Source organism: Camellia sinensis, chromosome 13 (assembly GCF_055761805.1).
Source record: "Camellia sinensis isolate YWXY chromosome 13, ASM5576180v1, whole genome shotgun sequence".
Lineage (NCBI taxonomy): Eukaryota > Viridiplantae > Streptophyta > Magnoliopsida > Ericales > Theaceae > Camellia > Camellia sinensis.
Window position 1 is genome coordinate 70,998,585 of NC_138973.1, and position 67,018 is coordinate 71,065,602.

The following is a 67,018-nucleotide window of genomic DNA, read 5'->3' on the forward strand; positions in this document are numbered from 1 at the left end:
AAGTAGATGAATAGTAGTCGGCTGCTCAAAATTGCCATTTTGACAAAATGGACTGTCGACCGGCAACAAAGAATGCCGACCGGCAATATACATTGCCGACGGCAACAAAACACCAGCCGATGGCCTCTGGCCATGGCCGGTGATGTGTGGAGATGCCTCACAGGGCATTCCCTGCCCCTCCAAGGCAAAACACAAGTGTTTGGTGCAAAACCAGACACTAAACAGTCAAGTTCGGAGATCCTGGGGTAAGGCGCGTAGCCGAGACCTCGGGGAACTCCAAACGAACACAAACATGGATGATCACCGGGTGTTTAAACGGTGACGTCCAAGTCTTGAGGACGGTCAAAAATGGGATGTCTACAATGGCCACTGTTGTTCACCCACAAAAGAAGAAAATATTCAAAAGAAAGGAATTTTTTTTCAAAAAAAAAAAAAAAAAAATCATAAAGAGTGCAGAACTCATCCTCCTTATTTTATTTTTTTTTTGTTTGTTTGATTAAACATTTTTTAAGTTTGACTATTTAGTGTTTACTTCTTCACTTTCTTTTTATATTTCTTTTGTTGTAGGGCTGAAGCTTGTTTATAAGGAGTTACGCATAACATGATTAGTGCTTTCACAACTAAGAAAATAAGAGACATTAACAGAGATTCTATCATAAAAATCATGGGGGATTTTCCCTCAAACCAGCAACATTGTGACCAGATCCATTATTAGTTATGATAAACCTGTAAAAGCAAGGCGCCAAAAAAAGAATCATGTCGGAAAATTAAAACTAGCGTACAATTCAAACAAAAACACAACATTGGATATGTCCACAGGTGTAATGAATGCTGCAGAGAACTTGGTTCCATTCGTCTCCAATAGGAGCAAAAAGAGTTGAATAACAAAGACAAGTTGACAATGAGGAAGAAAAGACTGATTGTCATGAACCACACAGGAAACTGTAATGCAACGGGTGATCCCAACTGATCGTAGCATATAATCCCATGTTGTAAATGGTATGGACAATGAGCATTTGTGGAGAAGTGGACCACCACTCCTCAACACTTACTCTTTAAGATTTCAGTTGATAATAGAGGCATATTCCTTAATTTATCAGGAAATAAAGAATGAAACGAAAAAAAAAATGAAAAGTAAAAAGGAAAAGGATGTCACTCTAATCCATAAATAATGTCAAAAGATAGCCCATTGATCATCTTCAAGTTTGTTTGTTTGTTTTTTTTTTTTTTTTTTTTTCCTGGTTGTTCTTCCCCTCTTTTACTTTTGTTTATGTTTTGCTATTCATTATTATTATTCATTGCATAAACCTTTCACAAAATTCTCTGGCTTAATCCAACAGTGAGGAGGCAATACAAATTGGCCAAGAACAACTTAGAGCAAATATCAAAGGAGTCAATAAAACCAGTTGAATGTAGCAGTTCAATCTGAAGCCGTTTAAAATCACAGAATGATATTTTAGGATACTGTTTAATTAGAATAATAAACAGAAACAGGAAAAGTTGTTGACAACACTAACTAATAGAAAGGTAGATGGGCAAGATGACTTTATACATGGACGACATCTGCAGTGTCAGTTTTCAATGAAACCACAGTTTGCCACAAAACTGATACCACATCCTTTAATCCCCATGTCCATTTCCATTTCAGGATGATTGAAAGCCTCCTAATTCAAAAGAAGAAATTTTAATAGCATTCAATATTTGAAAAGCAAGCAGACCTGTAGTTTCACCCTTGTTCAAGATCAAGAGCATTGTCTCTTTAAATAACAAATCATATCTATAGATCACTTAAAATTTCACACCAAAAGTAATTGACCTCCCTTACCAATTAGCAGTTCACTGATTGGTAATATCATTAATAATTTGACTGAAGAACTGGACCAGCAAGCCAGGACCTGAAGAGCTTGCTTTGAGAAGAAGTGTATGCTTCCATTGCGTTATATAGTTGTTTTAGTTCTAGGGTGGAATTATCTTTATCTAACCAAGCGAGGGAGTTCCACAAAGTTGATCATTACAATTGCTATGTTAATTCGTAATCTGCAATTACGTGATGCTAGTAAATTTTAGATACATTTGAAACTTGAATCAAGGTAGAGGAGTTAAAGATTATGTCTTTGGACAAATCTACTGCACTATTTTCTAAAAGGACCATCATTCTCCACAGGCATAATAGAGGCCTCTTAGCAAGAGAACAGAAGATGTGAAATTGCCCACAAAGAAAGGAAAGAAAGAAGAAAATGGCAAAAACATTCTCTATAAACAAGGTAATTGAATTAAGTGGTATACTACAATATCAAGAGTGATAACTGAAATAAAGTGCAATACGGCATAATTCTAATAACCTACTCAACAAATTGACGGACAAGTACCGCAAGAGCAAATCAAAATTACAATATGAACAGAAAATAAGAACAAGATTAGCTATAAGGAATAAAAGAAAAAGTACTCATGAAAAATTATAATTGTACGCCAGTTGTATTGTGGAAATAACAACAAAAAACTCAACTTCAAATTGTATGTGAAGTTGACAAAGAAGTTTTAATGAAGAAATGGTACAACAGTTTAGGAAAAACAAAAATCATTATAGGAAGCTCATTTTTCTGGGATCTAAAGTCATTGTGAAAATCAATCCAGCTTTTCAACCAGAAATACTTATGCCAAAACTGTGAAGACCAAGATTGTAACCAAAATGAAGCACAATAGGATCAAATACTACAAGCCAGAAAGTTATGGAAGGTGCAAAAAATTGAAAAAAAAGGCATCCTAAGATATAATCCATCAAAAAAACCATATGAAAACGATACAATCCATAACAATATGGAGTTGTTCTTCAATGCACCCAAGAACCCAACTAGGGATCTAAATATCAAACAAAAATAGGTCTTTGTGTAATTATGTAAAGCTGCAGTATAAAACTAGTTGTTTTGGAAACTTACTAAAATAGTCAAAAAGTCACTACCAAAAAATTAACTATTCTTTCTACTTTTTTGTACATCTTTTCATAAAAAATTAAAAATTCAACTAAAATAGCTAGTTCCCAAAACAACCTATGAACAAATCCCAAAACTAAAAGAAAGTACAGATTTTACATTACAAACACAAATATGATGGCACCGAGGCCAAGAACTGGGAGAGAGAGACTTTCGACAGCCATCATGATGAGTGCTCATCCATACCCCAAAACCTATTACAGCAACAGCTAATAGCTAAAAAAAAAAAATGAAAAAATTGAGTATAAACAACTGATAATTAAAACAAAACAATTCTCTCCTAAAGGTTCACAAGTTATTTGTTTATATCGCACAAACACTAGAGCTACCCAAAAACAGCCATTGAAATTGGGTATTCCAGAATAAATATAGTAGAAGAGCAAAATTTGAGGAATTCAAAGTTCAATCAACAACAATATCAATAGTAAACTATTGTACCAAGAAACCCAAATTCAAAACAGTAACAAGAAAAAATTACAACACTGAGCGAAACCAACAGAAATGAAGAAGATTTTAAGCAGGCATGGCTAATGAAGAACATACAGACACAAAACCCAATAGGGAAAGCTTATCACCAGTAGAAGACAAGTGCATAAAAGGAAAAATAAAAATCAGGATCATTAAACAACATAATAGAGAATCAAATGAAAATTAAGGAAGAGAAACTGAAATGGGAGATATGCCATTGTCAGAAAGTCGATCCATCTGATTACAAAGGTACTTGTTCCTGTACTCATTATTGCTTTCCTCCTTTATTCCCCTTTCTCTCTGAAAGACATGTACACAAACAAACTCTGAGAGAGAGAGAGAGAGAGAGAGAGGGCTATGGGTGGTGTAGGAAAGCAGGGAAGTGGGGAGATGAAGCTATGAAGTGGCATTTGCACACTAGAAGCAAAAGGGAACCGGGAAGACAGAAAGGAAGGGGACCGTTTGGGGATAACCATTCACAATGAAGGGCGTTTTCGTTACCATAAAAAGACACAATTTTTTTTATTATTTTTTTGGCGATTCAACTTACACACCATTAATACTTTTGCTATATATTTCACTTAGGCTAAGGCCTGGTTTGGCATAACCTATATAATCCATCTTTTTATCTTTTTATTTTTTTTTCATCACATCACCTCTCTACTTTTTTGCACATCTTTTCGTAAAAAGACAAAAAGTGTACTTTTTTAGGACACCCCAAACCAACCCTAAGTTTGACATACCTTTAAAAAGTCAAAAAGTCACTATCCCACTTAAGTCACATTATCTTATTTAAATCACATCACTTCTCTATCACATCACTTCAAATTCTACCCATATTTTATAAAAAGTCAAAAAGTACACACATACAAAAAATAATTTATAGGGTTTAAAATAAAGGGATGTTATTAGCACCTCATCAGTTTTGGACCCTCATTTTTTAAAATTTTTTATTACAATAATAATTTCAAATTAAATTACTAAAAAAGACATTAATAATTTTGAGATATCTCATCTTGCAATTAAACACATATACTCACTACATCATGAGTTAGGATTTATGAAAGTATCTACCCCCATCACCATCCATCCATCCATCTAAATCTCATCTTCAAAACTTGTCCACTTTCAAAAGCTTAAAAACCATTTGGCAGCAATACTTTGGCGGTGAAGGTGGCAACTATTTGATTACCTACACTTTTTCGACAATGACAACAAGTAGAAGTTTTTTCGGCAATCACAACTTTATGAGACGAAAGGAGCACAACAATAAAAGTTTAGAGGAGGTTTATAGCTTTAATATTGTTCTTAACTCAAAAGAGATTGACCTTATAAGGGTAAATTTCTTGAAAAAACAATGACAAAAATAATAAAAACTGTTTGTCATTTTTTCGGGACTAAACTCCCGAATCTATGACTAAAATTTGGGAATACAAGCCCGAACATTGTTTATTTGTTAGGAAACAGGTAACCGAACATTTATTTTCTCAGGTCATGAACAAATATGTGAAAACGAAGTAGTAATCACCTTCATGGGTTTTGTTAGGGTTTTGGGGAGAGAGGCTTTTTAGGGTGTGGGGAGTGTACATTCAATTGAATGGATAAAATGTTTTTACAAGTATAATTTTGGTATTTATAGACGCGCTCGAACGTCCCAAGAAAATCCCGTTTTGTTCATTGGGCTTACTACAATTCAGACTCAATGTCACGGTTCTTAATCTGATCTCGCAAAGTGCAATGCGAGATTGATAAATCACCAAAGAGTCCAAATCCAACAAATCATTTTTGTAAAGAAGTGCCAAACATGGATTGCTTTGCCAGATACAGAGTCGCCACCTAAATGTTTTATTTTGGAAAATTTAGGAAATCCTGACTCACGCCTAAGGCCATGTGTCTGTCATCACCAAAGTTGCCTCGGCTCGGGAACTTGGGTACGAGAGGGGAAGGTCATGCAATGAGCACCCTCGCTTGCCCGATCAAAGATCGGCCTTTACTAACATGATATCTTGTTTTTGAAAACACATGCGTCCTTATTCTGGTTTATTAGCCTAGAATTACTATGTGATGCGCACAACATACGAGTATAGACTGGATCGCCAAAGTTGGAACAAAACATCTCATGTTTGTTTTTGAAAGCGGTTTGAAGGTGCTACTCGCAAGTAGGCTAAGACGTAGATTTGCCACCCTCAGGTGGGCTTACAAAACATGATTTTGCCACTCTCAAGTGGGCTTAAAACTCGCATTTCGATGAATTATCCCAATTCAAGTAATCTAACCTTCACCCACAGACATTCAAGCAGTTATATCATATAAGCAAATAGTCTCATGGCAAGCATGCTATCACGGCAGTCACTCACACATATGCAAGGATGCTAAAGCATAAACACTCACCGAGTACTCCGAGCCAAAACAGAAACTAGTTAGTAATCAATGCATGATCCTAGTTCATGTTAAGATAGCTAATGCAACACATGCAATATCCAACTACATATAGGCTCGGCTATTCTAAAATGGCATGTGAAATACAACTCAATACATGTATTCAAGTAGGAATTGAAATACGATGCAGTTAATATGATGCGCCGAGCCCAGTGCATGTAATGCGGATGAATGGATGCATGCATGCAAACATAAGGATGCTAATTGAAATATGCCCTAAAACTAACCGTCGAAAGCTAGCAAATAAAAGGGAGAAAGAAATGGGGGTTGGGAGACATGCATCACACACACGCACACTTATTACAACAGTTGGCCCTCTCAACGGAGGGTCCGAATAAATAATACAAATCACTTACTTAACTAACTAACAAGCTAATTAATTATCACAAAACGAATTGGAACAAATAACTATTCTAAGTGAACAAAAGCACTGAAATGGCCTCATGACGGGGGATGCATGCATGCTTGAATTGCCTCGTTCGGAAATCCATCGCGATGCCCCGACTTGCCTCTGTTTGCACTTGTTTCCAGAACACTGCTCAAAGCTCCAGAAAGCTGAAACTCTATCATGGGAACCTGTAGGGATGCTGCTGACCAGTTGTTGGCATTGGAGACCACCTGCCGACCACTTTCTGTGTTGAAAAACCAGAAAAAGTGGTCGGCCAGCTAGTGTTACTGATCGGCCAACCAGTTGCTGCTGCCAGATTCCACTTTGCTGCAACAGAGAGCAAGAAAGGGCATGGCAAAGTATTTGCAACATATGTGTGCACAACCACCCTCCCTACTATGTCATGAACTCAAGGGAGTGCGGTTCTCGGTCCTCGGACCATCAATCGTGCATTTCAATGCATGATGGCCGAGAGGTGAAGTTGCACAAGTCAATATAAAATGAATGCATGCATAACACATAAAGACTAAAACTCTATCACGCTTGATCAAGAGCATCGACGACCGAGAATTGAGGCATGTTTCATCACTTCAAGTATGAAACGTCATTCGTTTCTCGTGCTCGAGTTAACACTTAATCCAAACAAATGCAAGCAACAAGTAACAGGGCATACACAATGCAAGTACCAATTAGCGTGCACAATGCAATGATGGTATACTCAATGCAATGTGACCTAAGCATACACAATGCAAAGGATAAGGCATACACAATGCAATGGATAACATAGCATGCAAACAACATGCAATTAATCATGCTCAATGGACTTAGACTAAAATGAACAGACCTCAGCCATGCCCAAAACGAGGCCATTTCACACCAAAACTTAGGCACCAAAACTTAGGCACAAAAAGGCAAAGAACATGTGCTCATGCAATGGCTCATCAACAAGGCATAAAGGTCAACTCTCAAACACAATGAAGAAGTGACGAATATGAGAGTATGGCATAGGTACAATCACTGAAATCATCTGCCAAGTGATGTCATTATCATGCAAATACCTAGAATTCATACCTCTAGGTGTTCGTGGCAATCCGACAACGAAGTCCATGGTTATATGCTCTTATTTCCATTCTAGAATAGGAAGAGGTTGAAGTAATCCCGCTAGTCTCTGATGCTCTGCTTTAACTTGTTGTCATTGTAAGCACTTGGAAATAAATTCAGCGATCTCTTTCTTTATGTTGGGCCACCAATAGGTTTGCTTGAGATCTTGATAAATTTTAGTATTTTGCGGATGCATAGAGAACTTAGATTTGTGAGCTTCCACCATTACTTTTCTTTTGATTTCTGAATATTTAGAACACACAATCTTCCTTGAAACTTTAACACTTACTCTTCCATGGCAAATCCCGGCCTTGGCATTGACACTATTTCATCATAAAATTTCTTGAGAAATTCATCATCCATTTGCTTTTGCTTGTTTTCTTTTATGATTGCTAGTTGTGTTGAAATTCCAGTTAACACTTTGCCTTGTTCACGAAGTACAACTTCCATATCAAGTTCTTTCAATTCTCTGAACAATTCCTTTTTCTTTGTAAGTAAGCACGCCAAATTCCTCATTGATTTTTTGCTAAGCACATCAGCTACGGTGTTGGCTTTACCAAGATGATATTGAATTTGCAAATCGTAATCCTTGATCAATTCCAACCATCTCCTTTGACGCATGTTTAATTCTTTTTGAGTGAAGAAATGTTTCAAACTTTGGTGGTCGGTGCAGACTTCACAAGTTGCCCTATAAAGATAATGACACCATATTTTCAATGTAAAGACAACAGCAGCTAATTCCAAATTATGAGTCAAATAATTCTTTTCATGCAACTTTAATTGACGAGATGCATAAGCAATCATTTTACTATTCTGCATGAGAACACAACCCAAACCTTTATATGAATCATCACTGAAAATAACAAAACTTTCTATACCTGACGGTAGAGTAAAAATTGGTGTTGTTGCTAATCTCGTCTTCAACTCATGAAAAGCTAACTCCTTTTGGTCTGTCTATTAAAATGGCACTCCTTTCCGAGTCAATTGAGTAAGCGGCATAGTAATCTGTGAGAAGTCTTTGACAAACCTCCTATAATAACCGGCCAAACACATAAAGCTACGAGCCTCTAACACATTAGTTGGGGTAGGCTAATTCACAATAGCTTCAATCTTTTGTGGATCTACTGAAATGCCAATCTGATTAATCACATGACCCAAAAATGTAATTTCATTAACCAAAACTCATATTTCTTCAATTTAGTTTACAACTTCTTTTCTCTAAGTGTTCGAAGAATTACGTTCAAATGTTGTTCATGTTTCTCTTTACTTTTCGAGTAAATCAAAATATCATCAAGAAATACAATCACAAACTCATCCAGATAAGACTTGAAAATTCTGTTCATCAAATCTATAAAAGCTGCAGGTGCATTTGTCACTCCAAACGGAATAGCCAAAAATTCATAATGTCCGTACCTTGTTCAAAAAGTAGTTTTCTCCATATCTTCGGCTTTAACTTTCAACTGATGGTAGCCAAACCTCAAATCGATTTTAGAAAGCATTTGTGCTCCCTGTAACTGATCAAATAAATCATCAATACAAGGTAAAGGATACTTATTCTTCATAGTTACCTTGTTCAATTCTCAGTAGTCAATACATAATCGAAGCGTTCTATTTACAATTAAAATCGGTGTGCCCCACGGTGACGTACTAGGCCGAATGCACCCTTTGTCAAGTAGTTCTTGCAACTGAACTTTCAATTCTTTCATCTCTACTATTGACATTCTGTATGGAGTCTTTGAAATGGGTTGAGTACTCGATATAATCTCAATGACAAATTTAATTTCCCGGTCTATCAACTCACTTGGCAAATCTTCCAGAAAGACATCTGAAAATTCTCGCACAATTGGAATGTTGTCTGAGGTAGAATATGCTGATTGCACACTTAAAACACTATATAAATAACCTTTACACCCCTTGTTAATCAATTTACAAGCCTTCATTGACATTTCATATCAGGTGGAGGTACTACCCCATTCTCTCAAAGAAAATTTCATTATGTCCTAGAGGTGTAAACAAAACCCGTTTTGTCACACAGTCAATCGTAGCATAATATTTTGATAGTCAGTCCATCCACAAAATCACAATAAAATGCCTAATATCAAGAGGTAACTAGTCTACAAACAACGTAGCATTCCTGATATAAATTTCACAGGCACAATATACAGTCGAACACAAAACAAATTTCCTAGACGAAACAAATACACACAACAGATAAGGTAATGATTCCTTGGGTCTATTTAGTCTAGATGAAAATATAGTAGATATAAAAGAATGTGCCGAACCCGAATCAATTAGCACATAATTATCTTGGTTACAAATAGAAAGAGTAACTGAGACAACGACCTCGGTATTTTAGGTGTCCCTTAGGACAAGTGCAAAAACTCTCCCTTGCATAGGATTTTCTCTTCCCATTGCGAGTGTTACATTAGCCCTTGTTACTGGAACTGAGCCGGTTGAACTTACGGTAACTCTATTATCACCTTGACGAGGTTATGGACAATCCTTGCCATGTGACCCATTTTTTCACACTAAAAACACGCTCCAGAGACACGATGAAAAACTCCCCATTGTTTCTTTCCACATTCTAAACAGGTTGGTGCTTGATTACCACTCTAATTTGAGTTGTAAGTAGGATCCGATCTTCTCTTCTTGTTCATTGAAGACGTTGCCCTTTTGTTTGCATTAAAATTCTATATCTTGCCTCTCCATTCAAAAAATCGGTTATAAGCAGCCAAATTAGATTCGGACATCAAAGCCCTAACATACTTATGTAATTTCAAGATGTTAATCCTCTCTTGGATGGAATCACGGAGCCCTCCTTTAAACTTTCTTGCTTTCTTGTAATCAGTATCGACCATATGTGGCGCAAAGTGTGCCAACTCAGTAAATTGTGCTTCATACTCAGTTATTGTCTTGTTCCCTTGTCTAAGCCTTTCAAATTCTGAGACTTTCCTATCCCGAATACACGTACGGTGAAAAGTACTTCTCAAAAAAGATCGCTAGAAATTGAGCCCAATTGATGCCCCTGTTTTCATCGCGGACTAACATCCACCATCTTCTAGCCTTATCCTTTAAAGTGAATGCGACTAGTAAAACTTTCTGCGCATCAGTGTACGGAAAGACCTCAATTAGCTTTTCGATTCCAAGAACCCAAGCTTTAGCTTTTAATGGATCCACTCCATCCTAGAATTGTGGTGGTTTCATGTTTTTGAACTCTCTAGTAAGTGCAATGGTGCAATCATCTATTTGATTATCTTGCACAAGCATTTGAGGTGGTGATGGCGGTTGCTATTGGTGTCATAAAGTTTTGGCTATGTCACACATCATTCTTTCCATTCGACTCAATCGAGTGGAGTAGGACTCCTCCAATTCATTTGCTCTAGTTCTCACCATGATCTATATAAACATGCATTATGATTCACAAAGAATAACATGCACACAAATACATATTCTAGATGCACAAGTTATCTCATATTCATATGGATGCAAAGTTAAATCTTTTCGAGACACTTAGTTGCTCAAATAGACACGTGTGTGGGTAATTAACTCATGCGCTAATACCAACTTTGTTGTGACCTTGACTTGTCCCTAAGGGTTTAGGCCACGACCGGCCAGCAATCATAGGTTACCTACGGCCTCAAAGACAAAATTACAAAAATGATAAATATTATGAAGGCCAAAAGCGAAAGCAAAACATATAATGATATTGCCTATTGAACAGTGCATAGATGACAAAAATGAAATTACCCAAGCATACACACGTACATAGTAATATACATGGAGTACAAATATTAGTCTTACACAATACATAAGTTCAGAAACAAGACTTACCGTTGCTTGACCGAAAATAGAAGTTTAACAAAACAAAGTCCAACATGGCTTGACAAAAACAAAGACAAAAGTACAAGCCCCGTCACGGAGGCACTTCATCGGGTGGCTTGACCAAATAGTTGCACTCCCATACAACACTACGGCTGATCCTCCAAGAGCTCACTTACACACATACACGCACACACACACACAAATATATATATATATATATATATATATAGGAGAAGGGGTTGAGCTAAAGCCGAATGAGTAACGTGGTTAGTGAATGAAGTCTGACCATATTGAAAAATATATCTTTTATTGAATTCACAAAACGAAATACTTGTCAAAAAAAAAAACAATCCTTATATTCTTGAAACAAAGCATTTAATACAACCAATTTCCATTATCGAAATATCATACGTGGTAACATTCAATAGAGCAAAATAAAGGACCATCATAGGTTAATAACGAAAGACCGTTATAGGTCAGTAGTGAAGGACTAACATGGGTCAACAAAACGAAGGACTATAATAGGTCAATATTACTAGATATCTCGGTAATCAAAGGTCGTGGTGCTTATGCGTCCCCCAATGGCTGGGACTAGCTATGAAGGGATGCCACGAATACATTTATCAAAAGAGACATTCATTCATTCGTACAAAATAAGATTTCATAAAACATTAATCTTGAAGAATTTTCAAAACATACTTTTAAACATAACTTTATAAAGATATTACTCACAATAACTTGGTTCAATGGTATTCCCTGAGGTCTAACCTACACAAAAACACATAAACATGCACATATTGAAGCACAACATTTAATTGAATGAAACTAGCTTCTCTTCTAATCAATTCTTATGTTGGTTCCTAGTTTAATAGTTCCTTAATGAGTCACAAACCATGCCTAGGAATGTTTAGAAGAACATGGGAACAAGATATGAACACTGAACAACATTTCAAAATGTGTTGAAAATGGCTTGATCGCTTGAGCCACCAAATGGTCGCTCAAGCAGACTGCACGGACTGCAAAAATACTGGGAAGGCCTGAAGTTAGCTCGAGCCAACACTCCATCGCTCGAGTGGTCTAACAACATGCAAAGGGTTCGCTCGAGCCACCTAATGGTTGCTCGAGCAGTTTGTAAAGACTGCAAAACTACCAGAAGCCTGTGAAGTTCACTTAAGCCACCAAATGGTCACTCGAGCGGTCTACAAAATTCTAGGCACTATGCTCAACAAAAATGGCTTCCAAATAACTTTTCAAAACTTGGGGTCTTACATGGTTTGTTCAAATACAGGAATAACTTTAGAAAACTCAAATACAAGACCCCCAAAACATCCTTTATTCAAAACTTCATCAATTTGTCAAAGATTTGAACCAAAACTCATGCATGCAAGATTTTTAACTCTTTTCATGATTTCTTCAAAAATGTGCAACGGTGGTTATAAATTCATGAGTTTCTGAAACAATAAGCAAGATATGGACTCACATGCATTTAAGAGTTCCAAAACTCAAACCAAAGATGCTGAAATCAAAGATTAACTACCAAGAATGTACACGCAAGTCATCTACATGTTTAAGAACCCATTTCTTACAACTCTCATGAAAGTAGGTCAATAACTAGGTGAATACATGACGCATGGATGATTTACTATAGAAATTAGACAAGAATCCTTACCTAGAGCTTGTTTCCAAATATGAGATGAATCTATCTAGTTGTTTTCTTTTTCTTCAAACTGTTGAGCTCTATCTCTCTCTCTCTCTCTCTCTCTCTCTCTCTCTCTCTCTCTCTCTCTCTCTCTCTCTCTATAGAACTCTAAGCACAAAGCACAAAATGAGACAAAAAGAATGATGCTCACTCCAACCCATCAGACTATACACACACTAACACACCTCACTTCTTACATTTTTGAACACGTGCACGTACTCTACACAAAATTGCTCCCGCACAACATCTCTCTAGGATTAATTCTCAACACCCAACATTGCAAAATGCCCAACACAGATTTCTTAGCACACGCACACAGATTTCTCAGCACACCCACTCTCACTCTAATGCTTCAAATATTAGGCTAGGCTAATTAAACCCTTCAATTTTGATTTCTAAAAACATTTGATCCTTCAATTTCGAATTCAAAATTTTTAATTAAATAAATTCATAGCAATTGCAAATCAAACAATCAAATCACATATAAATGAAACCAAATATAAAATCCATGCAATTAAATAGATGTAAAAATGATATGCAATATGTGGTTACTACAATCATCTTCAAGTTCCTTCTTAAAACCTTGATCTTCTACTCAAGTTTTGCAAGGAAACATGTCCTCAAAGAAGGATGCATTTCTTGACTCCAGAATGGTATTCTTGTGTAAAATATCAAACTTGTGCACAAGAAACCTATATGCACTACTATTCTGTGCATAACTATGGAATATACAATCCACGATTTTGAGACCTATCCTAACCTACTTGGGTGCAAGTACTGCCATGTTTGCAAGATCCCCCATATTCGTAGGAAATTATAAGAAGGCTTGCAGCCTTTCCATAATTTATACGGAGTCTTGTCCATTTTCTTACGAGGTATTCTATTTAGAATGTAATTCGCAGAGAAAATTGCTTCCCCCCACAAGTTCTGTGGCAACCCAGAACTTATCAATATCACATTCATCATTTCCTTTAATGTCCTATTTTTCTGCTCAGCAACACCATTAGACTGAGGGGAATAAGGCGCTATAGTTTGGTGGATAATTTCAGATTGATCACAAATCTCAATAAACGGCGATTCATATTCTCCACAATGATAATTTCTTAAAGCCTTAATTTTACGACATAGTTGATTCTTAACTTCATTCTTGAAATGAATAAATTTATCAATTGCCTCATTTTTGCTTTTAAGTAAATACATATGACAATATTTAGTGAAATCATCAACAAAAGTGATGAAATACTTGTTGCCACCTCGTGATTGTACAACTTTTAAGTCACACACATCACTACGCACTAAATCTAAAGCCTCGGTACTTCTTTCAATAGAATGAAATAAAGTCCTAGTCAATTTTCCTTCTACACAAGTTTCACACTTGCGATTTGGATTATTCTTGGAAAATGTATGTGATCTAACTTGATTAATCTATGCGATGAATCAAAATTCACATGGCTAGTCTACCATGTCATAATTTAGGAGACTCAAGCATATAAGCAGAAAAGAAGCTTTCTTATTAATCATTGGGATAACAGTCATTACATTGAGCTTAAACATACCGTCCGACATATACCCCTTACCCACATGAACTCCGCTTTCGGTCAACACGACCTTATCAGACTCAAAACCATGCAAAAGTCAAGCTTGCTTAGAAGAGATCTCCAGACAAGGTTCTTGTGGATGTCTGGCACCAACAGGACATCGTTCAAAGTCAACTCTTTCTTGAAGTCATCTTCAAGATAACCTTGCCTTTCCCCTCAACAATTGAGGTTGCAGAATTCCCATAAACAACTTTTTAATGTTTGAAACCGGTTCAAAATTTGTGAGCATCTTCTTCCCAGCACAGATGTGGCGAGTGGCCCCAGTCTCCACCCACCATTCCTTTGAGTTAGACCCCACCATGTTGACCTCTGAGACAATAGCTGACAGGTTCTTGCCGTCCATATCTTGAGATAGATCTTCTATTTTAGCCATGTGGGCCCGAATTTTGTTCTATGGAGGATTTTTCTTGCCAGGCTTTTTCTTCTTATGATAGTTAACTATCCTATGCCCATCGTTTCCACAATTGAAGCATTTTCCATTGAACCTACAAGTAGGTTTCTGTGGCTTGTAGACCAGCCTTTTGGAGACACCAGTTCTAGCCCCCAGCTTTGGGCTTTTGCTTGTTGGTGGCTTCTTCTTTACCCCCGACGACTGGCCATGCTCAACCATGTTTGCTTTAACAGTGGAGGTACTCCCCCATTTCTTCCTGTTATCCTCTTCAATGTAGAGCCAGACAATGAGCTCTTCGACTGTCATCTCCTTTCGCTTATGCTTCAGATAGTTATTGAAGTCTTTCCAGCTGTTAGGCAGATTCTTAATCAAAGTAGTTGCCTGCAATGATTAACTCATCAACATTACCTCTACATGAATCTCGTATAGAATTACTTAGAAATCTTTCACTTGGCTAATGACGGTTTTAGAGTCCACCATTTTGAAAATCAAAAACCGGCCAACGACAAATTTTTTTACCCCAGCATCCTCTCGGTTTTGTACTTCTTGTCCAAAGCATTCCACAACTCCTTTGTCAATTTATTGGCATAAAACACGTTGAACAATGTATTTGTCAAGCTGTTTAGAACATAATTCCGAGAAAGGAAGTCTGATTGCCCCCAAGCATCTAGAGCCGTGAGCCTTTGCTTGTCTTGCTTATTCTCTTCCATGACTGGTGGATCCTCACTCAAAAACCTCGCAAGGCTGAGAGTAGTCAAGTATAACAGCATCTTTTGTTGCCACCTCTAGAAATTCAATCTATTGAACTTCTCTAGGGGCTCATGTTGGTTGACCGGTCCCTCGGGAACAGTAGGAGTAGCAACAAGGTTGACCATAGGGAACACAGTTGGGGTTGGCAAGCAATTGAACTGAGATTCTGAGCCCCACCAACATTTGCAGCAACAACAACAGCATTAGTTACTGTAGTTATTTCTGAAAAATACAACAAAATTTCACTATTCTGTTTTTCTAGAAACTAAACTTAACACTAGAAAATCCCGAACTCTGAAATTTAATTCAAAATTGATCTCACCACTTACTCTAGAATCGAATATGGTCAGGAAAGTTTCTAAAAAGACTGGAGGGGTCACACCGGTTCTATTTATGACCCAGTTAACCTTAGACAAAGCTTTCAAGAGCATGTTGACTCCTAGTCCATGGGAAACAAATTTAGAATTAAGTTTTTCAGGAGATAAATTAAATTAAAACAAACCAAATTCTAAAACTTTACAAGCAATTAAAAATTGCTACCCAAATTACAAACAATCAAAAAATTACAAGCAAACAAAGTTGCTTCAAAATAAGGTACTTAAACTATTACCAAAACATAAGCAATAAAATTGCTTCAAATATAAGAAAAATAAACTAATCCAAATAAGGATTCTTTTGGTCTGAAAAATTCATTTCCACGCTTAGGTATTTCTATTCAACAAAAAGGTTAGTAGTCCAATTTTTTTATTTTTTAGTCCCAAATTCTATTCATTTAGTTTTGTATTTTTTTTCCATTCCCTTTGGCATAGGTATTTCTATAAAGAAAGTTAGCAGAAAAACACAACATATTACAAATAAATAATTTAAAGAAACTGTAAAAGTAATAAATCATTTTAAACCTTCTAGCAATCTACTTAATAGCAAAATTAAGTAACGATTTAAAATACTAGACAAGTTACAAAAATAAAACTTATAACTCCAAAAAAATATAATTAAAATTTAATAGCCATGAGTTATACATAATTACTACAAAGCAATAAACTTGTAAATAATTCTAGCAATTAACATGCAAATAATTCTAGAACTCTAGAAAATAATAAGCATGTAATATAGAAAATCTAGAAAATAGAAAACATACAAATTATCCTAAAAATTTAGGAAATAATAAACATCCAAATTAATCTAGAATCTAGAAAATAATGAATATGTATATTGTGGGTGTTGATTTCCGACCTCACAACCAAACAGGGAACTTAGCTGCAGAACACGCGGCAGACTAGATTAAACCAAGCACCTACCAACAAGAAGACAAGAATACCACGGTGGCTTATCCACCAAAAGGCACTCCGACGATCAAGTCAGTCAACGTATCTCTCAAAGATATCAAACAAGTATTCAGTGCACAAACAAAAGCATACCTTAGACCTACGGGAGTGCCTCACTTTTTGAGCCAACATTGCCCTCGTCCTCTAGAAGTCTCACTTCACAGGACTCAAGCACAATGTTTATCTCGGACTCTTAGTTAGATATAGATGAACTACTCAACAGTTTCATCCTTATCCGAACTAAGCACATTATTTATCTAGGACTCTTGTCCTCTATCCAAATATCTTGGATCCGGTATTACCGCACCAAATCTTGGTAATACCACAAGCATATCGGCAATTTGGCTCGTCTACATGGCACCTTGATCACACCTCGGCGACGACCTCGAAAATACGTCCCCACATATATTATACTAGAAAAGTAGAAAATAATTAGTATGTCAATTCTAACTTGAAAAGTAAAGATGCATATATACATATTATATTACAAAATTATAAAATAAAAAAGACATGCACATCATGGTAGGACACTAAGAATCATGCTCATAAAATTATACAACTATTACTAGAATCAAATACGATAAGAAATATATTCATTCACTTAAATAAATTAAAAATTCTGGAATAAACTCCAAGACATGAAACAGTAATCTATTCGGGAAAAAAAAAATCAGTGTCAATTTTTCGAACAAAACAGTAGCATGCAAATGTTGTTGTTGTTATTGTTGTTGTTGTTTTTTGTTTTAATAATTTAAATCTCATATCCACAGAAGCGGTGAACTAATCGAGGCAAAGAAGAAATCCATTGTAATCTCTTAGGGAGAATAAAACTATTTCATTTTTATTATTCTAATCAAATATAAATGAAATGGTGGACTGTTTTCGGTTTTCGAAAAAAATAAAGCATGCTCTCTATAATTTTTTTTCTCGAAATTAGCAGATGCAAAGTAGAGAACTAATACAATATACTAAATTGATTCATTACAACTTGCATATCAATCTATTTATCTAATTCCATAAGAAATATATAACCTGTTTTAAAATTATTGTAAAAAATATGTATTTAAATATAAATAAATAGATTCATATTTAATTAAATAGAAAAATACAAAAAAGAATTCATGTTTGAAATTACAACTTGATGAACATAAATATATATATATATATATATATAACAAATTAAAATACTAAAATAAATAAAAGATAGCAAATCGAAACCTGTGCGATACCACAGTCTCTTTAAAATAGATTCACCGTCTCACCATGGGTGCTTGAGGTTAGAATCCACTAAGTCACAAACACCTTCTAGTTAGCTCTGGCGAACTGACAATAGCAACACTCACACAGGAAGAATATAATATGAGCAGGAGACTAACTATATTGAGAGCAAAAAATTTCTATACCTAACTAAAGAAAATGGTCTCCTTTTATGCAAAATGGGAGAGAGAGGAGGAGACTTCCAACAGCAAATGTAGAATTCAATTATGCAAAACTGCTGAAACAAAATCACCATCTTAAGTGTAGAGGTTACACATACAATATACATGTGTCACGCCTCGAATTTACGAGGTCTGGCTCACGTGAGTAAACCACCAAACGATAGACGATCACTAATAACACTCATGCAGATGTATATAATATAAACACACAGTACATGTGTTATTCCAATTTTATACATTCTTAAATACAACATATAAGTCAAATGGATGCTTTGTAATAAAAACATACAAAGATATTATAAATCAAATTAAGATGCCCAAAGGCTTATATCATATACAAAGGGTATAACCCATACAAGAATGGCACACGGCCAACAAATACATAAATAGCCTTTGGCCGACAAATAAAGGAACCAACCTATATGATTCCAAACACAACTTCAACGTCTCAGTCCACGTCCGTATAAGCATACCTGAAAAATATTTTCAGCCACGTAGGGTGAGTATACAGCCCAGTAGGAAATATTTCAAAAACTAAATATGCTCGACCAGTGTAAATGATCATGAATGCACTACATACATATATAATATGCTCAATGCATTCTCAAATTCACTTGCTTTCTTAACAAAAACTCTTTCTTTCCAGTCTTCCAAACCTTTCATTTATTCAAAATGTTTTCCGAATTCAATACATTAGTTTGAAATAAAATTCATTTCCACAAATCAATTCAGGTATGTCAATACCAACTAGCAATTTTATTGCCAATTCCAATACGAATACATTGTTAACCAACAGCAAATACATTGCTAAAACCGTTTAAAATCATTTTTTTCCAAAACCAAAATGATAATAAATAAAATGAGTAAATCTCTAAAACTAATACAACCTTTCACGGAAATTTCGTCACTGGGAAACCGTCAAATGGGACCCATGTAAACATAAGCTATACAAGGACTACAATTGCCATTTTACTAAAATTTCATCTGCAGGTACCGGCACACATGTATAAGCGCGTTTTTCGAAACTTTCACCCTGGACACATAGGCCAACTTAATTCAATGGAGTCCATCCATTTTCTTCTCCCAAATATGGAGTACATCCCCTTTCTTCTCCCAAACATCATACATTTACAATGTATTAAATCATAACGATATTCAATGACAACAGGTAAGAGATTAGTTTCTTTTTTCCAGATTTACCATTTTATTTACCCTTTCTAAATAGCACAATACATGTGATCCAAAATATGATTTTCAAAATGAAACAAATGCTTTTAAAACATAACACAAGAGTTTCCAAAATCTCTTTCCAAAACGTACAGTTTAAATCCTCAAAATCTATTGCATGCTCCATGATATGCATGATTTATAAACAGTCTAGTTTGCCTAGTCTTCATGCAATTTCTTCAACAATCATAGTTATCCTCCACCAATAGACCAAAACAAATATATCTAAACAGATAAATAAATTCCATTAAAGATACACTTTTCTAAAATCTCAAATGGGAGTAATAATACATATCCAACTCCACCATCATCATTAATCATCATTTCAATTTCACATTTCTCAACATTTATTCCATTTCCTCTTTACAATCTCAAAAATTACATTTTAGGGCATAACTCCCCTCCTCTTTGAAAATTTATTTCAATGTAAGAAATATCGCTTTTCAACATATATTAACTTCAATTTCATAATCACAACCTTTTTCAAGAAAAAATTTGAAAACCCCTCATTTACATTTTCATTTAATAATCCAACAATTTTCCAAAAGATTAACATTTTAGGATTTCTCCAAATTAGGGCTTTTTACATTTAAAAACTCATATACATTCTTTGTAAGTGGAAAATAAACTTTTGTAGCTAAACCATAGCTCAACAATTCCATTTGGAACAAACCCTAACTTACAAACAAATTATCAAAAATCAATCCAAGAACAATGGGATCCATATATTTAAAATACACCATAAATACACTACTCAACTCATATTGCGTTTAAAAAATAGACCCTACCTCTTGAAGCAAGAAGGAAACAAGTCGGAAAAATCACCGGCGGCAAAACAACAATTTGTTGAGATTAGGTGGAAGCCCTTGTCGTGCTCTACGTTTTGGTATATGGAACTAGGGGTCAAAGATGTATAGAAATAGATGAAATCAAGCCTAAAAAGCTTGAGAAAACAAAAATGGCGGAAGGAGAGAGAGAAGGGAGTGAAAAGTGAAGTGGTTTAATCAAAAAAGTGATTTTTAAAGATCTGATTCTGTGTTGTATGCTCGAGCATCGAAAGTTGTGCTCGAGCGCACTATGCTCACAGCACAGATTCACAAATTTCAAACCGGTATGTCTCTCGTCCAGACTCCATTTAGGGTTGTTCTTGTGTCCAAATTGAAGCCCCGGAAGTAAGCTTTCCAATGGTTCTAGCTTCACATCAAGATTCAAAGTGTGAAGAGAGAAAATGATAAAAGAGTGAAGACTACTCAATAACAACTATTCTAATTTGGAGTTTTTGATTCAATCTCGTCAACCACTATGGCAACACCTCAACCAAGGCTCAAATATCAACTAAGAAGGTCCAAAATCAAGATAATCAAATAGTCAAAATATAATTTTATTATAACAGGAATTACAGAGTGCTACAACCTCCCCACCTTAGGAAATTTCATCCCCGAAATTGAAGTAATGCCAAAACCAAAAAAACCACGCAACAATGACAATGAATACAACACCTCGTGTCCCCAAAGACCTCGAACAACAAAACACCAAGGAACAAACACGTATGCCTCTTGGACCCACATGACTCATAGTGGTCTTTGAAACAAGAAACAACAATCACCACCACAACAACAACAACAACAGTAACAGTAACCACTCAGACTCAAAGACGTCAATCACGCCTGAATCACTTATGGCCTGAGTGCTCAAACATTCAGACATAGTGAATAAGAGGACTCCTCGCTCACCAAACTCTCGACCTGCTCTCGGAACGAGAACACAAGGTAAAATACGGCTAAAGAATAACGAATACGACATAACAAGCCTCGAACAAATTCTAAACCCCCATAAGGTAAACACATAACATATAACAAGCAACTCAGGCTAGATTACAACGCACCGCACAACACAAGGTACCATATCCGATGTTAAGGAAAATTCCTTACTTTTCCCATTTATCTCAAAACGCTTTGCTTTTCCAAAAGATGCCCAAACCGCACCGTCACAATCCAAATACATTTTCAACCGTCCGCAACAAAACTCAGAGATTTCCAAACTATTTTTCCGAAAACCATAAATAATATTTATAACAAAAAACCATTTTCATTTTGTTTTTGATTTGTTGGATTCAACTTTTATTAAACTGAAAACTTACATTTTAATTCAAAACTATTTTAGTTCAAGAAAATACCCAAGGCCACAACATCGAAATTTTTTTTTTTTTTTTTTCAAAACCATTCATTAGCATTCCTCTAGTGAACCACAACACGGTCACCCAACGAAACCCATTATACCCATGGTGATGCCACAATACAAAAACCAAATTTTCACGATGAGAATCCAAGAACTTTCCAATATGCCAGCAACGCAATAACACAAGAAAAGAAATTTTACACTCACAATCACATAATGGCACAAAAGCACAGTAAAATTGTAACCCCAAACCGGTTACCTCAAACTCAAATTAACTTCCCAACTGTCCATATGGAATTTACATGCCACGCTAAGATATCAATCAATTACACAGTCCTTCAATTCCATCCTATTCTTGAGGTGACTATATGTCAGCTAATCCAAATGCCAACCAATCTATTATTGAACACCACTATCCCATACTAGCCTCCAAACACCGACATGCCACTTAACTTCATATCTCAACACTATACCAACACATATTACCTAACCAAATCAACTCCATGATGGAGTTCCTCACACAATCTTACATTCTCATTGAATCACACTGGATTTCGCAAGTTAACCCATACTACCTCAAATCTTAGCCCATCCCTTTCACTTATGCCCACATGGCAATACTTCCTCGCACCACACTTGAGTTTGGCAGCCCATTTTTTACTGTTCGTAAGACTTGGATGTTTTGTCCTGTGCACTTGATGATGAAGTCGTGTTGAGTGTGATTCAAAGTCTCAACGAAGGAACGTAAGCATGCGCTTTAAAACCTATCCCAAACCCTTTAAACGGTAGAGAGAGTTAACACTCTTCCTTGCACCTTCACCTATAGCTCAAACCCTTGTGTTACACCCTTTTCTTTGCCTTCCAAATTGATTTTTAGATTTTAAAAAGGGCTAAAAATCATGCTTTGAGGTTTTAAAGGTGGAGGGGTTAGCCACCCCTCCTTGTTCTTGCTTACTAGCCTTATTTTATTTGCTTGTTGTTTAGCTTTTTGGGCTCTTTTTATGCACTTTGAGCCACTATTTTTTACCTATTAGGGGCTATTTTAGGGTTCTCCTAGGTTATTTAATTGGTTCAAGCTTTGATTAGTTCGTTTGTTGTGTCTTAAGTTCTCATATATAGCTTGCTGTATGTTGTTCTTAGCTTTTCTTTAATTGGTTTCCGTGTTAAGAGCCTCATTTTAATAAGCAACTTACCATCCATTTATTTCATTTGAGAGTTGTTTCAACCGGTTGATGGTTATTCAAAACATGAGCTAAAGATCTATGCTTAATGGCTTAATCTCTACAGAGATTCATCATCAACGACATGGTCTCTCTTTCATGTTGAGAATCACTTCCCGTTTGACATGCTTCTCATTTAGTGGACGTAATATTTAGTAGATGTGATCACCACCTTGGACAAATGGATTAAAGAATGGCAAAGACTAATGAATTTGGCTTAAAACGAACCAACCAGCATAAAGAATATGAGTTATATTGCTTGGGTTCGGCCGGACGTTATTTCTAGTCTATTGTGTCAAGAGTCGTCATACTTCAACTTATGATGTTTTGATGAACCTTGAAGCATCTCTACCTCCCTCTTTGAGCTCATTTCATGATAAGAGGGAGGGGGTCATTGTTCATTGCATTCATTAATTTTTGTCCAAACTCATGTCCGAAATCATCAAGCAATTAACTTGCTCATTGATGGTCATGGTAGTGACTTTGTTCTTCTCTTGAGGATTTCCATGGCAGAACATTTTTTGGCATAAAATTTAATGCCGGATGGCACTCTTTGGGTCTAGCCGGAGCTCATTTGGAATTGGCCAACTCCCAATGCTTGGTAAACAGAGTGTTTTACAGAAAATAGAGGGCAATGACTGAAGGTGAGGCAGAGTAATCTGCGCAGACAAAGCAGCTTCTGGGCATTGTGCATGCAATCATTGTATCTCATTGTTGCTTAGATTAATTAATTATTTATTTATTATTAGCTTTGTTGCAATTATTATTGTTGTAAATAATTATTGTTACAATTTCATCATTGTTGCAATTATTATTATCATAAATGCCTTTGTTGTAATAAATTAGATAGTTTAGCTATTTATTTATTATTTGTTCCAACCTTGTAATAGGTAGTTAGTTTAGCTAATTACATATTTGGGTTTGTAATAGTTAGCTTAATCCGGACACTCATTCGAACCCTCTTGCATGAGGGCAAAATATGTAATAAGCGTGTATGTCTTCCAATCCCCATTTCTTTCTCCCTTTTATTTACCAGCTTATAATGGTAGCATAGAGCATCATGTTTCCTTAGCATTTCCCATGTTTACATACACTCATCTCACATGCATTCGGGTTTGACTCATTATGCTGACCAATGTCGATTTTAAATTCATTGCTTGAATACGTGCTCTATCACATCCCTTGAATTGATTCATATGCCATGCTAGTAGCCGAACTTATTATTTACATAATGTGTGTATTGCATTAGTCATATTGCATTGATTTTGAGCGTGCATTTCTTCTAATTATTTTGTTTTATTTGGCTTGCCCTGGGAGTACTAGATGAGCATTTCTTGCTTTAGCATATTGCATCATGTGTTTGTGTTGCCATATCAAGCATATTCCATGAGGCTAAGTGCTTAAGTCACATACCTGTTTGAATGCCAGTGGATGAAGGCCTTTTTACTTAAGCTGGAATAAGTTGATTAATGTACATACAAACTCACCTTTTCAAGTGACAAGTATCAAAACAATTTTCAAACAAACATATAGTCAAAATGTTCCAACTTTTGCAATTTAGTCTATATTTGCGTGGATCACCTAGTAAAGATAGCCTAATAAATCGGAACAAGAGTATATAATGTAAATAAGAATCACATCGTGACTAGTAGCGGCCGATCTTTGATCAGGCGAGTGGGGTGCTCAATTCATGACCTTTCCTTCTCGTACCTAAGTTCCCGAGCCGAGACACTTTGGTGATGACGGATAAGTGGTCTTTGGCCCGAGTCACGGGTTTTCTAAATTTCTCAAAAATATTTAGGTGGCGACTCTGTAATCTGGCAAAGCAGTCTATTTTTGGCATTTGATTCAAACATTGATTTTCCAAAAGATTTGCCAGATTTGGACTCATTTGTGTTTATCTATTTCACATTGCACTTGTGAAATCAGATTCAAAACCATGGGAGTTCGAACTGTAGGGCTAGTCGTATCCGAAAAGAGCATGAAAAGCAAGCTATAGTTTCTGGCGACTCTGCTAGGGATTTAGAAAACTTGACTTGAAATTCATAATGTGAAATTTTATCTACACTTATATGTTCTTTGCATTGCATTTGCATGGTTACTTTAAGTCACTATGTTTTCCCTCTGCTATTCCTGGACAATTTGCTGAAGGCTTGCCCAAAAGGCTGACCATTCATGGGCTCTGCCATTTTGGAAACACAACCCTTGGATCTGGATTACTGCTGTACCGCTTGATCCGTCTTTCATTTCTTGGTGTTAGGTGTGAGAGGTATATTAGGTAATCTTGTCGAGGTACCCTTTCTACCATTTGACCTAGTTACATATAGTGAAGCTATAGTGACTATTCCAAATTAGGACAAGATGCCACCAATATGCAGGATATTGTGAGATTCATTGATTAAAGTAATGCAGTCTAGACCATGTCAACAATCTAGGATAGGGTAACCCTATCCCCCATCATAGGGGTGTTTTGGTTCTTTTACTTGATATGTGCTTTTAACTGTACATGATGGTTCATATCAGTATGAATTTGAGAACAGAGTTTAGTGGGAATTGGGGCTCTTCAGTTATGTTTTATTTGTGGTGACTTGGGCCGAAGTGATGTCTGACTTTGATCGATGGTTTTTCTTTTCTTTTGCAAGGTAGTTTACCATCATAGCTTCATAAAGACCCAATATTCCCCAAGTTGTGTGGACTTTCTTTGGCATGCTTTGCAAAGCTCAAGACCTTGTTGGCAGTCAGCCAGTGTTAGTCTCACTTTTGCCAGTTACTCGACGAAGAAGGAACAGACAGTCAGCAACACCGGTACAAAGCATTTAGCAAACACCTAACCGTTCTCACTCAAGCAGTTCACCAGCATCTAACTCATCTAGACCAAGAATGGCATAGAACACGGAAGAATTTGCTGCCATGATGGTGACTTTCCAGAGAACCATGGATACCGTAAACCAAAGGATAGCCGCAAAGGACAAAGTCATCACTGATCTACGATGTACATCTAGGGCATCCGCATTGACCGTGCATTCTATCCCGACTACTCAACCAAATCAAAATCCACTTCCACTAGTAGAAAATCCCCAAATCCCGGATCCTCCGGAAATGTTTCCTCTGGCTCCGGCTTATAGGCCTCTAGTTCAACCCCCTACGGGAATCGTTCCTTTTGATATAATGAAATTGATCCAGCTTTGATCAAGATTGCCAGGACAGAAAAAGCGCTGAAAAAATCCAAAGGCTTCAACTCCATTCTGGATATTGAAGATGGATACACTAAGGCTTCAGTCTGGTTACCGGAGAAATTTAAGATACTCCACATCGACAGATTTGATGGAAGTGGGGATCCAATTGTGCACGTTCGTTTGTTTTTAGATGTGCTAAGGCCAATGGGCCTGTCTCGAGCTAAAAAATTATCACTGTTTGGGATAACCTTGTTTGATGTGGTGCCATCTAGTACGCTAAGTTGGAGGACTCTACAAAGCGGAATTGAGAGGAGTTATCTGAGGCGTTTGTCAACCAGTACTCTTATAACACTCAGATAGAGGTAACCATTAGTGAGTTGGAGGCTACTACCCAGAACCCCAAAGAATCATTCATTGACTTTGTTGCCAGATGAAGGGTAGAAGTAGCAAGAATGACAAATAGACCATCAGAAAGAGAGCAAGTCTAGCTGGTGGTCCAGAACCTTGAGCCAGATATGCTGCAAAGGATGATAACGGCACCGTTATCCACCTTTGCTTCCTTGCATGAGTTGGGGGTCTAGATTGAGAGTGTATTAAAAAAGGATATCATCTATAGAACAAGTGAACCTGCAAGAAGGCCATTTTCTCAGAGTACTAATGCCAGTAAAAGCACTATTCCGCGGCTTGCAGATGTCAGTACTGTTGTTTTAATGGCCAAGATGGTTGATCTCTTTGCTACTGCCACAACCTTGCAACCTTCACAAAACACCGGCCCACCCCAGAACCGAAGAGTTTTTACTCCCTTCTATATGTGCCTAGCCCACGCCCTCAAATTATTAATGGAAAAGGGACATCTTAAGCCTCTCGATCCTTGACCACTTCTTGACCCATTACCACCGAAACATGACCCTACCCAGTATTACATCTTCCACCAATAACATGACCACCCCACAGATCTGTGTTACCACCTGCGTCATGAGATCCAGGATCTTATTGAAAACAAAGTCATTGCCCCACCCCCAAACCAAGCATAACTACCAATCCACTTCCTATACAAAACCAAGTCCTCCCATCCAGAAACATTAACTACATCCATACACTACCACCCTCCTATAATCCCAACACATATATTACCCCATCTCACCTATTTAGCCAGAGGTGATTATTCTAGAAGGCACAGCCATGTGCATTATGGACTTAACACTGTAAACCCAACTCGAGCCTTTGGTGGTAAAGGCAGAGAAAAAAGAGAGTGCACTAGATAAGGATTCACCTGGTACCCATGTCATAGAGAAAGGGGCCTCGCTTGTAAAGGAAGATGACTCTAGCTTATATATTGTGGCCGTTGATCAACCAAAGCTAGTAGTCAAACTGCCGGACTTCTCTAGTATCAATGCTATCGGGGAGGATGAATTAGGGCAACATCAGGACAAGTGACCTGAACAAGGCTTGAATGATTTGGCTGAACTAGAAGAGGACCTGGCTGAGTTAGAAGAGGATCTAGACAACCTCTACTTCTTTAAATAAGAGGATGCAAGCAGTGTACAACTGGGATAGTGGGATCCAAGCCAGCCAGAAACAAGCAAGGGGTGGCTAGTGAGGATGAGTTAGATGTTGAGAAACAAATAGGAAAGACTGGGAAGAAAAAGGAAATTGGTCCTAGTGTCAATGTTGAGGGTGCACCTCTGACTGAGAAAGAACATGCATTGGAACAATTTCAAAGGGAAAGGATAGAAGAGATCTAGACGAAGATAGTCCTAAAGAAGGGAAAAGGAAAAGGGAAAGAAGAACCCGAGACAACGGTGGGTGATGTCCAAGCTACCAAAGAGGTTGAATGGGAGCCCAGTGATCAAAAAAGGATATTAAGGAAGCTTATAAAATATCGGGATTCAGAAACCAAGACTATGGTGGAGGAAGAATGGTATGATGACGGGGCGCATGATGATAACATGCTCCAGATAGAACCTGATGCTAGCCTAGCCATGACTGCCGGAGAGTAGTGGGAAGACAACAACTTAATTCATGCATACACTAACGAATCGTGGAAGGATGATACCCCTGATGACATTTGGTATACTGACGAGATTAACCATATGACCCAGAGTGGTCAGTACTTCAAACCTGCGGCCTTAGATCAGCCGGAGTCTTTTAACAAAGAGGTTAAGAGATCAAAAGAGAGGGATGTTGAAGAAAACCTAGTCTTGAAATAGCTCAAGAAGATTCAGGCAGACATATCAATCTGGAGGCTGGTAATGGCTTCTCAGGAGCATAGGCAAGCAGTGCTAAAGGCAATGAATCGGATCAAACTGCCTATCGACACCACAGCTAACCAGTTGGTATCGTTGGTTACATCTGGGGACGTTACAACGGTGATATCTTTTACAGATAAGAAGTTACCACCTGAGGGTGCCAACCACAACCGACCCTTATATGTAACCCTGGAAAGTTGAAAAAAGTGGATTCCGGTGGTGTTAGTAGATACCGGATTGGCAATAAATGTATGTCCAGTGAGGACTGCTGACGCCATTAGTTTGAGGTCGGCTGACTTTACACCTACGACTCAGGCCGTCCGAGCTTATGACAATACAAGCCGGGATGTTATGGGAACGTTCAAGAACCATATCCTAGTCGGCCCATCCGAACACAAGGTGGACTTCTATGTAATGGATGTACCAGCCATGTTCAATCTATTACTGGGAAGGCCTTGGCTACATCTAATGAAAGCGGTGTCATCAATTGTCCATCAGTTGGTAAAGTACCCTATCAAAGACGGGATTGCTACTGTGTACGGTAATTCTACGATCCATCCTCCCTAGGGAACTACCATGCCAGCATTGGCAATCATACATGGAGAAGAGGACGTGTTACTTTCTGGCTTCTCTCTGGCAGAGGCCCGGTTGGTCCAAACCATCATGGTGGAGAACAATGGGAATTATATGAGCACTCAATCCATCTACATGATGAACAAATAGGGACATTCCAAGATCAGGATTGGGCAGGAGTGGCAGGCAGGGAGGTATTGTTGCCAAGGAGATGAGTCATAACCCTCACAGTTTTGGGCTGGGATACAAGCCCACCGCTACAGATTGGCAAAGAAAGGGGGAGAAGTAGCGAGGAAGGCTGAAAGCAAAGAGGACTGGGAAGCAGTATGAGTTAGTCCACAAGCTAATACGGGGAACCTTGAACGGACATTTTGTCTGCCAAGAGGAAGACTTCCCCTTTTGTGGATTTCCAGAGCCTTAGTATGATTGGGAGACAAAAACAAGGTATCTAGGGTTCGATTTCTTCGGGCACTAGTTACCAGAAGAGGAGGATAAGCAGACAGACCTGAGTCCTAACACAGATCAAGGAGGGACATCAGGCCTGGATATTGAAGAGGAAGAGTTGCTAGGAAGAGCACTGGTTGACTTACTAGCAAGTTCTACTGTAGATGCTAAGTCCGCAAACTTGGGAAATAGTTTTATTATCTCAATGATTGGGGATAAACCAGCAACGGATTTTTCCAATCTTATCGTAGATGCGTCTAAGGCTCCACACCTGGTTTGGAAGTTTGAGCAAGGTGTCATCAGCAGTTCTGGATTGGATAATGAGTCCGGATCTGATTCCACTGAGTCTGTGGAGTTAGAGTCAGATTCGAGTTCCTCTGAGTCTGGTACTTTTGGGAGTGGTAACCCAGATACCAAGGTCCTGTCCAGGTCGTCTTTCAGCTTCCTTTTTTTTAGTCCACTGTAACTGAGGATCTAGACTGTTTGAATGAGAATGCAGTAGACTTTGCCTATTTTTTTGTGCCTTTGGTTTGTTGTACTAATCTTGATTTTAAAAATTTTGACTTAAACGAAGAGCAAGAAATTCCTTGGGTTTTGAAAATTTTGGTTGATCATGAGAAGGAGAGGCGTGTTACAGCCTGTATAGATGAAATCATATCAATTAACGTGGGTATTGAAGAAGACCCTCGTTTGGTCCAAATCGGGTCCACGTTGTCTTTGAAAGAGCGCAAGTGTTTAATCGCTTTATTAAAAAAATTTAAAGATGTTTTCGCATGGTCCTGCGAAGACATGCCTGGAATCGATCCTGTGCTTGTACAGTACCAGATCCCTCTTGACCGTGACGCCCGACCAGTTAAGCAGAAATTGCATAGGGTTTGCCCAGATTGGGCTTTGAAGATTAAGGAAGAAGTTACCAAACAGATTGAGGCAGGGTTCTTGCTTGTATATGAGTATTCAACGTGGTTGGCCAATATTGTTCCAGTTCCGAAGAAGGATGGTAGAATCAGAGAGTTTGTGACAACTTTGGGGATCTGAAAAAGCTAGTCCCAGGGATGAATTTCCACTACCGCACATAGATGACCGCCGACCACCCATTGTTGTCATTCATGGATGGGTTTTCTGGTTATAACCAGATTTTGATCGCACCCGAGGATAAGGAGAAGACCGTTTTCACTACTCCGTGGGGCACTTACTGCTATCAAGTCATGCCATTTGGGTTGAAGAACACTGGGGCTACCTATTAGAGGGCTGCAACCACCATTCTGGATGATATGATCCACCAAGAGATTGAGGTGTATGTGGATGACATGATTGTCAAATCCAAGAAGCGAGAAGGTCACTACACCACATTAGAGAAATTCTTTCAGCGAATTAGAGAGTATAAATTGAAGCTGAACCCCCAGAAGTGCACCTTTTGGGTGACGACAGGGAAGATGTTGGGTTTCCTAATCACACAGAGAGGAATCAAAGTAGATCCTTCCAAAATCAAGGCCATCTTAGAAATACCACCACCAAGGACTGAAAAGGAGGTGCGCGGCTTTCTGGGTGAAGTGGAATTCATAAGGCGATTTATTTCAAAATTAAGTTTTACTTGTGAACCACTATTTGGTCTCCTGAAGAAGGGAAATAAATTTTAATGGGACAATCGCTGTCAATTTGCCTTTGAGCAGGTCAAGCAGTATCTCTTGAATCGGCCTGTGTTGTCGCCACCACAGCCGGGAAATCCTTTCATTCCGTATTTATCAGTAACAGGATCGACTATGGGGTGCATGCTAGCTCAAGAATCTGAATCCAAAGTGGAGAAGGCCATCTACTACTTGAGCAAAAAGATACTAGACTACGAGACCCGCTACACTTCCCTAGAGAAAGCCTGTCTAGCCTTGGTATGGACCACCAGGAAGTTGAGGCACTACTTGTTAGCTCATTCTATAATCCTGGTTTCGAGATTAGATCCCATTAAATATCTCTTTGAGAAACCAGCACTTACGGGTAGGTTAGCTTGTTGGTTACTTCTTCTCTCCGAATTTGATCTCAAATATGTTGTACGCAAATCAGTTAAAGGGAGAGTTGTCATGGAATTCTTGGCAGACCACCCGGTAAAGGGAGACGAAGCAGTGGAATACCTATTCCAGATGAAGACATTTTGCATGTGGAAGAGGAAACGTGGACGATGTACTTCGATGGGGCGGCTAATCAGTACGGTTATGGGATAGGTGTGTTACTCATTACGCCTGATGATTCCCATATACCCTTAGCATTCAAACTCCGGTTCAGAGTGTCCAACAATGAAGCATAATAGAAGGCGTGCATTGCTGGTTTGGAAGTTGCCCTAGAACTAGGGGCGAAAAGGTTGGACATCATCAGAGATTCAAATTTGGTTGTCTCTCAAGCTAATGAGGATTGGAAGGTCAAAGAAGAGAACACGAAGATGTATCATAAGGCCTTGGATATTTTGATTCCTAGGTTCAAAAAACTAACGTTTACACATTTGTTGAGAGAACCGGTTCGCAGATGCACTAACAACTCTATCTTCTATGGTAGACATCCCACTGGGAGTAAAGATGCGTCCAATCATTATTGAGCAGAAGTATACGCCTGCTTACCAGATCGTCGCTGCAATAGATGAAGTGCAACAAAAAAACCCCTGGTATTACGATATTTGGAACGTTCTTGAAAAAGAGACATATCCACCAGAGGCAAATGCCAAAGACAAAAGGGGAATACGGTGTCTGGCCGTCCAATTTATCATCTGTGGGGGTAAATTATACAAAAGAGGCCACCTGGGAATGCATAAGCTATGCGTGGAGGAAAAGGAATCAAAGCGTCTTATGGAGGTTGTCCACAGAGGAAAGTGAGGAGCCCACATGAATGGTGTGATGTTGGCCCAAAAAATCCTTAGACAAGGCTACTACTGGTCAACCATGGAAGAGGATTACATTGGATTTGTTCGGCGATGCCATAAATGTCAAATTCATGCCAATCGCATGAACATACCACCGTCTAAACTCTACAATATGACTTCACCATGGCCTTTTTCAGTTTGGGTAATTGACGTTATCGGTGCAGTCAAGCCAAAGGGATCAACTGGGCATGAGTTCATTCTGGTAGCAATTGACTACTTTACTAAATGTGTGGAAGCCCAGTCCTATTCTGTATTGAAAGCATCACATGTGGCTAAGTTCATTGAGAACAATATCAATTGCTGGTACAAAGTTCCAAATGAGATCATATTAGATAACGGCTCGCACCTCAAGAAAGAGGTGACAAATTTGTTGGAAAAATACAACATGGCCTTTCATAAGTCATCCACATACAGGCCACAAACCAATGGAGCCATTGAAGCCGCCAACAAGAATATCAAGAGCATCTTGCAGAAGATGGTTGAGACCTACAGGGACTGGTCGGATAAACTGCCATTCGCACTCTAGGGCTATAGAACCTCAATCAGAACATCTATAGGGGAAACCCCTTATTCTCTCGTCTATGGAATGGAAGCCATTTTGCCAATTGAAATTGAAGTGTCGTCGCTGCGAGTTATGGCCGAGTGTTAGATAGTAGAGGCGGACTGACAACAGAGCAGATTTGAGGAGTTAATGTTGTTTGATAAGAGGAGGCTAAGGGCATTGTATCATGTCCAGAGCTACCAACGCAAAATTGCTAGGATTTTTAACAAGAAAGTTAAGTCCAGGAATCTCAAGGAGGGAGACTTGGTACTGAAAGACAACCGGGCTCCCATCCATGACCCTAGGGGCAAGTTCAAACCCAATTGAACTGGTCCTTATATCATCAAATCTATTCGGCCAGGAGGGGCGATTATTCTCATGGACCTGGATGGCCTGGAGTTTTCACAGCCGATTAATATGGACAAGTTGAAGAAATACTACCCCTGAGCGGCTCACTAGGCTGAAAACCCGAAAGGGCGACCTAGGCAAAAGTTAGAGCATAAAAAATTAGAAATAAAGAAAAACTGAGCTCGCAAGGTTGAAAACCCTAAAGGGCAACCTTGGCAAAACTTAGAGTGCAAAAGGAGAGAGTTAATACTCGAGTGAACCAAAGCCAAACTACGTAAGTCCTGATTCCCATTTTTGGGATATGTAGGCAACTTCATCTTGAAGTTCGGCCGTAACCATCTCCAACTCAACTATCCTATTCATACATATTTGATCAGGCCATATTTCTCGATTATTAGTTAGCGCGGTTATGATCTTCATGATTGGTAGAAGAGCTGGTATGGTGGATGCAGGTATGGGCAGTTGCGATTTGTTGATTCGGGGTTGTATGTCTTGAGGGTTAATAAAAGTTGATTTTTTTTCCTCAAACTTTTACCCTTTTACAACTTGGACCATTTTTAGGGCCCAAAGGAAAATTTTTAGTACTCGCAACTTTAATTTTATTAATTTCAACACAAGTACATTCTCCAACTCTCTGATTTAGATCAAAGTTGTTTTTACATCATAAAACTTGAAAAGAAAGATCAAAGCAGTAAAACTAAGGGCATAGCCTACTTAGATAGCTCTATGTCTTTTGCTTGCACTTGTGGAAGTTTTCGCAGCTAAGGATGGTCCAACTTGTTCTTTGTCCTCAAGCCAAGCTAAACACTTGCCAGGAAGGGCGTAACTGGAACTAGGGGTAGGGGCCAGAAGCTCTTTCGTCCTCCAAACAGTGAGGTACCATGGCAAATGTGAACCACGAATAGGAAATGAAGCCGGGTATTTCGCCTTCTCATCTGGACGTGTCCGATCATGGCCAAATTGGCATCTAAATTGGAAGGGGAAACAAAACATGCAGTGTGTGAGGCCAATCAATAGTATACCTGACTGGCGGGTCATGTTGTAGCTCATCTCAGGCAAATTAAACCAGGGGAAATGCCAAGCTATGCCGGCTGCAGATCGATTATACATCTAATCACAACACAATCCTTCTGAAGGGAAATCTATTAGCTGTTGGCAAAAGAAGTAAGCTCTGGACGAGTACTCGGGGCAAGGGTCCACCACTTTTAGCTTATCCATCAACTATACTCGGGGAGGGATGAAAAATAGGAGAGATTAAATAATAGAGAGATAGATGTTGAAAAAAAAGTAAGGAAAGGGCTACAGAGGAAAATAAAGAATGAGTGTTGAGTGGTTCGTGAAATCATAAATAATGAGGGTGGGAAATAAAAAAAAAAAAAAAAAAAGGAGAAATAGTGAACTCCCTACAAACTGAGTAGTCTCTCACAGACGGAAAGCATCAAGGCCCATCAAAGTTTCAGCCAGGGCCAAGCCCATGTAACTCTTTCCCAGTTTCAAGCATTGAGCCACTTCGATCAACTAGATCCTGGCTATGCCGACATTAGGGGCAAGAAGGAAGTGTGCAAACAGGCATAAGCATAGAGCATGTTATCGATAGCCTCACCAAAGAAGGTCACTCCTGTCTCCAATAACAGAAAATCGATGAACTAAGCCGGGGATGTCTAGTTTCCCATCATGGGCCAAAGACCAAGCCTTGTGTACTGAAAACCTACACATCAGTCCCAAAGTCTGCGCATGGCCAAAATGGGTTGCGGCATAATTTCTTTGTCATGCCGGGATTACATTAATGCTTGAAATTCTTCGAGCGTTGGACATAGTTCTTGTGATCCGAATTGAAACACATGTGTAATTGGGTTCCAGCACTGGACTGTGGCATGGAGGAACGAAAAGCAAAGAGGAGTGTGGCTCAAAATGAATAGAGCGTTTAGGCTAAAACCAACGGAATTTACCTTTTTCAAGCCGTTCAAAGTGGCTATCCACTCTTGGAACCTATTGTTAGGAAGGATCTCTATCTTGGGATCAAAATATTAAAATTTTTCTATTTTACTGAGATAATAGCTTGGGATCACTTTTTATAGACTTTGAGAAGGAGCAGTGCATGACAGCTGGACGGCATTGACCGACATCTTTTTTAATGCTAGCCGACTTTCATTGGGAACCAGTCGTACCTATTGGGAGCCGGTCGGCTCTCAATGACTGCCCAGAGCAGAGCAGTTGTAGAGAAGACAAGTTCTTACATTGGCATACTGGAGCTGTGTCTTGAGTCTTATCTTGTTTGTATCAAGTGTTGTTTAGTGTTTTTAGATTTTTTTCATTTTGTTTTTCTGTCATCGAGTTGTATTTTTTATTTTGACTGGTTGTAAGTTGTTATCCAATTCGAAAATCAATTCAAGAGTAAGCATTCACAGTTGTAACAGTCTTGTACAAGATTATCATGCAAGCGCCATTCATTAATCACATGTCACATTATACAAGAGAAGTCATCCAAAATATTCTTTTTATAGCCAGAGGGTCCACCCCCCGATCATTGTTTCCAAAAGTAAATATAGCAAAAAACAAAAAACAAAAAAAATTAAAAAAAAATAAATAAATAAAAAACAAACAAACAAACAAACAAAAGAAAACTCTTCAAAAAAAAAATACAAGGGTCTATTTGAAGCTAGTCCCTAACTACAAAGCAAAAGAAAGAAAAGAAAAATGAATCATCAACCCATCCTGGCCTTCTTCCTCCTTGGCTGCGGAGGAGGTGCATTACTATCATCACTGGGGCTACTGGACTGCAAGTCAACCTCCTTTTCCTTGAAGACTCCTCCGAAGGTGAGCACTGCCTCGCTCAACCTCTCCCTCGATCAGCTCCTCCTTGGCCTCTCACTGGGCCTTGTCTCCCTCTTCTCCTAGCTGAAGGAGGTCCTGCTGGCGCTGGCTCAAGCTAAGAAGAGGACAAGCATCAGTAAGGACAAGCATCAGTAAGGACTAACAGAAGTATAGACAGTGGGGCAACAATAACTAATAGAAAAGTATACCTCAATCCTGTAGACACCCCATTTTTGACCGTCCTTAAGACTTGGACGTCATCGTTTGCACACTCGACGATTACCCTTGTTTGTGTTCGTCTTGAGTTCTCGGAGGTGTCGGCTACACGCCTTACCTCAAGACCTCTCGACTTGTTTGTTTTGTGTTTGGTTTTGCATCAAACACTTGTTGTTTTGCTTCTGAGGGTGGGAAATAGCTTGTAGGCCATCCCCACACCTCACCGGCCATGGCTTGAGGCTACTGGCCTTGTTTCCTTGCCATCAGCCATTGGTGATGGCCGGCCGGCACTATTGATGGTCGGTCGGCATTGTGTTTAGTCGGCCGGCGACTGATTTTGGTCAATCGACCACTTTTTCTGGCCGAGACCTTATCTTGAGGGGGTTTGAACCTTTTGAACCCTTGGTTTTAGCTTCTTGAGGAAGCTTGAACCTTTTGAACCCTTGGTTCTAGCTTCTTGAAGAAGTTTGAACCTTTTGAACCCTTGGTTTTAGCTTCTTGAGGAAGCTTGAACCTTTTGAATCTTTGTTCTAGCTTCTCCAAGAAGCTTGAACCCTTTGTCTAGCTTCTCCAACAAGCTTGAACCCTTTTGTCTAGCTTCTCCAAGAAGCTTAACCCTTTTGCCTAGCTTCTCCAAGAAGCTTGGCCCTTTTGTCTAGCTTCTCCAAGAAGCTTGGCCTTCTTGGCCCTTTTGTTCCAAGCTTCTAAGAGAAGCTTGGACCCTTCTTCCTCTATAGAAGAAGAGCTCATCTTCCATTGCAAAGGTTCCAAGAAATTTTTCTAAGGCAAAAACCATACACTTCCCTCCATATCTCTACATTCCAAGCTCCAAAGTCCATAGTTCTTGGCCTCTTTGCACCACAACTCCTAAGCACACACCTCCACCACTCATCTAAGGTTCTTGAAGGGTCTTGTGGGGACTCAAGACTTGGTTTTGACTCAAAAAAACCTGCTGGAGTGCTGATTTTGAAGAAGGTCTTCCAGGGTGAGTTTCTCCCTCTTTTATTCCCCATTTTTGCACAAGCTTTTAGCATATCTTTCACACTGTTTTGAGCTTAGTGTATAACTGATAAAAGATCTATTTTTGCATGCTTTTGAAGTTTTTTTAAGACCACTTTTGTGTTTGGGGTTGTTTACCCCCTCTTAGGCCTTGTTTGGCGCCCATTTTGTGCTATTTTGGTGAGCTCCGGGACCACCTTATTTGGGCCTCCTCACCACTGAAATCTTGAGGGATTTTAGTGGTGAGGATGGTGTTTTAAGGTCCTAACACTACTAGAAAATTGATTTTTTGCTACTTTATAATTTGCGACCATCTGATTAGTCGTCGCAAATAATCAATTTACCCCCTTATTTTCTTCTATTTATTTTCCCTTTTTCTTTATACTTGCCCTAGCCCCTCCATAAACACCGATTGTTCTCTTTCTCTCGCTCTCTATCGGTCTCACAGTAATACGACTGGTATGAATCTCTCTCCTCTCTCTCTCTCTCTCTCTCTCTCTCTCTTCCTCAATCTCGCTTTCTCTCTTTCTCTCAATCTCGTGCTCTCTCTCCTTTGATCTTCTCAAATTAGCACCTCTACTATACATGTATATGTACCTCTATATATATTATGTATATGTTGTGAATATCAATGTTTGAAATTGAATTTATTCTGTTGAGGTCCGAGCAAGAATCGAAGTAGGCGTCCTCAACTTCCTCAAGATCTTGAACTCTTCGACTCCGACAATCTCATATTTCTTTGGTTTGCAATTTTGCTTCAAATCTCTACTCTCGAAATGTGTATATATATATATATATATATGTGCGTGTGTATTTTTGTGTTAAGCATTGAGTCACTGTTGATTTTAATTTGACAAATTTGGGGATTTTTGAGTGTGTTATAGATCAATAGAAGATGGAATAATAGCTGAGGGTTTGTTGACTGATGTTTCGTGGATTTTTCTTTCTCACTCGTTTTGCACGAGGTCTTTGATGAGTGTTAACTAACACTGCTGAATCTTTCATTAGCTATATTGCTGCGTAAGCTTTTCTTTCGTTTCCGCCCATAGAAGTTTGCGTTTCCTTCTGACTTCATTTCTTCCTTCTCTCTCATTTCTGCAGAGATTCAGGAGCAGGGGTTTCCGGCGAAGCCTAGACATACAGAGGTGAGTTTTAGTGGTAATTTTTTTGTTTTTTTGTGATCAAACTATGCGGATTTTGAAATTGAGGGGTTTCTTTTGAGATTTGTGTTGGTTGATCTTGAGGAGGTGTGTTTACAGGGGACATTGATGCATGTATGAGACCGCGGTTATTCGGTGACCGCCTCTGAATTTTGGCGAAATATTCGTTCGTTGAATTTCGAATTTTGAGTTGTGTTATTGTTGTTTGTATTGTACTGTATTGTACTAGGGATTTTTTTTATTTTTATTTTTATTTTTTTTCATGATCGCTGCAAGTTCAGCTTGTGTTTTACCTGCTCATCGTTCTTTAGCTACTGGTCTGTTTCTTCGGAGGAATTTCAAGCGTTCAAGAGGTGACTATGGAGTTCTATGTTTTCTTCATCATGAAGATTTTGAGTTCTGGTGTGCATGTGTACATCTTCATGAATTTGGTATTTTTTTTTTTTTGAAGTTATGTGTCACTTCTGCTGAGTCTACTCTCTAAGTACCATAGGCCTTAAATTTTCATCAATTAAAATTTCTAACTCATTTGGCAAGAAAAGTAGTCAAATTTCTCTGTTTGAAAGTTACATATCCTTAGTTTTCTCAAAATTTTTCGATGATCGCAAGGATCTCGTCCATTCAAGCACCAAAATTAACCTATCGTAGTGAATCCCACATCGCTCTGTGCGAATACCACTCTCCACCTAACTAATTTTAACTAGCAACAAAACCATGACGCTATGCCCAAAGCGGACAATATTGTGCTGGTGGTTCCTTCAAACCAGTGAGGGCAGCTATTGAGCTAGGCCAAGCGGACAACACTTCCAGATGGGAGCTAGGCCACACATCTAACAACTCTTGTATCAGGTTTCCCTCTCGCTTTTTGTATTTCGAAAACTCTCAGGAGCCTTGAAACACAAGCCGATTGTTTTGGAGTCACACGGATTGTTTTTCCTCAGCATATGTATCCTTCAATTTAGGCTATTAGGTTTTTGGCCATTCCATTGATGTTTCTTTTCTTCAATTTAGTATAAATTAGGCTTGTGTGTTGTTGGTTGTGATGAATTGTTTATTGTTTATGTTGAATTTTAGTGCTTTGCTTTGTGTTTTGGATACCTAATTAGGCTTTTTTTTTCTTTATTTATTTATTTATTTTGTGTTTTGAATGTCCAATAAGGATGTCAATTTTAGGATTCTGTTTTCAGTGTGATTTGATTAGCAAAAGAGAATGGGATCTCTTATAAGCCAGATCAAATTGTATGAGTATGCTATTTGATTACCATGTTTTGTGTTGTTAAATGAATATTTAACTTTTTATGAAGTCAATTGATAAGTGATAATGGCTTCAAAGTCCTTTTAAAGAAAAAAAAATATGCAGTAAAGTTGTTGACATCAAAAAATCAATACTAAGTCCTTATCTCTTTTTGCGTTAGTTATAAATGAACCCATTAGGAACATTCAAGAGGATATCGTATTATTTGTAGACAGTATAGTTTTAGTTGATGACGTAAGAGGAGTAAACTTTAATCTAGAATTGTGGAGAGAGAATTTAGAATCTAAAGAATAAGTTAAGCTGGATTAAGACAATAGTTTGCACACTGCTTCAGGATTGAAGTCCTATTCCTCCACTTGATAAATCTTATTTTGTTTGAGCACTCTATTTCAGGGGAAAGTGAACCCTACTCAGTGTGAGGCCTTTACTATGGTTTGCACTCAGGTAAAGTTTACTGTCTTATTCTGGTTTACTTATGATAAACATTAATTGGAGAACTTAGTAGTGATTTCTATATTGCTCCATTTAATTTTGATTTCAAGCTCTCTCTATAGTTTTCAATATCAATTTAGTTTAATGAAGCTCAGAAGTATTATCTGGTTTTCAATATGTGCCTTTTGAAAAGTGTATAGAAATTCCTTTAAGAATATGTGGTTTGATTTGGAATTCTGATTATTTTCTCATTATCTCCACCTTAAATGGCAATCATAGGGCTGTTAGCACAACCTTTTCTTGAAATTTGTTGTTCGATGTGAAAATGGCATTGTTTTACAAGGTAATTTATGCTAAGTACAGAAAAAAATAAATAAATAAATAAATTGTTTTCAAATAAAGGCAGAATGTATGACCATAATAAGGATATATTATTGTACTTGGGATGCTCTATTATGTTTTGAATGAGAATTGTGTTACCTTTGTTACTGTATCATTTTTCTATGATTAACTTGGGTGCAAGTAACTAATTGCATTTTGTTTTTTTTCAGTTATCCAATGGATGAGGATGCCACTATAAGTTGTCCTGCTTATTATTATTATTTGCCATTTCATTCCTTAGATGATTACTCGTCTTATTTACAGTTATTTGCCTAGTAGTAGTAATGTTTTCATCTTTCCTTATGCTTGCAATGTATCAATACTCCTTTTTTTTTCCAATTGAGAATAGTCATTTATTCAAGCACTTGCTCGCCCAACTCCATCTCATTGGTTCACAAAGCTTGATATTTGGATATATGTTGTGTTTGCGTTTTTGAGGAAGATGTTTCTGTCATCCCCTTCTTTGTACTTTCTGTTTTTCACTTTTTTAGGGAACCCAATGTGTGCTCAACTAGGTTTGAATTGAAGGTCAATTTTAACTAGGCCTGCAGCATGATTTTGCCAAAGTATATAGTTTATATTGCCTTTGATTTGCTGAATTATTGACTAAATAATACTTGATTTGTTTATAGAAAATAATGAAAAGGGGGGATGGGGTGTCAATGTTTGTTTTATTGTGAAGTGTGTATTAAATGTGTTTTCTGATTAAATTTTTTATTTGCAGGAAGCATTTTGTTTTAATTACTGTAATCGACAAAAAGCTGTAGTATGCCCATAATAATCCATCTGTTTGGATTTTTACTTATTATTTTTTTATCATGATAACTCTCAGAAGCTAGTATGCTCTGGTTTTTTTTATTTTTATTTTAATTTTCTAAATTTTTGTTTTTGAATGTGTTTATTTATTTATTTTATGTTCATCTCTCTCTCTCTCTCAATAAGAATTTCTCTGGCCTCTTAATCTTGTTCTCTCTCCCTCTCTCTATCCCTCAATCTCACACACTCTCCTTGATGTTCTTCTCAGATCAGCACCTCTGCTATGTCGATATCTTTCGTCCTCCTCAGGTAAACACACTTATCTATGTAACTCTATATATTATGTATTTGTGAATTTCAATGTTTACTCAGGCACTTGAAATTGTATAAGGGAAAGTTTGCTCTTGCAAAGTAATTAAGTTGTGGGTATAAAAATTTGACACAAATTTCCTTGTTCATTTGCTTCTCCTGGTTTAACTCTGTTTATTGAATTATATCATTTTGAATACAATGGGGCAATCAATCAAAATTTGTCATCTGTAAACAAGTTCATGTTCTCTGGTTCCACTTCGATGAATAGGATTTGAAGTTCCACATTGCTGCATTGAATTCTTTGTCATGTTGTAATGGCTGAGGCTTGAAGCAATGTACTAATATATATTCATCTGGGAAATTATGTATAGGTATATAAATATATCTACATATCTACCTGGGTATGTATTTTGTTTATAGATAATCATATTGCTGTGTACAGGGGGACCTATTTCCTTTCTAAGGTTTGAATTTTTTCCACATATTCACGATGGTTGTGAATCTTGCAATTACCCAATTACCCTTCTCATTGCGGCAACGGTTAGATTATTGTTTCCCTTTTCTTCTTCTTGTGTGCATATTCAGTTTATAATCTTGTTTCAAATTTCCAAATCATACAAGTTGTTTTTGGATTTATTTATTTATTTATATTTATTTTTTGGAGGTTTCTCTTTGAGGTTCTATTTATATGTTCTCTTGGCCATTTGGTTTTGTATAATTGGTATATATTTAGTAGTGACACCAAAGTCATGCACACGATGCTCAATGGATAGGCTAGCATTCTTTGTTTTCTGGCTTTATCAACATATGTTATGTTGCAGGTCTTTATTTTGGACATAATAAAGAAACTTGATCTGGGCAGGATTTTAGTATGCAATACACTTCATTGATAGACACTATAGATTTTTATTACAGTTTTATACATAAAAAGTCAGAACGGAATTTATTATAGCCTTTAGCATCAGTTTTGGAAAATGGCATAATGATAGTAGTGATAGTGAATCATTACCCTTTTTTTAAATATAATTTCAGTGTAAGGAGTGAGCATTATAATACCAAAAAAAATGTAAAAATGCTAAAATATAGTTTAGTGTGACGCACATCCTCTGATGGATTGTAAACTTGTTAATCATCTGTAACTTGCCTTGCCTCTTACTATAATAAATTTCCATAAAAGGAACCATTGTCTAGTGTAGTAGTTTAATTTAATTGCTTGTACTGGACATTAGAGGGCAATGTCAATGTAATGCAGTGATTTGATTATGATGCTTGTACTGAATTCACAGTTTTTCTAACATCTCTCATTTGGTTATGGTTATGGAATTTAACAAAAATCATAATTTTGTTCAAATCTAAATGCATAAAACATGTAATTTAATTAAGCACCATTTTCTTTTGCATATGCACGTTGATATGGAATCTTTAATCAGGAAGTCATCTTTTCAAATGGGTTTTGTACTGTTCTGTACCTAGCAAATCTTGTATTTGCTTATGTTTTGGATTCTACAAATAGTGGGCTATTTTGGAATGGGCAATGGGACATATAAAGCTGCCAATTTTAGTTGTGGTGTCATTGTATTTTGCAGCTAGGAAATAAATATTACGAAAGTCTATGAAACTTCGTTGCTATGTGCTCATGATATTTATTCATCTCTGTTGTGTATTGCATATGTGATTAGGGCTTTGTCTTCTGTTTGTTAGCAAAGTATGATGTTTCTCCAGCAAAGAAATAAAAGAGTTGTTAGAGAGAGTGTCTTGCTTTGGCTGCTTTTAACCTTTGGTGTATTTTTAAATGCCATAATGATTTTAATTTCACTATTGATTGTGCATTTTCTTATACAAAGGCGAATGAGATGGTTGGGTTGTGTCCGAGTCTGATACTGCTAATGAAGCTGAACGCAGTCAACCAAAAAAAGGGTGGAGATTAATTCCAAATTTGATGCTGCTATTGGTTGGCTCTTGTGGTTAGAGATATTACATGTAAGATTTTACTAATATAATTCCTATTGCTCTACAGATGGCAACTAACAATGTTATATTTTCAAACTCTTTAACTGTAGGAAAAAAAAATATAAATATAATTATAATTCATGAGTTAAAATAGTATATAATACAATTTTTTAAATATATATATATATATTATATAATAATTCTATGGATATAAAACGCACTACATATCATTTATTAGGTCCACTAACGGGTATGGTTAGAATTATTTTATATGATTGATTTTAGGTCTGTAAAATTAATTATTGGCATATGCAACTTGGGTTCATGGTCAAATCGAATAAGGAATAACAAAAGAAAATCAAAGAAAAGTTGAGATTGAGAGGGAGAGAAAGATAGAGGTGACAGCCCGAACCTGCCCACCAAGTTGTGTTGCAAACCACATTTCTTTCTCTCCCAAAAAACAACTATTTAGGGAGTTCTATCCTCACAACACTTCTTTTCTTAACATCATTCAATCTTTTTCTCTTCGAAGATTTTTTTTTTCCCTCATTCCTTCTCTTTGGCCATATTCTTTCTAACTTCACATATAAATCTCTTTAGTCATCATCTCTCTCTAACAATTTGTTTCCTCTATTTTTCTCGCATCAATACAGAATTCTAGAGATCATTTGGTAGGAGAGACAATTTCAGATTCATAGGTTTTAAGATCTGGGTTTAAGCTATTTGGTTCTTTGGTTTTGAATTCTATAGAAGACTCATTTAGAATTTAGAAAAAGCTCATAGCTTTGACCTGTGAGAACATAGGATTTCAGAAGAAATATTTAGGAATGGAAAAAGGTTCAGGCATTTGTAGGGACAATGAGCAAATGGAATTGCCTCCGAGTTTTCGATTCCACCCAACCGACAAAGAGCTTACAACTCACTACCTTTCCCATAAAGTTCTTGACAGTAGTTTCTGTGCTAGAGCCATCGGAGATGTCTATTTGAACAAGGTCGTACCCTGGGATTTGCCTTGTAAGTCTCTTCTAATTAATTAATTGTGTACACTTTTTATTTGCTACTCTGTTTTGATTCTTAATTAACCATACTTATGAACTCTATTGAATATTTTATATGATTTATACTTGTCTATCAAAATATTGCTTGCTAATTCTTCCTTTGTTTTCAAACTTATGTGTATCAGGTATTGGCATGAGTTCAATAATTTTCAGTTTCAGTTAATTTCACATCAGGTGTGTTGCTGTTAACCTTCTTTTTAGGACTTCATTTCCTCTAGTTATTACATGAATTTACATTATTCTGCAGTTTGGAGTCATTAACTGGTGATAATTTCTGCTTGTTGAGTGCCATTGAAGTTACTTAAATTGCTCTTATGCAAATCTCCTTGTGTGGCAACTACAGTGTTGTAGTGAACCTATTAATGTTGAACAGAATTGTGGTTTTCTTTTCTTCTTCTTATTTATTTGCAAATGTCTTGCTGTGTTGTCAAAACATGCCTTTGAAATGTTAACTTTGTTTTGGTCAACAGGAAGAGAGAGATGCAATTTTGGCCAAAATTGAAGTTTCACAAGCACATTTAGAGTCATTTAGAGGCATGTGCTTGTATTATGGCTTATGAAAGGCATATTATGTAAATCTTGTTATATTATCTAGATTTTTTAGAACTTTGTTAGGTGTTTGTACTTTTTTTTGAACTAGTTAGGTGCTTGTACCTGAAAGAAATGATGTATGATGTTTACAATAAAAAATTATTTGCGACAACAAAAAATTCGTTGTTAAAAAGTTATTATTGTACTATTTATAAATGTCATTGGAAACTATTTACGACGGTAACAAAATGGTCGCTAAAAAACTTGTTAGTATTTTTTCTTTATTTTTTGCGACGGCAAAATAGCAGTCGCTATAAGTAGTTTAGGTGGTCGCAAATAATTTGTGACTGCTGTTTTGCCGTCGCAAAAAGTATTTGCCACCCCCACATTCGCGTCCCCCATTTGCGGTCGCATGAGCCGTCGCAAAAGGTCTTTTGCGACTGTATTTTTATTATTTGCGACGGTTTATGACGGTCGCAAAAAGCACTTTTTCTAGTAGTGTAAGAAGGAGAGGGCCATCCTCTCTCCTTGTTGCCTTCAATATTGGCCATTTTTGCCTCATGTGTGAGCATCATTTTTAAGTTCATGTTGACCATGTCTTCGTAGGTATTTGGTAGTATTTTGCCACGTGTTACCTCTGTTTTAAGTTGGTTTAGACACACCATGCTTGCTTTGCATACTTGTCTTGTAATGCCATGAAATTGCCTTAACATGTATCTAGCATTTAGACCACTATGCTTACTTGTTTTGGCTTGGCTTTGTGAAGCTTTTATGCATGTTTTACTATGCTTGAGGACTGTTTTTGGTTATTTGGGTCATCCATGCTTTACTTTGTATAGCTACCATGTAATCTCCCTTGTAGGCCTTGAGTGTTGGACCCTCTAGCATGCTCTATTTGCATTATTTTAGTGGTTTGGAACCACTTGCCATGTCATTTCAGTCCTTATGGCATGCTTGTATGCTTGGATTTGATACTCCTTTAATACTTTAAGAGGTTGGTGTCTTATGCTCCATGTTTGACCCCTTTTGCATGCCTTTAGAATTAGGCCATTTAGATGCCATCTAGGTGTGTCTTTGACCTTGTTTTGGCATGATTTGGGGCTGTTTTGTTTCGCTTTAGTCATTTGCTTCATGTGTCACATGACCATAGTTTAAGTCCTTGGGCTTGGTTCCGTGCCTTGCATGCTTGTTAGCTTAGGTTGTGTGCCTAGTATACATTGTTTGCGCCCATGCTCATGTTGCATACTTAGCTCATATGCTTAGGTTGCAGTTGGCATGCATGCCTTGCCTTTTCATTAACCATGATTGAGGTTGGGCCCCTTGTTTGTTTGTATACATTTCATTCTAATATTGAATTGCATGCTTTGGCTTCTTGGGCCATCACACATTGAAATGCGCGATTGGTGGTCTGAGGGTCGAGGACCATCCTCCTTTGAGTCATGAACATGATAAGGAGGGTGTTGGTGCAAACATTGCTTTGAAAATACTTTGCCATGCCTTGTCTGTCCTCTGCTGCGGTCAAAACAGGTTTCTGCAGGAATCTTTGGCCGGCCGACCATCTATACTGTCGACCGACCAAATATTTGTGGCCGAGAGCTCTATAATTGGTCGATGACCAACTTCCTTTGGCCGGTGGTGATCCCCCTTGGTCGGTGGTGTTCCACAGTGTCCATGGAGTGTACCTTGGGACTTGTGCAATTTTCAGAGGAGCAGAGCAGGGAAAACAGAGACAGCTTGTGCATGGCGACAGATTTCCGAGCAAACCTGAGCACGCATGCATCAGACCCTCTTCCCGAGCTGTTTATTGCTTTCTACTCGTTAGGTGGTGTGATACCCCTGTTCTGTATTATGCTAAATTAGTCCTTAATTTGTTTACGGTTATGTGTTTAGCATGATTTTGTGTGCCATTATGTGATAATATGTGATTTTGAATTCGTATATGTTCATCGTAGGAATATCTGTTTGAATAATCCGCTTCGGGAATTAAATTGAGGGCCTTATCGACCACAGAACCCGAAATTGATTACGCCACTGTGATTGGCATAATTTTTAGAACCTACGGTGAAATTTAATTGAAAAATGGATCCTGGTCAATTTAAACTGATTAAATTGATAAATTAAGTGCCCAATTGTTTTATAATAAATAATGTTGAGTGAGTGCCTATTAAGGGTCAACTACACCCTCATTTCTCTCCTTTAAGCTTCTTTTGGCTGATAAAAAAAACTCTTAGACTTGAGAGAGGGTCGGCTAAGAGAGAGAGGGTGAAGGAAGTTGAGATTTTGGTCCTAAAGCTTGGTGATCTTGGAGGCTAGCTCAAGAATTTACCTTAAATCGTGAGGATTAAGCTTCTAGGTAAGCCATTGACTCTTGAATTCACGAATTGAACGTGTAATCTTGTGAGCTCAAGTATTTTTTTTGAGATTAAGAGTATGATTTAAATTGTTCTTGATGAGATATGACCATGCATGCATAAAACTTCTGTTGAATTGCCATAAGTTACATAATCTGGCATGTATCATGTCAATTAAGCAAAAATTGAAGTTTGATCATGCATGCAAGCTTGGTTTTGTTGAGTTTTGGCACCATTTGCATCTTTGAAATGGAAATGAAGTCAAGATGGCCTTGCATGTTCGAGTAATTAAAGATATGAGCTTGAATGCATGAATTTGTTATATTGGTGATGAGTTTGTCATGTTTTGGGACATGCATGTAGGTAAATCAAGAAATTGAACTTCATAATGCTATAATCTTGCAAGGGAACCATGTTAATATGATTATATTTGAGATTTGAGCCTTTGCATGCAAGAATGGTAGCTGGGAAATTGAATTAAAGCTCAAGAACACAATCTGGAATTTCCAGAATTTTGACTTCCGCTCGAGCGGGAGAAGTGCCGCTCGAGCGGAGAAATCGAGCTCCCATCATTTTTTTGCAGACATGGTTCCCGCTCGAGCTGGGGAATTTGACGCTCGAGCGGGGAGCTATGTAGATAGGCCGTACGCTCGAGTGGGGAGCTATGTAGACAGGCAGTAAGTCCACGCTCGAGCGGGGACCCTATTTTCTAAATTCCTGTTTTTGCATTTTGTGCTCTGTTTTCCGTTCTCTTTCACTTGCAAGCACTCTTAGGCATATGTTAAGCATTATAAATGAGTTAATGAGGTAATAATAAAGCCTAAAGAGAAATATGTGAATTAAAGAACGGATTGAACTGTTAGTGACCTTTTTGTATTCATGAAATGTGTAGGGTCAAGCTCCAGGGCAAATCCACAAGCCGATCACTGTGAGTAATATCGATATTTGAATGCTTGTGAATGTCCAATTGTTTACTCCCTTTTAAGCTTTATGAATTGCTAATTGGGATTGTGGACGTAAGTCTGATATAAGCATAAATGGACCCGAGGTCGTTTTGATAAGCATAAATGGACCCAAGGTCGTTTCGATAAGCATAAATGGACCCGAGGTCATTTCGATAAGCATAAATGGACCCGAGGTCGTTTTGATAAGCATGAGTGGGCTAAAGGCCGCTTTGAAATGAATGAGTGGGCCAAAGGCCGTTTTGAAATGAATGAGTGGGCCAAAGGCCGTTTTGAAATGAATGATTGGGCCAAAGGCCGTTTTGACATAATTAACTGGGCCGAAGGCCGTTTCATAATGAATGTAAAGTTGAATGAGCAAAAGGCCAGTGTGTGCGGAATTATGGTTACTTGATTTAATTACCCTTATATATGTTAACTACAGATATGAATTGGGCCCAAGGCCGTTTGGAAAACGTTGTTCTATGTCTTGTCGCTTAAATTCTGTAATTGATATTATTCACTGGGCTATCGCTCACGCTCATTCATGTCTTTGTAGGCCAAGAGAGGTCCAGACCCAGCCTTAGTAAAGCCTGAGTAGAACAACCCAGATTTTGGGGAGTCAGCCCTCGTGTCTCACGCATGAGACCTGTCTTTGCCTTTTGTTATCTATTTTATGTTGTCATGATGGCAAAGACTTTGTGTAATTTTGTACATAGTTTTGATGGGTTGACTTGGACTTATATGATCCTGTTTATACAGAACTCATGCTACTATTTTACTGTTGTGAGTTATTAATGCCTATGTATATGGTTGTTTTGACGTGCCATGTAAGCACAGCTCTGTGGACAAAGTTTTAAATTTTTACTTCCGTTTGGCCCCCATTAACTCTGTTAAAATACGTTTGGATCAGTTTGAGGTCGTAGGTAATCTCATGATTACTGGCCGGTCACGTCCTTAACCCATGGGGGCGGGTTAGGGTCATGACAGAGTGGTATCAGAGCACGAGTTAATAACTCACACACTTGTCCAAAAAGAGCAATAGGCATCTAGATAAGACCTAGGATGCATTCATGTGATAAATATGAATTTGGAAGCATTAGTTATGTGTTTAATTGTCTTGATGTGAACAATTATATGTCGTAAATTGTGAACTACCTGCATTACGAATTATTTGGATATGTATGCTCCTTGTTACATGCATACTTGTGTATATCTTGTATGAAAAATAATGCGAGTCTAATCAGATGGTGAGAACCCGAAGTGATGAGATAGAGGAATCTTCTACCGCCAGACTGGACAGAATGGAAAGAATGATTCATGAAATGGCAGAGGCCTTGAGACAGCAACAGGAGTGGCAACAACAGTGGCAGCAACCACACCCGCCACCTCCACCTGTGGCACCACCCGTGCCAGATAATCAAAATGATGACCGGATTATAACTCTCATCAAGGAATTCAAGAAGATGAAACCACCACAGTTCCACGGGGGATTAGATCCTTTGAAAGCCGAAGCATGGGTCCTCGGCATCGAGAAGCTATTTGAAGTGTTCCCCTGTTCAGAGACTCAGAAAGTGCTTCTAGCCACTTTTATGCTGGAAGACGAAGCAAGGAGATGGTTGATGTTGATGCGAGAAAATCATAAGGATGTTGATTGGGTGAAATTCTTAGAAATATTCTATGACAAGTACTTCCTGTAGTGTGTTCGGGACAGGAAAGTGGCCGAGTTCATGGAACTCAAGCAAGATAGCATGACAGTGGCTGAGTATGAGGCCAAGTTCACTGAGTTGGCCAGGTTTGCACCACATGTAATTGACTCAGACCATAAGAAGGCAAGACATTTTGAAGGCGGACTCCGCAGTGACATCCTAGAGAGGGTGAATGTCCTAAAGCTGGAGACCTACATTGGGGTGCTTGACAGGGCCATCATATCAGAGGCTAATATAGCCAGACAAGTTAAGCCAACAACAGAATGGAAGGGTAACAAAAGGCAAGGCTTCTTTTCGAAGAAGAAATTTCTGAAAAAGCAAAACACGGGCTCCTCCACTACTTCAAATTCTTCCTGAGACACAACTCCGATGTGCAATATCTGTAGCAAAAGGCACCATGGGGTTTGTTACCGTGTGTCAGGAGGCTATTTCAAGTGTGGGAAACAAGGGCACATAGCCCGAGAGTGCAACCAGAATGGTGGGAAACTAGCAGCTAGTTCAACTGCATCGGGTCCAAAGCCGGGAAATACTGTGAGATCCGCTATTACCGGGGACACAGTGTGACAGGGGAGAGTTTTTGCGCTTGTTCCGAGTGATACACGGAATGCCAATGTCGTTGTCTCAGGTACTATCTCAATATGTAATCAGGATGCTTTTGTGTTAATTGATTCTGGATCAACGCACGCATTTGTGACATATGCATTTGCATCTAGACTGAAAAGACCCCTAGAATTATTGCCATATTTGTTATGTGTGTCTGCTCCATTGGGGGAATCTGTGTTATGTGACTATATATATCGGTTTTGTGACATTCATATTGAGGATGCTACCCTATATGTAGATTTGTTGCCCTTAAACTTTAGACACTTCAATGTAATTTTGGGCATGGATTGGTTGACCAAATATTGTGCCACTATAGATTGTGTGACAAAGAGGGTTGTGTTTAAACCACCAGAACAGAAAGAGATTGTGTTTGTGGGAAATGGGGTAGTGCCTCCACCATATTTGATATCTGCAATGAAAGCAAGTAAATTGATCAGGAAGGGGTGCCAGGGTTATTTGTGTTATATATTGACTGAACAATCCGTGAATGTTGAATTGAATGATATTCCCATTGTTAGAGAATTCCCAGATGTGTTTCCAAATGAATTACCAGGGGAATTGGCAGACAGGGAGATAGAGTTTACTATTGAGACTATGCCAGGCACCCAGCCTATTTCTAAAACTCCCTACAGGATGGCTACCGCCGAAATGAAAGAATTAAAGGAGCAGTTGCAAGACCTTCTTAATAAAGGGTTTATCCGGCCCAGCACTTCGCCTTGGGGCGCACCGGTGTTATTTGTGAAAAAGAAGGATGGTACTTTGCACCTGTGCATCGATTATTGGGAATTGAACAAGGTAACGATAAAGAACAGGTATCCCTTACCTCGTATTGATGATTTATTTGATCAGTTGCAGGGATCACAGGTGTTTTCTAAGATTGATTTGAGATCCGGGTATCATCAGTTGAAAGTTAAGGCAGAGGATGTTGAGAAAACAACATTCAGAACGAGGTATGGTCATTTTGAGTTTCTTGTTATGCCATTTGGAGTGACTAATGCTCCGGCAGCATTTATGGACTTAATGAATAGAATTTTTAAAACCTACCTTGATGAGTTTGTTGTAGTCTTCATCGACGATATCTTGATATATTCTAAAGATAGACTTGAATATGAACAACATTTGAGGACTGTTTTACAAATACTTCGGGAAAGGAAATTATTTGCTAAACTAAAGAAGTGTGAGTTTTGGTTAGATGAAGTTGTTTTCTTAGGGCATGTGATCAACAAGGAAGGAATTTCAGTGGATCCATAGAAAATAGAGGCAATTGTGAATTGGCCTACACCGACCAATGTAACAGAAGTTCGCAGTTTCATGGGCTTAGCTGGGTACTATAGGAGATTTGTGAAGGACTTTTCGAAGTTAGCTGTGCCTCTTACCCAATTAACACGAAAAGGGCAACCATTTGAGTGGAACGAAGAAAGAGAATCAGCCTTTCATGAACTGAAGACAAGATTGACTACTGCACCAATTCTGACATTACCCTCAGGTACGGAAAATTTTGTGATCTTCAGTGATGCATCTTATAAGGGTTTGGGTTGTGTGTTAATGCAGAACGGAAGGGTTGTTGCCTACGCCTCCAAACAGTTGAGGCCACATGAGAGGAATTACCCAACCCATGACCTAGAATTGGCCGCAGTTGTCTTTGCTTTGAAAATCTGGCGACACTATTTGTATGGGGCAAAGTGTGAAGTTTACACAGATCACAAGAGCCTGAGATACATCTTCACGCAGAAAGAGTTGAATATGTGTCAGAGAAGATGGCTGGAATTGATAAAAGATTACGATCTAGAGATTCAATATTATCCCGGAAAGGCTAATACAGTGGCCGATGCCTTGAGCAGAAAATCAACAAGGAGCATGGCTTGTTTACTTACTGAACAAAGGGAAATTTTGCAAGACTTTGAGAAGTCCGAAATTGAAGTAGTAGTGTGTGAACAGGGCGGATTGATAGCCGCTATTATAGCCGAACCGGCAATTGTTGAAGAAATCAAGCAGAAACAGAAAGAGGATGGTTTCCTCAGAAAAGTAATTGATGAATTCGAGACCAGTCCAAAAGCAGAATTTAGCGTTGAGAATGAAATGTTGAAATTCCAGAACAAAATATGTGTCCCTGATATCCCGGAACTGAAGAAGAAAGTCCTAAATGAAGCCCACAGATTCGTGTTTGTTATGCATCCGGGTAACAACAAATGTATCGGGATTTGAAACAAACCTTCTGGTGGCCTAAAATGAAGAGAGAGATTGCGGAATATGTGTTCAAATGCCTTCAGTGTCAGCAAGTTAAGGTTGAACATCAGAAGCCAGGCGGTCTACTTCAACCTCTCCCTATTCCTGAATGGAAGTGGGAACATGCGACTATGGATTTCGTTGTTGGCCTACCTCGGACTTCTCGAGGTATGGATTCTGTTTGGGTTGTAGTTGATAGACTAACTAAATCTGCACATTTTCTACCTGCCAAAACTACGTTTACTGCTTATAGATTGGCTACCATTTATGTTGATGAGATTGTTCGTTTACACGGGGTCCCAGTGTCTATTGTGTCGGATAGAGATCCGAAATTTGTATCTAGATTGTGGAAGAGTTTGCAGGAAGCTATGGGAATAGAACTAAGGTTCAGTACCGCATTCCACCCACAGACAGATGGGCAGTCAGAAAGAACGATAAAAACTTTGGAAGATATGCTTCGCATGTGTGCTTTGGATTTTCAGGGGAGTTGGGAAGATTATTTGCCGCTTGCAGAATTTGCCTATAATAACAGCTTCCACTCCAGCATCGGCATGGCACCATACGAGGCTCTGTATGGTAGGAGGTGTAGATCACCTATTTGTTGGACAAAGGTCGGGGATAGAGCTTTGCTTGGACCAGAAATTGTGCAAGACACTTCTGAGAAAATCAAGACTATTCGCCAAAGGCTCAAAACAGCTCAGGACCGACAAAGGAATTATGCAGACGTTCGGAGAAGGCCTCTTGAGTATGAGGTTGGTGACCATGTGTTCGTCCGTATTTCTCCGATGAAAGGCCAAGTCAGATTTGGGAAAAAGGGCAAGTTGTCGCCCCGTTACATCGGGTCGTTCCAGATTCTGGAGAGACTTGGCCCAGTTGCTTATAGAGTTGCTTTACCACCGGGATTTGAACAAATCCACAATGTATTTCACGTGTCGATGTTGAGAGGCTACCTCCGAGACCCGTTCCATGTGATTGATTATCACCGGGTTGCTATTTATGAAAATATGGAATATGCGGAATGGCTAGAAAGAATTGTTGACCAACAAGTGAAAGAATTGAGAAACAAGTCCATCCCAATGGTGAAAGTAGAATGGAAAGAGCACGAGTGGACCCGAGGTCGTTTTGATAAGCATAAATGGACCCGAGGTCGTTTCGATAAGCATAAATGGACCCAAGGTCTTTTCGATAAGCATAAATGGACCCAAGGTCATTTTGATAAGCATGAGTGGGCCAAAGGCCGTTTTGAAATGAATGAGTGGGCCAAAGGCCGTTTTGAAATGAATGAGTGGGCCAAAGGCCGTTTTGACATAATTAACTGGGCCGAAGGCCATTTCGTAATGAATGTAAAGTTAAATGAGCAAAAGGCCAGTGTGTGCGGAATTATGGTTACTTGATTTAATCACCCTTATATATGTTAACTACAGATATGAATTGGGCCCAAGGCCGTTTGGAAAACGTTGTTCTATGTCTTGTCGCTTAAATTCTATAATTGATATTATTCACTGGGCTATCGCTCACGCTCATTCATGACTTTGTAGATGAGCCAAGAGAGGTCCAGACCCAGCCTCAGTGAAGCCTGTGTAGAACAACCCAGATTTTGGGGAGTCAGCCCTCGTGTCTCACGCATGAGACCTGTCTTTGCCTTTTGTTATCTATTTTATGTTGTCATGATGGCGAAGACTTTGTGTAATTTTGTACATAGTTTTGATGGGTTGACTTGGACTTATATGATCCTGTTTATACAGAACTCATGCTACTATTTTACTGTTGTGAGTTATTAATGCCTATGTATATGGTTGTTTTGACGTGCCATGTAAGCACAGCTCTGTGGACAAAGTTTTAAATTTTTACTTCCGTTTGGCCCCCATTAACTCTGTTAAAATACGTTTGGATTAGTTTGAGGCCGTAGGTAATCTCATGATTACTGGCCGGTCACGTCCTTAACCCATGGGGGCGGGTTAGGGTCATGACAGGTGGTTTGTAATAATTAATTAGTTTGTAGGTTAATTAATTTGTATATTCTTTTGGTTCCTCCGAGTGAGGGCGAATTTGTAATAAGTGTGGGTGTGTGTGTGCATGTCTTCCAACCCCCACTTCTTTCTCCCTTTTACTTACCTGCTTTCGATGGTTAGTATTAGGACATATTTAAATTAGCATACCTTATGTTATGCATGCATGCATTCATACATTTGTCTTCATACATTTGTCTTGCATGCACCGGGCTCGGCGCATCATGCTAACTGCATTGTATTTCAATTCCAAATTGAATACGTGTTATCTGTCACATTTCACATGCCATGTTTAGGATAGCCGAGCCTGTCTAGATTGTATCTTTGCATGTGTTGCATTAGCCATTTTAAACATGAACTAGGATCATGCATGTGATTACTAACTAGTTTCTGTTTTGGCTTGGAGTACTCAGTAAGCATTTATGTTTTAGTATCCTTGCATGAGTGTGAGTGTTGCCATGATAACATGCTTACCATGCGGCTATATGCTTACGTGATATTACTGCCTGAATGCCTGTGGGTGAAGGTTGGATTGCTTGAGTTGGAACAACTCATTGAAATTCGTGTTTTAGCCTACTCGTGAGTAGCAAATTTCAAACCATTTTCCAAACAAACGGATATGCAATGCTTTGTTCCAAATTAGGCGATCTAGTCTATACTTGTTTTGTTGCGCGCATCACATAGTAATTCTAGGCTAATTAACCAGAATAAGAATGCATAACGTTTTCAAGATTAGATATCATGGTTAGTAGAGGCCGATCTTCGGATCGGGCGAGAGGGGGTGCTCATAGCTGACCTTCCCGATCATACCCAAGTTCCCGAGCCGAGGCAACTTTGGTGATGACGGACACGTGGCCTTAGGCAAACGAGTCAGGGTTTCCTAAATTCCCCCATAAACAATATTTAGGTGGCGACTCTGTATCTGGCAAAGTAGTCCATGTTTGGCACTTCTTTACAAAAATCTGTTTTCCAAAACGATTTGCCGGATTTGGACTCTTTGGTGATTTATCAATCTTACATTACACATTTTGAGATCAGATTAAGAACCGACACAAATTGAGTCCGAGCTGTAGCATGAGACCCAAGGGCGCGTCTACAGTTTCTGGCGACTCTGCTGGGGATTTAGAGAACTTGACTCGAACTCATGATATCTTGTTTTGACTACACTTACGTGTTTCTTTGCATTATATTTGCATTGGTGCGCCTAGGACACCGTGTTTGCCATCTGCTATTCCTGAACGGTTTGTCGGAGGCTCGCTTTGAGAAGCGTGCCATAAGACTGACCGGTTACGGGCTCTGCCACGATGGGAACACAAACCCGGTTGTTACCGGGGCACCCTCTTTGACCATTTGACCTAGTGCATATTCAGAATCCATAGTGACCATTCCAAACTAGGATAGGTTACTTACCCGATTGTAGGTTGTTTGAAACCGCTGCGTGCGTAGTGAAACCCTAGCTCCTGACAAAATAGGACAGGGAAACCCTACCCCAACATAGGGGTGTTTTGGCTCTCACTTATCTGTTATGTGCTTTAGAGTTGGCCTCTATAGGGAATGCATGTATCAATTTGCAAGTTTGGGCATCAGGCCTGCGAGCACCAGTTTAGTATTTTGGGATTCAGTTTACCTGAGGGCATTGGTTTACAGGCAGAATTTTGGGGGCAGAATTCAGTAGAGGGCACAGTCATCCTACTATGCTCATATCTATTCTAGAAATTGGGCTGAGATGCTATCTGTTTTCTTTTTTGCTAGGGTAGTCCATGAATCATAGCTTCAGAAGGCTCCACTATCTTTCGGGTACATTAAATTTGTGCTGATAGACTTTGTCAGGTCAGAGACTCAGTTCAAGGATAATCAGGGCTAGAGAAGGCTAGTCAGGCACAGACCACCAGTACAACAACTACCAAATCTGTGATCTTTGAGCAGTTGGGTTGAGATTTCTGAGCCTACTGCAGCCACAGATATACCGGTTACTCAGTTAGATTAGGACAATATGTCGGGTCTGGAAGAGATGGTGCGCCAACTCTAGGATAGTATGAAAGCCATGCAGCAAGACGCTGTCCGTTAAACAGAATTCGCCAAGCAACAGACCGTGGTCATAGCCCAACAGGCAGAGACAATCACCAGGCTACAGCAGCAAGCCGGGGCATCTGCTTCGCACCAAGCTCCTTCCCCACCAAGAGTCCCAATACCCGAGGAGACAGCGAATGTTCAGAATGTCCAGGAGGATACAGACATCCCAACCGGGCCGGCTCCGCCCCCGATTCTACCTTAACTATCCAAGGCACCCACTCCTATCAATCAACCGGATTCTCCCTTCGAGTTCGAGGTGGACCCCACGGCATTAAAAGTGAGCAAGCTTGAAATGCTGTTCAAGAAATCTCAAGGTGTGAAGTCCATTCCGGACATTTAGGACGGGTATACCGACGCAGCTGTAACGCTGCCGGACATATTCAAGATGCCACAAGTTGACCGCTTTGACAGATCTGGGGATCCCATGGTGCATGTACGGTTGTTTTCAGACATTCTAAGGCCAATGGGCCTCACCAGACTACAAAAGCTTTCTTTATTTGGCCGGACCGTGTTGGGTGTAGCAGCCATCTGGTACGCAAAACTGGAAGACAATGTTAAGAGGAATTGGGATGAGATGGCCGAGGCTTTCGTCGATCAATACTCCTACAGTACACAAATCGAGATTACAACCCGTGATCTCGAGACGACTAGGGAGGAGCCAAAGGAGGGTTTCTCCGATTTTGTAACTCGGTGGAGGGCCAAGGCCTCAATGATGACCATTGGGCCAATCGACAAAGATCAAATTCGGATGGTTGTGCGCAACCTCCAACCCAAGCTCATGCAGAAGATGATCGTTCTCCCCTTCCCCACCTTTTCAGATTTGCATGAGATGGGAGTACAGATTGAGGATGCTTTAAAACAGGGCCTGATTGACAATGACAGAAAGCAGCCCAAGAGGGCGTTTTCCTGCAGTTCGAATGCGACCACCAGTGGTGATGCAGCTGCGAGATCTTTTGAAGTTGGAATAATCACCACCAAAACAGCCACCCCCTTTGTTGGTACATCCAATCCAAACCCCTGAACCTCAACCTATCTACCCCGGGGCAAGAGGATTTTCACCCCGCTTTATATGCCTTTGTCTAAAGCTCTGGAGGTCCTACTCAGGAAAGGACATCTGAAACCGTTAGAACAACGGCCTCTACCCGATCCTCTCCCTCCAAAGCATGACCCGACTAAGTACTATGCTTTTCATCAACAAACCGGTCATGACACCGACAGTTGCGTCCGTCTCCGCCACGAGAAACAAAATTTGATTGACAACAGGGTCATCCCCGCACCAGGTCCTGCAAAGTCTATCGACACTTGATCAGTGAACTTGTGGGGGATAATGTGATGTGATCGAGGGATAAACCACCTGCGGGCGGCGCTCAGTTTACTCTGGATGTGGCGTATGGTACGCACTGTTTTGAGCATTTTGCGAATGCTAGTTTTGTGCTTTCTAACTTGGGTATTGGGTCAGTCTTGTCGTTTTGTATTAAGTCAATCTTTTCATATTGAGTCAGTTGGGTCCGTCTTGTTGTATCGAGTCAGTCCTGTTTTGTTAAGGTCGGGTGATTCCGGGGGTGTTACCTCGGGCATCACCATTTTGTTTTGCGTTTGTCTTTTTGTTTTCTTTTGAGTCTGTTTCTGCCTTGGAGTCAGTAATGCCAACAGATTTGAATGAACAACAGTGATTTTCACACTCTTGTGTTTGCTTCTGCCTTGCGCCAGTTGTGCCAAAGGATTTGAATGAAACGGTGGAGCATTTCACTTACTCTTCTGCACCTCGAATTCATTACATTGACCTAAGTTTTTCAAAACTTTTTTAACACTGTAGTGATGAAAACGAAGAGGAAGGAATTCCTCGGGATTTGCAAAACTTTGATCATTTGAGAGAAAGAGAGGCGTACTAAGCCCTTAATGATTGAAATCATGTTTGTCAATGTGAGTACTGAGAAAGACCCTAGCTTGATCCAGATTGGTTCCGCACTATCTTCAGCGCGAGCGATTTGTCGCTTTCTTAAAAACTTTCAAAAACAAAATGTTTTGCGCAGTCCTGCAAAGACCTGTGTGGAATCGCTCTTGAGATTGTGCAGCTTAGGATCGCTCTCAGCCTCAAGACTTGAGCCCTTGCTTGCAAGCCTTGGGCCTTAGTTCAAAATGTTCAACGGTCAACTACAATATGAGGCCTGCGTGGCAAAATTTGAAGCAACCCTTGAACAAAAAGCCAAGAAAGTCAGATCAAGAAGATCAAACCTCATCAGAAGAAGCTTGCAAAGCTAAATCAGAAGCACCCCTTAAACTAGGGGCAAAAATGTCCGATGTGCTCGAAGAGCCGAAAACGGATCCTTCTGCAAGTCAATACAACAGCCACCCTCCTGGATACGGATGGCTTCGAGATCCTAAAACCATTTGGCATGGACCTGTTACACTTTTACCCTTGAGAGGCTCGCTGGGCCGAAAACCCGGAAGGGCGACCCAGGCAAAAGTTAGAGTAAGAGAAAAATACAAAAAAGAAGAAAAAGAAAAATGCAAAAAGAAAAGAAGAAAAAAATGAAGAAAATGAAAAGAAAAGATGAAAAAGAAAAGAAAAGAACAAAAAGAATTAAAGAAAAGAAAAAACGGCTCACAAGGTTGAAAACCCAGAAAGGCGGCCTTGGCAAAAGTTAGAATGCAAAAGGAGAGGTTAATACCCGAGTGTACCTTAACCCGAACTACGTAAGGGTTGATTCCCATGTTAGGGATACGTAGGCAACTTCATTCTGAAGTCCAGCCACAAACACTTCCAAATCAAATGTGTCCATGTGATGGTTTTGATCATCTTTGCCTTCTCTGTATCCGAGAGTTTGGTTGTGACCTTCACTGTGAAGACTGATTGCAACGCGCTGTGGTACTATCCAAACAAGGGGCAACTTTCCGTTGCCAATGTGTTGCGGTGCTATTCAAACAAGGGGCAACTTTCCGTTGCCATGCAGCTCTCCTCAAACAAGGGACAATTTTCCTTAGGACCTGAGGTTGTGCATCTCATGAGTAAGTTTCGTGCTCGTTGAGCAGTGGCTGTTTGCAAAAACAATTTTTGAGAATTTTTACTGAGGTTGACTGATCTCTCAAAAATTATTCCATCTTTTTCAAAACTGGACCATTTCTTGGACCCAAAAAGGGAAAAATTTCAGTGCTCATAGCCTGACTTGCATGATTTTAAATCAGAAAATTGAACAAGTATGTTAATCTAACTCTCATTTTGGTCAAAATTGTTTTAGTAGAAAGCCAAAAACAAAAAATGGTCAAAATGATGAAATAGGGGCACAGTTGAGTTAGGTGTTCTGGTCTTTCCTCGTCGTCCGCTACTTGCCATAAGGGCACTATATCTGTCGGAAAAAGGGCACCACTAAAGTTAATAGCAAAAGGGCTGAAAGCTCTCTCACCCTCCGAGCAGCGAGGTATCAAGCCAAGTGTGAAGCACGAACCGGAATGGGACAAGATATTCCACTCCCTTATCTGGACAGATCTGATCACGTCCAAACTCCCCAGTAGAGCATCATCAACCGATGTTAGCTGCAGATTTGCTACACACCCAGTTGTAGCGCAGCCCCTCTGTGGGAGAAACTCACTATTGTGAACAAGAATGAGAATCTGGTAGAATACCAGAGGCAAGAGCCGACAATTTCCAACTTATCCATCAACCACCCAGGGGAGGGATAAAAAACGAGAGATTGAAGAATAGAGAGATGTGCGCTGAGAGAAAAAGTGAGAAAAATGGCTTTTTCAGAAAACAGAGCCTGAGGGCCGAGTGATGTGAGAATCACAAATGAGAAAAAGGGTGGGAAATAATACCCAGAAAAAACTGGCTCTTCGCGTACTAAGAGGTCTCTCGTCTTTGTAACACGTCTGTGTGGCGTGTCTTTTGTTTTGTTTGTCTCGATTCTTGCTTTGAGTCATCCCGAGCATGACTCGATGTGTTTTGGTTGTTTACCTTTTGTTTCTGTTGTTGAGTCGTAGTGTGTTGTGTTCAGTCGTAGGCTCAATACCCGATCGAGAACTCATTTCTCAATTTCAATCAAATCATTTTGTACTCGGAGTGTTGTTCCATTCTCCACATTTGTGCAAAACAAGAATTTGTTCTTTCTTAAAACCGCAGGGTTCAACCCAGGTCATGCAAGAACAATAAAACAAGGACCTATTTGAAGCTATATGGGTTCCAGACAACAAAGCAAAAGAAAAGAGGGAAAACCGAAGCATCTGAGTGTGTTTCACTTTCAGCAAATTCCGTGATTGTACTCCGGATGCACCTCTTCAGGCCTTGTCAGTGCCCCAAAGAATGAGTGTGCCTTTACTCCAAGCTTAAGCCTGCTTCAGAATGGCAATTAAAGCAGCAGTATATGTTATCTCTCGCCAATATAAACAGGGTGTACCCTTTTTAAGCGAAGTGTGTTACAAACCCCTCCGAGAGGTAAATCGACCTGTTTATACCCTTTTTAAGCGAAGTGTGTTACAAACCCCTCCGAGAGGTAAATCGGAGGTCGCGTTTGGATTTGGTCTCGTTAAGGCTTGTATTTCCTTATTCGGCATTTTGTTTCAAACGCGCTTTTGAAGTTGCACATTCGTCGCATCATTATGCACACCATTTCTCGCATTGTTACGCACATCATTCGTTGTATTGTTATGCACATCTATCTAGCATTGTTATGCACCGTTACACCTGCATTGTTATGTACATTATATTTGCATTGTCTTGCAAACCTCTTTAGCCTGCGCAGTCACGCACGTTACTTGCATTGTCATGCACCTTTTTACTTGCGTTGTCACACACACTTCACTTGCATTGTTATGCACCCATTCCTCCTGCATTGTCATGCACTGATTCGCTTGCATTGTTATGCATCGTTCCACTTGCATTGTTATGCACGTTTCACTCGCATTGTTAGGCACCCTTTCAATTGCATCGTTTTGCACGATCTCTTCCTTTCCGAAACACCGGGATACGTCCCTATGTTTCTCCTTCCTTCCGAAACACAGGGATACGTCCCTATGTTTCTCTTTCCATTTCAAAACACCGGGATACGTCCCTATGTTTCTCCTTCCTTCCGAAACACGGGGATACGTCCCTATGTTTCTCCTTCCATTTCGAAACACCGGGATACGTCCCTATGTTTCTCCTCCCTTCCAAAACATAGTGATACGTCCCTATGTTTCTCCTTCTATTTCGAAACACCGGGATACGTCCTTAGGTTTCTCCTTCCTTCCGAAACACCGGCATACGTCCCTATGTTTCTTCTTCCTTCCGAAACACCGGGATACGTCCCTATGTTCCTCCTACCTTTCTAAAATATCGGGAAACGTCCCTATGTTTTCTCTTCTCATTCCGAAACACTGGGATACGTCCCTATGTTTCTCCCTCTTTGGTTAAGAGCATTCGGAACACGTTCCAATGCTTGAACCATTCTGAAACACTAGGATATGTCCCTATGTTTCTCCCCCTTCAGTTAAGAGCATTTGGAATACGTTCCAATGCTTATACCTTTCCGAAACACTGGGATACGCCCCTATGTTTCTCCCTCTTTGGTTAAGAGCATTCAGAATACGTTCCAATGCTTGAACCATTCTGAAACACTAGGATACGTCCCTATGTTTCTCCTTCGATTCGAAACACCGGGATATGTCCCTATGTTTCTCCCTCTTTGGTTAAGAGCATTTGGAATACGTTCCAATGCTTATACCTTTCCGAAACACCGGGATACGTCCCTATGTTTCTCATTCCTTCCGAAACACCGGGATATGTCCCTATGTTTCTCCTTCCTTCCGAAACACCGGCATACGTCCCTATGTTCCTCCTACCTTTCTGAAAGACCAGGATACGTCCCTATGTTTTCTCTTCTCATTCCGAAACACTGGGATACGTCCCTATGTTTCTCCCTCTTTGGTTAAGAGCATTCGGAATACGTTCCAATGCTTGAACCATTCTGAAACACTAGGATATGTCCCTATGTTTCTCCCCCTTTGGTTAAGAGCATTTGGAATACGTTCCAGTGATTATACCTTTCCGAAACACTGGGATACGTCCCTATGTTTCTCCCTCTTTGGTTAAGAGCATTCGGAATACGTTACAATGCTTGAACCATTCTTGAACATTGGGATACGTACCTATGTTTCTCCTTCGTTTCGAAACACGAGGATACGTCCCTATGTTTCTCCTTCGTTTCGAAACATAGGGATATGTCCCTACGTTTCTCCCTATTTTGTTAAGAGCATTTGGAATACGTTCCAATGCTTATACCTTTTCGAAACACCGAGATACGTCCCTATGTTTCTCATTCTTTCCGAAACACCGGGATACGTCCCTATGTTTCTCATTCCTTCCGAATCACCGAGATACGTCCCTATGTTCCTCCTACCTTTCTGAAACACCGGGATACGTCCCTATGTTTTCTCTTCTCATTCCGAAACACTGGGATACGTCCCTATGTTTCTCCCTCTTTGGTTAAGAGCATTCGGAATACGTTCCAATGCTTGAACCATTCTGAAACACTGGGATATGTCCCTATGTTTCTCCCCCTTTGGTTAAGAGCATTTGGACTACATTCCAATGCTTATACCTTGCCGAAACACTAGGATATGTCCCTATGTTTCTCCCTCTTTGGTTAAGAGCATTCGGAATACGTTCCAATGCTTGAACCATTCTGAAACACTAGTATACGCCCCTATGTTTCTCCTTCGTTTCGAAACACTAGGATACATCCCTATGTTTCTCCTTCGTTTCGAAACACCGGGATATGTCCCTATGTTTCTCCCTCTTTGGTTAAGAGCATTTGGAATACGTTCCAATGCTTATACGTTTCCGAAACACCGGGATACGTCCCTATGTTTCTCATTCCTTCTGAAACACCGGGATATGTCGCTATGTTTCTCTTTTCTTCCGAAACACCGGGATACGCCCCTATGTTCCTCCACCCATTCTGAAACACCGGGATACGTCCCTATGTTTTCTCTTCTCATTCCAAAACACTGGGATACATCCCTATGTTTCTCCCTCTTTGGTTAAGAGCATTCAAAATACGTTGCAATGCTTGAACCATTCTGAAACACTGGGATATGTCCCTATGTTTCTCCCCCTTTGGTTAAGAGCATTTGGAATACGTTCCAATGCTTATACCTTTCCGAAACACTGGGATACGTCCCTATGTTTCTCCCTCTTTGGTTAAGAGCATTCGGAATACGTTCCAATGCTTGAACCATTCTGAAACACTGGGATACGTCCCTATGTTTCTCCTTCGTTTCGAAACACGGGGATACGTCCCTATGTTTCTCTTTCGTTTCGAAACATCAGGATATGTCCCTATGTTTCTCCCTCTTTGGTTAAGAGCATTTGGAACACGTTCCAATGCTTATACCTTTTCGAAACACCGGGATACGTCCCTATGTTTCTCATTCCTTCCGAAACACCAGGATACGTCCCTCTGTTTCTCCTTCCTTCCGAAACACCGGGATACGTCCCTATGTTCCTCCTACCTTTCTGAAACACTGGGATACGTCCCTATGTTTTCTCTTCTCATTCCAAAACACTGGGATACGTCCCTATGTTTCTCCCTCTTTGGTTAAGAGCATTCAGAATACGTTCCAATGCTTGAACCATTCTGAAACACTGGGATATGTCCCTATGTTTCTCCCCCTTTGGTTAAGAGCATTTGGAATGCGTTCCAATGCTTATACGTTTCCGAAACACTAGGATACGTCCCTATGTTTCTCCCTCTTTGGTTAAGAGCATTCGGAATACGTTCCAATGCTTGAACCATTCTGAAACACTGGGATACGTTCCTATGTTTCTCTTTCGTTTCGAAACACTGGGATACGTCCCTATGTTTCTCCTTCGTTTCGAAACACCGGGATATGTCCCTATGTTTCTCGCTTTTTGGTTAAGAGCATTTGGAATACGTTCCAATGCTTATGCCTTTCCGAAACAGCAGGATACGTCCCTATGTTTCTCATTCCTTCCGAAACACCGGGATACATCCCTATGTTTCTCATTCCTTTTCAAAATACTGGGATACGTCCCATGTTTCTCATTCCTTTCCGAAATACCGGGATACGTCCCTATGTTTCTCTCTCTTTCCGAAACGCCGGGATACATCCCTATGTTTCTCCCACTTTGGTTAAGAGCATTTGGAATACGTTTCGATGCTTGAACCACTCTGAAACACTGGGATACGTCCCATGTTTCTCATTTTTTTCGAAACAATAGGATACGTCCCTATGTTTCTCCTTCGTTTCGAAACACCGGGATATGTCCTTATGTTTCTCCCTCTTTGGTTAAGAGCATCTGGAATACGTTCCAATGCTTATACCTTTCCGAAGCACCGGGAAACGTCCCTATGTTTCTTGCATGATCATAAGTTGTGCTCGGCTTTGTGCATTGTCTTGCATTTTGCCCCTGCCCTCGGGTGCATGTCTTTGTCTGTTGCTTGTATGCTTTGTCTAAGTCTTCGGCCTTGTCAAAAATGGGTCATCTCTGGGCTTTGACATTCACTCTCGTAATTTTTATGACTTTCGAGTTCTGTTAAAGAGGGTCAACTGTAGACACCCCATTTTTTACTGTCCTTAAGACTTGGACGTCATCGTTTGAACACTCGATGATTACCCTTGTTTGTGTTCGTCTTGAGTTCTCGGAGGTTTTGGCTACGCGTCTTACCTCATGACCTCTCGACTTGTTTGTTTTGTGTTTGGTTTTGCAGCAAACACTTGTTACTTTGCTTCTGAGGGTGGGAAATAGTTTGTAGGCCATCCCCACACCTCACTGGCCATAGCTTGAGGCCACCGGCCTTGTTTCCTTGCCACCGGCCATTGGTGATGGCCGATCGGCACTATTGATGGTCGGTCGGCATTGTGTTTAGTCGGCCGGCCACTGATTTTGGTCAATCAGCCACTTTTTCTGGCCGAGACCTTATCTTAAGGGGATTTGAACCTTTTCAACCCTTGGTTTTAGCTTCTTGAGGAAACTTGAACCTTTTGAACCCTTGGTTCTAGCTTCTTGAGGAAGCTTGAACCTTTTGAACCCTTGGTTTTAGCTTCTTGAGGAAGCTTGAACCTTTTGAATCTTTGTTCTAGCTTCTCCAAGAACCTTGAACCCTTTGTCGAGCTTCTCCAAGAAGCTTAGCCCTTTTGCCTAGCTTCTCCAAGAAGCTTGGCCCTTTTGTCTAGCTTCTCCAAGGAGCTTGGCCTTCTTGGCCCTTTTGCTCCAAGCTTCTAAGAGAAGCTTGGCCCCTTTGCTCCAAGCTTCTCTTAGAAGCTTGGACCCTTCTTCCTCTATAAAAGAAGAGCTCCTCTTACATTGCAAGGGTTCCAAGAAATTTTTCTAAGGCAAAAACCATACACCTCCCTCCATATCTCCACATTCCAAGCTCCAAAGTCCATAGTTCTTGGCCCCTTTGCACCACAACTCCTAAGCACACACCTCCACCACTCATCTAAGGTTCTTGGAGGGTCTTGTGAGGACTCAAGACTTGGTTTTGACTCAGAAAAACCAGCTGGAGTGCTGATTTTGAAGAAGGTCTTCAAGGGTGAGTTTCTCCCTCTTTTATTCCCCGTTTTTACACAAGCTTTTAGCCTATCTTGCACACTGTTTTGAGCTTAGTGTGTAACTGATAAAAGCTCTATTTTTGCATGCTTTTGATGTTTGTGTAAGACCACTTTTGTGTTTGGGGTTGTTTACCCTCTCTTAGGCCTTGTTTGCCCCCATTTTATGCTATTTTGGTGAGCTCCGGGACCACCTTGTTTGGGCCTCCTCACCACTGAAATCTTGAGGGATTTTAGTGGTGAGGATGGTGGTTTAAGGTCCTAAGAAGGAGAGGGTCATCCCCTCTCCTTGTTGCCTTCAATATTGGCCATTTTTGCCTCATGTGTGAGCATCATTCTTAAGTTCATGTTGACCATGTCTTAGTAGGTATTTGGTAGTGTTTTGCCATGTTTTACCTCTGTTTTAAGTTGGTTTAGACACATCATGC

The 67,018-nt window shown here is 39.3% G+C and overlaps 2 protein-coding genes, 1 long non-coding RNA gene and 1 pseudogene across 3 annotated transcripts; 3 read left to right on the forward strand and 1 right to left on the reverse strand.

Annotated features, from left to right (window-relative positions):
• Positions 1-3,919, reverse strand: part of LOC145805852 (tetraspanin-10-like) — an 8,368-nt pseudogene extending 4,449 nt beyond the window's left edge.
• A 24,544-nt stretch (positions 3,920-28,463) lies between these two features.
• On the forward strand, positions 28,464-30,721 carry LOC145805475 (uncharacterized). The gene is made up of 5 exons (XM_082900613.1): positions 28,464-28,617; positions 28,720-29,001; positions 29,184-29,227; positions 29,509-29,895; positions 30,611-30,721. The coding sequence occupies exons 1-5, from the start codon at positions 28,464-28,466 to the stop codon at positions 30,719-30,721; spliced, it is 978 nt and encodes a 325-aa protein (XP_082756739.1).
• Positions 30,722-30,748: 27 nt separating this feature from the next.
• On the forward strand, positions 30,749-33,744 carry LOC145805476 (uncharacterized). The gene is made up of 5 exons (XM_082900614.1): positions 30,749-30,946; positions 31,148-31,349; positions 31,458-31,649; positions 32,517-32,737; positions 33,721-33,744. The coding sequence occupies exons 1-5, from the start codon at positions 30,749-30,751 to the stop codon at positions 33,742-33,744; spliced, it is 837 nt and encodes a 278-aa protein (XP_082756740.1).
• A 9,361-nt stretch (positions 33,745-43,105) lies between these two features.
• LOC145805853 (uncharacterized) lies at positions 43,106-45,325 on the forward strand. The gene is made up of 3 exons (XR_014348009.1): positions 43,106-43,573; positions 44,727-44,775; positions 45,072-45,325. It is a non-coding gene; the product is annotated as an uncharacterized LOC145805853 (long non-coding RNA).
• Positions 45,326-67,018: the final 21,693 nt, after the last annotated feature.

Excerpts from the sequence above, each read along its gene's own strand:
- LOC145805475 (XM_082900613.1), top strand. The coding sequence starts at position 28,464 with ATGGCTTCTCAGGAGCATAGGCAAGCAGTGCTAAAGGCAATGAATCGG. Across the intron at positions 28,618-28,719 it reads TAAGAAGTTACCACCTGAGG|TGAGGACTGCTGACGCCATT; the intron begins GTGCCAACCACA and ends ATGTATGTCCAG. Across the intron at positions 29,896-30,610 it reads GTGGTAACCCAGATACCAAG|ATTTTGATCGCACCCGAGGA; the intron begins GTCCTGTCCAGG and ends GGTTATAACCAG.
- LOC145805476 (XM_082900614.1), top strand. The coding sequence starts at position 30,749 with ATGATCCACCAAGAGATTGAGGTGTATGTGGATGACATGATTGTCAAA. Across the intron at positions 31,650-32,516 it reads GAAGAGGAAACGTGGACGAT|TTTGGGTAATTGACGTTATC; the intron begins GTACTTCGATGG and ends GGCCTTTTTCAG. Across the intron at positions 32,738-33,720 it reads GCTCGCACCTCAAGAAAGAG|GTATGGGCAGTTGCGATTTG; the intron begins GTGACAAATTTG and ends TGGTGGATGCAG.